The sequence below is a fragment of the Mytilus trossulus genome, chromosome 4, assembly GCF_036588685.1.
Source record: "Mytilus trossulus isolate FHL-02 chromosome 4, PNRI_Mtr1.1.1.hap1, whole genome shotgun sequence".
NCBI lineage: Eukaryota > Metazoa > Mollusca > Bivalvia > Mytilida > Mytilidae > Mytilus > Mytilus trossulus.
Window position 1 is genome coordinate 71,107,696 of NC_086376.1, and position 60,948 is coordinate 71,168,643.

General features: G+C 31.4%; 4 protein-coding genes across 7 annotated transcripts in view; 2 read left to right on the forward strand and 2 right to left on the reverse strand.

Moving 5' to 3' along the window:
- Positions 1 to 1,292, forward strand: part of LOC134715872 (uncharacterized) — a 3,941-nt gene extending 2,649 nt beyond the window's left edge. The window contains exon 2 of the mRNA XM_063578399.1: positions 1 to 1,292. This exon is cut by the window's left edge and continues 1,613 nt beyond it. Coding sequence (XP_063434469.1) covers positions 1 to 737 — 737 coding nt within the window. The 3' untranslated portion in view covers positions 738 to 1,292.
- A 3,108-nt stretch (positions 1,293 to 4,400) lies between these two features.
- LOC134716783 (uncharacterized) lies at positions 4,401 to 7,755 on the reverse strand. Its single transcript, XM_063579791.1, has 2 exons — positions 7,654 to 7,755; positions 4,401 to 6,750 (listed from the first exon to the last, which is right to left on the reverse strand). The coding sequence occupies exons 1-2, from the start codon at positions 7,659 to 7,661 to the stop codon at positions 4,401 to 4,403; spliced, it is 2,358 nt and encodes a 785-aa protein (XP_063435861.1). The 5' UTR covers positions 7,662 to 7,755.
- A 2,068-nt stretch (positions 7,756 to 9,823) lies between these two features.
- On the forward strand, positions 9,824 to 26,188 carry LOC134715873 (ciliary-associated calcium-binding coiled-coil protein 1-like). Of its 4 annotated transcripts, none has more exons than XM_063578402.1 (10): positions 9,824 to 9,874; positions 14,193 to 14,210; positions 19,448 to 19,545; positions 20,094 to 20,263; positions 20,676 to 20,823; positions 21,288 to 21,360; positions 21,939 to 22,061; positions 23,179 to 23,205; positions 25,448 to 25,567; positions 25,988 to 26,188. In XM_063578402.1, the coding sequence occupies exons 1-10, from the start codon at positions 9,851 to 9,853 to the stop codon at positions 26,066 to 26,068; spliced, it is 882 nt and encodes a 293-aa protein (XP_063434472.1). In that variant the 5' UTR covers positions 9,824 to 9,850; the 3' UTR covers positions 26,069 to 26,188. The 4 variants fall into 4 exon arrangements, with proteins under 4 accessions (XP_063434472.1, XP_063434473.1, XP_063434470.1 ...); XM_063578403.1 differs by lacking the exon at positions 9,824 to 9,874 and adding an exon at positions 10,908 to 11,134; XM_063578400.1 differs by lacking the exons at positions 9,824 to 9,874; positions 14,193 to 14,210 and adding an exon at positions 14,272 to 14,444.
- Positions 26,189 to 32,297: 6,109 nt separating this feature from the next.
- LOC134715876 (uncharacterized) lies at positions 32,298 to 60,714 on the reverse strand. The gene is made up of 11 exons (XM_063578404.1): positions 60,633 to 60,714; positions 49,308 to 49,466; positions 40,905 to 41,059; positions 40,335 to 40,438; positions 39,945 to 40,073; positions 37,926 to 38,028; positions 37,624 to 37,681; positions 36,803 to 36,935; positions 36,082 to 36,287; positions 35,462 to 35,571; positions 32,298 to 35,038 (listed from the first exon to the last, which is right to left on the reverse strand). The coding sequence occupies exons 1-11, from the start codon at positions 60,660 to 60,662 to the stop codon at positions 33,736 to 33,738; spliced, it is 2,490 nt and encodes an 829-aa protein (XP_063434474.1). The 5' UTR covers positions 60,663 to 60,714; the 3' UTR covers positions 32,298 to 33,735.
- Between the last annotated feature and the right edge of the window lie 234 nt (positions 60,715 to 60,948).

The following is a 60,948-nucleotide window of genomic DNA, read 5'->3' on the forward strand; positions in this document are numbered from 1 at the left end:
GTTGTCTTTTCTATTTCTTTATGCTTATTATCATAATTCTACAATCCTTCACTATCATTGGCTATTTTATATTTTTTCTTTATTTGTCATTGATTGTTTTCCCAAGTCGTTCTTTCGGATTTATTTATTTTGTCATAATGTTTATTTTATTTGTACATACTGTTGTGAAAGAATTTGAAAACGAGTATCAAGCATTACTAGAGTTGACAATCAAAGCTTCGGAAAAACTTGTTAAAGTTAAAATTGTTAAAGAATTACTCGACGGCAAAGCTAAAAATAACAGAGGATGCTGTGCAACTGAATGTTTGGCCTTGACAAACACAATTCCGTTAGGAATGTCTTATGAATCGTTGTCCATTCAGTATGGATTTCAAAATGGCGAGTATATGTTGTATAAAGGACAGGTGCCCGGAGTCAGAAAAGATTTGTTTGAATACGTAATTGACAAATTTCGACCCGTACATATAGCATTTTTCCATATTATAATTCAGATTCTGTGTGTGCAGGTACTTGTCTTAGTCTCAATTATCTTTATTTCAAGATACATTAAAAACTTTACATCGGACGAGTCCAATGAAGTCCTGAATGTTATGTCCGTTGTCGTCGTTACCATGTTCCCAAATCTTATTCGTCTGCTTTTCGTGCGCTTGCACAATAAAAATGTCCGAAAAAGGAAAGTCAGACAGACGGTAATGGACTTCTGGGAAAAGAAAAAGAAATTTGCAATAGAGAATTAAACATGCTTCTTACTAAGTATAATTCAAATAAATATTTCAAACTTTTCCAAATAGAAGAATCGTTCGAAAGCCGAATTTATCTTACTTTTTTAAAAGTATTTCTTACTGAGATCCCTTAGAAGATAAACTCACGATTTAGTGTGTAGACAAGAAGGTCTAGGCCGTGACTGACTAATATATAGACAAGGAAATTCACCGAATGATACGGCGAGTTAGAAAGATATGTTTATCAAAATGTCATGATACATTCGAACTTTAGTCTTTATATCTATTAAGCTGTTTTACACTCAAATTAAAAGAGGGAACTAGAAATGGAACTATAAACACGAAAAGAAAATGGTTTAAAAAAAGAGGTACAAGAATATTATAAGGTTTGTCCATATTTTGATAAAACTAAAAGTTGAAAATAGAAATGCAACTAATATCAAATATGTAGGAAGAAGAATTTTGTCTAATGAAAAAGGAGAACAGAAATTTAAGGTTTAATCATATTTCCCTTATGTGTTATTCCGTATATGCATTTCTTTACATTCCTATACCTCTATTAAAAGTAACCTCTTTCATTCCTTTTTGTTTTTTAGTACGCATATTGATTTAAAAATGGACATTTTTGTAAATGATTCTATTGTAAGATAAAGTGTCAGGTAGTATATATATACATTAAGTATTATTTCCTCCAATATAATGGATGTAAGAATTTCGTTGAATATATATGGTTAGTTTTATTTTTAACCTGCCCAAATCTTTTCGTTTATTAAAATTATTATGTCATATTCCTTTGTATTATACTATTTTCTACGATGTAAAAAAGGCGATGTCTAGACGAACAAAAGATACTTGAAATAACATTTACTTTAGATTAAAGTATGTTGTTCCTGTGTCGTTATTAGTATCATATAACGGAAATTAAAAAAAAAATGGTGCATTAGTTCTTTCACCTATAAGTTTACCCAAAGTACACAATAGAAATCGTGTTGATTTGCTGTTCTTCAACTTGAAGTCACTACATTGAACACCAGAAGCTCATACGGCATTTCCTGAAACAATTTGTCCTATCGAATCAATAATTAATATATAAAAGTCTAATTTCTTTATGCTGATCCAACAATTAGGCGAGTTATAACCGATCTGAATTTTAACCAGATTGCAAAATCAGATAGGAAAATAATTATTTAATAGTTGACAATGCTAGTTTAAATGAACAAAGCATGAAATTCAAAATTAATGATAGTACCAATGATTTGTAGATTAATATGCATATCCCTGGTGTGCTTGACCATTACAGGTTGGTTTTCATATCTAGCGATGTTCAAAAAGACTGGTTATGCACTATGTCGTGTATTTATGGTTTCAGTACCTTTGAAAAGAATAAGTTCTGTTCACAATTTTGCGTAAGTTCAGCAAAGCCGAGTTATGTATCCAAAATAGCATGGATTTACAGTAGCTATTGCACACCGTTCTGCCTTTAACAATGAGAAAAATCCATTCCTATAATTAGCTTTAAAAGCCCCCGGCATGACAAGATGGAAAAATAAAGATAAACAACGGTCTTATGTATGACAAAAAAAAAATGAACAACAAACGTGTTGGACATCAACCAACAATAACTACGGGAAAAAAGGCTATCCTTGGAAAGGAATAGAAAGAAAGTGGCAGGGTTAAACGTGTTTTTAGCACTTATCCACATATTAAGCCTAGGTGAATGGTGTCACAGCACAACATAAGAATACACTAAACATCACTTGAAACTCTTTTGAATCGTCATATCAGCATAAAGACATAAAACTACTGAATACAACTTAACAATTTTAGAGTACTCTCAATTACTGAAAGCTATTTCCAAGCCAATTACAATTGATAAATCAATCATTTTTATCTCAAACACACGTATCAATCAGAACACATCCACGGGATTCAGTGTAAATGTTATAAAAAGTCGGAGAAAAAGGTGACATTGTGCAATGCAAAAAATAACAACAGCCAAACAATGCATATTAATGGCAGAATGTATGCCCCTAATCTTTCATATCAGTATGTAACAATACATTTCTAGTTATGTTTTAATTTATCAAATACAAAATCAATGTTAATAACGATAAAACTAGTATACAAACACTATGGTGTTAAATAACATTTGCGTATGTGCATGGTGTATACTTTGTACCATAAAGCGGTATGTAGATATAAACCAGGAAGACTTTCAGTTGATATGTTCAAGACAACAAGGATATAGATGAATCAAAAATGTTTCTTAGTTAATAAGATGCCGGTTTACTCGGTATATTAATATAGTACAGGTTATGGTCCATTACGTGTAGCTTCTTGGGGATGAATATCAATTCTCTAATCTATTATCAGAAATAAGACTTTTTAAACTGCTTAATTTGCTTTTCTCCATGTTTTTGTAATGCATACAACCTATAGGAATGACTGCAATATTTTTCTGTCGATGAAAAAATAACATAAAAAAATTGGTGCACACTGAATAACGCGCGAAGCGGGTTATTTAACAGTGTGTACCACATTTTTTATGCCATTTCGAATAGACAGAAAAAATATTACAGTCATTTCTTATAATTTAATTCTAAATTCCATTTTAAACCGTAGAAAACCATGAAAAAACGTTGGTGACGTCACGGTCATGTGACTAAATTATGTCTTTGGGCTGATAACAAAATAACATCAGCCAATCAGAAAACGTGTTACATCCAAAATTAAATTATTATCTGTTAACGTAGTAAAAATACCTTTAAAACGTGGATATTAGATTTCAGATTTATGATTTATTGCACAACCCAATGACAAAAATAACAAAAATATATCTAGAGGGATATGTACAGTCAATAATTAACCGGTATCTTAACATTTTATCGGTGATACTGTTTATAACAAATATTATTGTTGATAATTACTGAGTCTGTTTGTCACCAGCCTAATTGCTCAGTTCTTTTAAGATCTGGAATCAAAATTATTCAAAATACGGACGTGACAATGTTTATATATTGCTACCGTACTGTTTTAAGAATTTGCTAAAGTTATGTCCATGAACTTATCACGAGTGCGTAATCACCTTTTAAAATCAACTGGAGATCACATCTTCGTTGGTCCAGTCCCCTTCTCTCCATCTAACTCTTTATCATTTTGACATCAGTAATGTTGGTACTTCTAAACTGGTCCGCCGTTCTATCTATAGCTTCGCACCGAGTATAGCGATAAATGAACACAACAGGAGTCCAGTTTATTGGTACTTCCAGCTGAAATGAAGTTATGTCCTTATGTGAAATTGGTGATGAATTTCATTATCTATTTAAATTTACCTTTTTTTCAAATGAAAGAAAAAGGCTTTTGCCCTGTAATGTGTATAAAAAGCCAAATGCTATAAAATATTGTGAACCTTTTTGTTCTGATGACTACAATTTAATTGTCAAACTTGCCAAATTTTGTAAAATTGTTCTGTCTGTTATAAATTAGATTTGCCTTCCACTGCAAATTCCTTAAATCATGTACTTTATGTATACCATTGAATATGTAACCATGTCATTCTATGATCTCATTATTTTGTATATATGTTATTGTTTGTTATTATTGTTTATATTCACATACCCCTGATGGGGTCTTGAGAAATAAAAAGTTTCAAAGTTTCAAAGTTTCTTGAAATTGTCCTTACTCGTTATCATTTTCGATGTTAAAATTGTTCCTTGTTCTCCAAAATTCTATAACTTTCTGTCGGATTTTCCTTTTTCTAACCTTATTGTTATGGACTTTACAGAAGAAAAGACGTACAAGATTTGGAATCATTGTTACTATTATCACACACATTACATTGAGGACATCACTAGATTCTCGTGACGATTCCCTCTTTATGTACGTGGAAATAAACAATATAGATATCAAAACAATAACTTGTAGCACTAAAATTTGCACTATGATATGGAAGAATGCGATATGCACGGGATAGGATCTATCGATAACGAATCGATACAAATCTTCCCGAACTCCCGGTATCTGTTTTCGATATCGTACATATTCGATTCGATTATCGTCCTGTATCGATGTAGTTTGATTAAATATTTCTAAGGGAATTCTGTTAGTAATTGCTATAAATTCAGACATCGCACAACACTTTTGTCTTTTATTTAGTAGTTCCTTTGCTATGGCAGCCTTTTTTACTTTAACGGAGGCTTGGATGGTATGATGCAATAAGTCTTGGTATTCCTGTTTAAAATCTTTCAATACACTATGTACATATAGAATGAACATAATCACATAGTATACAAATCCAAAAGACCATCCTGGGAAAATTATAAGGGATAGGTAGACGAAAAATATGAAATAACCCGTGATTATGAAAGTTTCCAGACTTATCATGACCAACATGAACATGAAAAACAGAAAGCAAATAGGAAAAAGTATTGACAACACAACATTAAGCATAAATGTCTGTTTTTGTTGTGCTCTTTGGAAATACTTTGCGTATCCTTTAGCAGTTGACACCACAAAATAACAAAAGGGAAAGCCGTAATAAAATATCACCAGAAACGTCTCTAAAATACAGAAACAAAAGTAAGATACAAATACGGGGATACAAATAATGGCCATACAGGTCGTACCAACACATCCTGGACATAATTTATCTATGACTTTTCTCAATCTTGTCTTTTGGAACGATAGGACAAAACACCAAAATGACGGATTAATTAACATGTATAACGATCCTCTCATTACAGAATAGAATCTCCGGTAGCCAGATACATTATGACTGCATTTCTTCTTCGAAAACTTTTCAATTGTGACCAGGTCTAAAGTTAAAAGTGTTGAATAGGTTGATTCGTCTGGAGATAACCCTAACTGAAGGATATCAGACAAACTTCGTGGAACTAACGTCAATATTAATCCTACTATAAGGTATAAAATAAGAGAAATTGCTGGACCCCCAAACATTGGTAGATACAGGTCTAGACTCTCAGTAAAACCACCGACAACAGATACAAACCCATGTGGAATTTTATGATTCACTATTTCTTTCATCAAATAACGTCCTTTCTTGTAGTAAAGGAAAATGAATATGTACACAAGAAACGGAGCCAATATTACAAATATAGCTCGCCGTACTCTCGATACAATTACCGGATGTTTTTTAGCCAATCCAAAAGCGCTGACAATCATTTTAAAGACTGATAAAGGACTTCTTGTTCTCATAAAAATATAGTCGTCATCCTGATCTGGTATAATTGAATATTCCGATTGTAACGAGAGATGTGGTATATCATTACTGGATTCTAAAACATTTTGTCCAAATTTTAGAAGAGCCAGTGGAAAATAAACTAGGAAAACAAGTCCTATGTAAAACGGTATAAGTTGATAGGAATTTTCTATGACATTTTTGTGGTCACAAATTAGCTTTTTTCCTCTGTTTTGACAGCATTTATATCCCAATAGTTGTAATGGTACGTTTAGGTATCGACTTAGGCTATAGTAAAAAGAGTTGTTAAAATAAGAACTCCTCGACAAATAACACCAGTAGCTATAGTCATACATCTCGTTGATTTTATAAAAGTGCTGATCCGTAGCCATTTTTTGCAATGCTCCACCAATTCCTTCAGTGGTTTTAGGCTCGCCAAATGTAACATTGCAGTCCGGAGGAGTAACGTTTAATAAGATTCTTGTAGGATATAAAGTATGCGTATCGAGCAGACCAAACGAATACACAAAGTAATCCACGGGCCATGAAATGTAGAATTTTCCACCAAAAGGAGGAACAAATGTCCATATCCATCTGTTCGGAAGCAAAACATCTGGTGTTGAACTATATGTATTGTTATTTGTAAACGATATGTCTAAAGGAGCAACCATTCCGTCTATGATTTTAAGCCATTTTGATAAGTAATTGCCGGATTTCTTCTCAACCTCAAAATGACACTGTTTATGCTTTTCAAGATTATTTGAAGCATTACAAGAAATAATAAAAGCAACTAGAAGTATCGTGATGGCGTAATCATTCCTACTTCCACACCTTCAATAGAAAAAAATAAGTCACATAAACATTTATAATAAGATCACTGGACAGTGCCTGGTCATATACTCACTTTTACTGTACATTTCATTTAAATTTTTACATTATATATTCATTTATGTTTCAACTTATTTGATGTGTTCCTGTTCTCATCCATATCCAAGTGTATACGTTCTATCAGAATAGAGGGATGTGCAGCATATATATTACTGGTACTGTCGTTTGATGGATAAACATTCAATAAGTTGAAATATTATTTAAATTGCCAAAAATCGTAAACGCATGTGTACAAAAGAGAAAGAAGCTCAATGCCCAAAGAGCCTGTTTGTAAAAAAAAACACCACATTTTGTCAAAAAAATTTTGCAAAGTAAACGTAGTGTAGTTGTATTGATAAGGGCGTGGTGTTTTCATAAAACTTTTCCTCACACGCAACATGGTTATATTTTAAGTACACTTGTGAAAAGTTCCCGTCATCTGAGACTCCATACATTTAAACAAGGATAATGATCATTTCCACCAAAACATCGCAAGTCGTTTATATTTCTTTTTAATTCTTAGAAGTTTTTTAGTGAGATATATCATCCAATTTGCTTTAAATTTCAATCAACAATAATTTACAAGTATTTTTATTTTAGTTTAATGAAACCTTGAATATTTGAAGAAGAAAAAGATACTGAGAAATAAAATTTTGAAAATATCTGTTGTTGAAGACAGTAAGGCAAAGTCATTTGATCTTTCAGCGTCCTTTAAAAAAAAGAAGAAGATGTGGTATGATTGCCAATGAGACAACTCTCCACAAGAGACAAAAATGATACAGAAATTAACAACTTACTATAGGTTTTATTTAGCTAGATAAAAAAAGGAAAACACAAATATATTCTATGCTATAGATATTAACTTACGCTTTCATCCTAACACAACCACGACAGGTATAAAAAGCTAGGAAGTATATGCTTCATTAAATCTTTTTGTTCTTTTTATTGCCTTTTAAAGTAGGAAGACGGAAACATTTCAATAAAAAATGAAACTACTTACGTATTTCTATTTAAAATTTCCAAAATGAAATAAATATGTTTAAAGGTTATAAGTTTATTTACATTGCCTCGATTTTTAAATGTTGATTATTGTTGATAAGATGATCATTTTAGCTAGTATTGCATCGTGGATGCAACTAACCAGATACCTTAAAACTTAGTCCAAAATCGTGAAATAAGATAAACGAAACTTTTACGGTGCTTATACTGTATCGTTTGCTTTCAAATATTCGCCACGGAGCATTCTTGGTAAAGCCAAATCCAGAAAAAAACGCCTCGGACGCAAAACAAGTATAAGGTGTAATTTACTTTTTTTAAATACTTGAACAGGAGAACATTTAATAACCAATTACCCCCTTTCCTCATTTTATATGGAAACTATTTTGACTCGTATTTTCTATTCGCTATTTCTCAGCAACCCATTATTCTCTTCATTTTTTTTTTTGTCAATTTTTTTCTGTTCTGGGTATAGCTTTCTATTCATTCTTCATCTTTTGACGGCCATAATTTTGAACCGCTTATTCAGACCCTAGTTTAATTGATGATGAGAGTTGATTCAATTGATGTTTTTTTTTTGGAATCGCCATTCGGAGTTTAAAAGTGAATTCACTGAAAATTATGCCTTCCCCTCTTAGGGGTAAGCCAAATGTCAAAATTCCGCTGGTAAGGACACAACCAAGTCATAATCTGTATGAAGAAAACACTGTAAAATATGCTACTAACGGTAACAAAAAAACACAACAGTAATGTCCATCTGGAGATCAAAGCAATACAGCCGAAAAACAAAAATCAAATTATACAATAGCAACGTAAAACCTGTTCTTTTGTATGGAAGTGAATGTTGGGGAGTTACGAAAGCAGATATGAGGACACTTTCTTCATTTCATCACAGCTTTCTCCGACAAATTTGCAGAATATCTTGGCCTAATACCATCTCGAACACCAACCTACTAAAAATGACAGAGTCGTCATGTATAATCGACGAGATAACACAGAAGCGCTTCCGGTGGCTTGGACATGTTTTAAGAAAGGAAAACTCAAGCATAACAAAAACAGCCCTTAGATGGACACCACAGGGAAAGAGACCAAGAGGACGTCCCAAAACAACATGGCGGAGGACAATAGAGAATGAATTAAAAGACCTAAAGATGACATGGGGAGAGGCAGAAAGAATGGCAAAGAACAGACCAGAGTGGCGAAGACTTGTGTTGCCTTTATGCTCAGATCGGAGCGAAGAGGATAAGTAAGTAAGTAAGTAATGTCCATACTGATCTGCGTCCACACTTGTTGAAATTGTATTTGTCCCGAGTGCATTTGTATATATGACATCTATTATATATTTGATATATTTGCTTCCCTCCAAACAAACGTCACGGAAATAAAAGATCATGAAAACAAAAGACACACATATAAACCTACTTTCGATCTCATGACAGACTATATATACGGTAGAATATTTTCAAAACAAATAAAGTGAAAGTATATGTGTAAATTTTATAAATCAATTTGCTCTTCCTTGAATTATGAAGGTATAAAAATACCGTGTTTTTGTGTTATCTATTGCAGAGACATTGTATCATATGCCTCTGTCTATTGCTATGTAAATACCCAGCTATCGCTATGTAAATACGAATTGGAGTTTTGCAAAAGTTATTACAATTGTAACGACCTCTTCTTTCTCCTTGTAATACACAGGTACTTGTCTCAGAATTATATAGGAAAAAAAACTTCTAAAACAAGTGCCTGTGGTGATGCAGTATAACAATAAACCAGTTTGGTGTCTTCAAACAAAAATATAGACATTAGACATTAGAAATAATTTTATTATACCAAGCATGGGCCCTTGTCGGGCAAGATACAAAAACATCATAATACAATGATTATATAAACATTAGTGAAATACACAACAAGTAATACACAAATAATAAATTGATAATATGAGCAATGTCGGATATAATCATGGTAAGAGGCATTAAGTGTAATGAGGCTGATTTAATATTAAAATATTTACTATATATCTATAGTTCAACCTTAAAACCTGAAACACAGTATTCCTTGACAGTAAATGAATCAGCAATCAATCATCAAGGTAAGTAGATACGAAGCAGGTGAATAAAAAAACCCAGACCGCCTTCAACCCCTCAAATATTACTACAGTATCATTTAAACTCAGTAATATATTGTTAGAGAGACGTTCTTCTAAATATGGGTGTTAAAGAATGCTTAGTCAAGAAATGAAGCAAATGCCATGCCAATAAATATGAATCTAATTAAAAAAACGTATAAAAATCTTTGATCTAGATTTTAGGGATGTTTACGCGATCTCAGTGACGGTAAATCCAATTTCAGTCATATTGAATACATGTATAGGTGTCTCAACTTCAGCCACCAACTATTAACATATTTTTTTGGTGAGTTACGACCTAGGCTATATATGTTTTTTTCTTAATTTCTAAACTGAAATATGTCAAACTTAAACGAGACATCAGTTTATTAGGCCTCTGTTTTTGTTGTATAGCAGTTATTTCACTATATAGATGGGATACTTTAATTAAATGAAGTCACGCATCCAGCCATTTTAAAAATGGGGTTCCCAACAAAGGATAAAAAGGAGGGGGGTTCCAACTATGTGTCCGCATTCAAATGCATTGATCGGCCAAAAAAAAGGGGGGGGGGGGGGGGTTCTAACCCCCGGACCTGGATCCGCCAATGCACTTAAGATTATTTCAGTCTGATACGCATTCATATTCCAATTTAATGATTCCAAGATCTTATTCTTTGAATTTGTAAACCTATAGAAACGTTTTGATGAAAGTATCCTAATAGTAACAATATATCATCATCTATAATTCAGTGATCGACGCAAACTTCGAAAGGTTTTAAAACTTAAATCCCAGTCGTTAAAGATATGATTCATCGGAGAATCGTTACTATACAACTGTATATTTCTGTTTATAGAATTCTTTAAACAAACGCATAAAACATGTAGTGGATTATTTTATAAAACACTTAGTAGATTTAAATTTGGTAAATTTACATGTCAAACCAATCTGATTTAAAATTAAATGAATAACGTACTAAACTTAAAGGGTTGTAAAACAGAAGAATAAATTTTAATCTCTGCATTTATCAAGCGATCCAGTGATAGATTAACATATAGTATTTGTCTGTTTGTGTGTATTGGAGACATCTAGTTCATTGTATTAGTGCCGGTATATTGGAGACATCTAGTTCATTTTATTTGTGCATGAATGATAATGGAATGAATTCTGTTGGATTAATTTTATTCATTTGATCCATTCATAAAAATTTAAGTCAACCAAAAAAAATGTCAAAGAAAGGTGGAAAGGTAAGCAAATTATAGTTTGTGTATTAATCAAAACCGTCGTTGTTTTAGTTTTTTTTACTATATACTTCATAATTGCAATTCAACAGTCTGCTGACTTTACCAAAAAGCCATAGTGAAAAACAAATTGATAGAGAGTATTTTCGGTAGAAACGATCCTAGGATGTCTAAAAGGGAATGTGGTACATCAAGTGAAAAAAAACATACCTGTGTATAATATAATCATTTATAACAGAATCAAAACATTCTTTATGATACTCTCCGTTGCTTTGTTCACTTGGATAGAGGACAAGTTATAGATTTGAAATATATTTTTGACACCATGTAGGTTAAACAGAAAACTTGAAGAAAATTAAATCTAATACACCAATTAACTATAGGAAATGATCGGTATACGTTTACTAAAGTAGTAAAAAATGATATAGAAATCCAATGAATACATATTATTTGCATGAAGACTCGTTGGATAATGCCTTTATATGACATCGTATTTTCTGATAATCTCTTTCAAAGAATATTGGAAAGAACCAAAAAAACACAGCAATTTTAGTATAAAGTATATCTAGTCTAAATTATTTATGACTTAAATATGCGCGTTAAAATATGACAATGACTAGTCAAAATTGATTATGTCTGGTCATCAATAATTGAGTAAAGTTTGAAACATATTATAGTCTAGTCGTTAATCTATATCGGTTTAGTCATATTCATTTAGAACTAATATAGATCCTTTAGACTAGACATAATTCATTTAGAACTAATATAGATCCTTTAGACTAGGCATAATTCATTTAGACTAGACATAATTCATTTAGACTAGATATTATTCATTTAGACTAGGCATAATTGATTTAGACTAGACATAATTCATTTAGACTAGACATAATTCATTTAGACTAGACATAATTCATTTAGACTAGGCATAATTCATTTAGACTAGACATAATTCATTTAGACTAGGCATAATTCATTTAGACTAGACATTATTCATTTAGACTAGACATAACTCATTTAGACTAGGCATAATTCATTTAGACTAGACATTATTCATTTAGACTAGGCATAATTCATTTAGACTAGACATAATTCATTTAATCTAGACATAATTCATTTAGACTAGGCATAATTCATTTAGACTAGACATAATTCATTTAGACTAGGCATAATTCATTTAGACTAGGCATAATTCATTTAGACTAGGCATAATTCATTTAGACTAGACATAATTCATTTAGACTAGGCATAATTCATTTAGACTAGACATTATTCATTTAGACTAGGCATAATTCATTAAGACTAGACATTATTCATTTAGACTAGACATAATTCTTTTTGACGAATTACTTGCAAACATCTCCTCGATGTATTTCTTAGTGTGTTATGCCTCAAATTACAAAAAAAAATGGTAAATGATAAAAACTAAGATCCTTTAGACTAGGCATAATTCATTTAGACTAGACATAATTCATTTTGACTAGGCATAATTCATTTAGACTAGACATTATTAATTTAGACTAGGCATAATTCATTTAGACTAGACATAATTCATTTAGACTAGACATAATTCATTTAGACTAGACATAATTCATTTAGACTAGGCATAATTCATTTAGACTAGACATAATTCATTTAGACTAGGCATAATTCATTTAGACTAGACATTATTCATTTAGACTAGACATAATTCATTTAGACTAGGCATAATTCATTTAGGCTAGACATTATTCATTTAGACTAGGCATAATTCATTTAGACTAGACATAATTCATTTAGACTAGGCATAATTCATTTAGACTAGGCATAATTCATTTAGACTAGACATAATTCATTTAGACTAGGCATAATTCATTTAGACTAGGCATAATTCATTTTGACTAGGCATAATTCATTTAGACTAGACATAATTCATTTAGACTAGGCATAATTCATTTAGACTAGACATAATTCATTTAGACTAGGCATAATTCATTTAGACTAGACATTATTCATTTAGACTAGGCATAATTCATTTAGACTAGGCATAATTCATTTAGACTAGGCATCATTCATTTAGACTAGACATAATTCATTTAGACTAGGCATAATTCATTTAGACTAGACATTATTCATTTAGACTAGACATTATTCATTTAGACTAGACATAATTCTTTTTGACGAATTACTTGCAAACATCTCCTCGATGTATTTCTTTGTGTGTTATGCCTCAAAATTACTAAAAAGAAATGGTAAATGATCAAAACTATTACAGTTCTGGTAATAGATCACATTTCATTTCTCTTGCAATATTTCACATTATGTTAATAAACTGTCATTCATCAAAATCATTTAACAGTTACTATTGTTCTGAGGGTTATTACTTCACAACTGGTCCTGTGGTATTTAGTCCGCTGGAAGTCCGTACTTTTGCTGCTCGAATAACTCCAACCTATCCTTTCATGACGACTTCTATTGCTTCTAATCTAAAAAAAACAAACTCACGAAAATAAGGGCCAAATGAACAATAAAACTTCGAACATTTCTACATATTTTGGTATTTTTATTTTATAAAAAGCTCTTATACGGTTACTTGGTATTATTTTTTTGAAAAAAATCCTATGAACACAGAGAAACACATTTGTGTTGATATGACATTTAATTGAGTGAGAACTCACTTTAGTCAAATGAGTGTATTTAAGTCTAGAATACATCTAACTACCGTAGGTGACATCTGAAGACAGCCGACGGTCATAAGACCCGATGAAACATAAACACAGATATAACTAGTAATATTTCGAGTGACAAGATAAAAGTTTGATTAATGTTTTTTATTAGAAAAATACTTTTTTTTTGTCAAAACTAAAATTTACGACGAAACCCTAAATTCATACAACCTATATGACATAAAAAAAAATGTTTGCGCACGTCGCCCTCAGCGCAAACCATCTCAGTGTTTTATCTGTTGCCAAACTAATGTAATGTGAAAATATAGGACTATATTCTATATTACCATTTTTTTAAATATTTAAATCTATTGTATCAAAAAAGGTATTTGTATGATTCATTTCAATATTTTTATTTGCAGAAGAAAGGAAAGAAAGGGGTAAGTTTTTAAAAGTTGGTACGTTGTTGCACACTTTTGTAGTAGATAGTAGGTAATTAGTTGTATCAACTTTCACCACTCTCCTTTGCCGGAAATAGAAATCGTCTACCAAGCATAGCAACAAACAATATGGCCGCGAAAAGTCAATCAAAATCAAGTTCTGGAAAGTCAACAAGATCTAATGCATCTACAGGAAAAGATGTGAAAGGGAAGAAGAAAGTAACAGTGGAAGAAGTGTGTATATGTTTACAGTAAACTCAGATTCACAACAAGCAATACTTAATCTTTTAATGTGATGCCATCATTTTTGATGCAGGTGCTACCTTTGTCCAAATAATTATGACGTCTTAAAAGTCTATTTTAATTTTTAGCTGTAACATATGGGTCACAGGAAACAGATAGAATAGCCTATCAAAATTTCATAATTATTTGGACTTGTGCTACCTGATCAGGGATCTCCTGTAGTTGGTGATCGCAATACTGGTATACCAGTATTGTCCACAATACTGGTATACAATTTTTGTACCAGTATTGTATTCCAGTATTGTACCAGTATTGTGCTTTTTTTTAAATAAACAGTATAGGTAATTAATCATTTATTAAAAGTGTCACATATATGCATAATGAAATTAGCATATATGACATGACAATTTTATTAGGAACAATTGTGTTTAACTGATAATGCCATTGATGGTACACTGTGATTGTCATCAAATAAAGTTTCAAATCATTCTGACTCAGCATTTTAACAAACTCTTTACTTTCTTCTATGTTTTCTTCCATTTCTCTCTTTCCAAGACTCAATATTATATTTTAGTGAATTTTATATTGACACTAATTCTGTAATAGCTTCTGTATAAAAAAAAAACTATTATCATCATTGGTATTGTCTATTTTTATACGACCGCAAATTTTGAAAAAATTTTCGTCGTATATTGCTATCACGTTGGCGTCGTCGTCGTCGTCGTCGTCGTCGTCGTCGTCGTCATCGTCGTCGTCCGAATACTTTTAGTTTTCGCACTCTAACTTTAGTAAAAGTGAATAGAAATCTATGAAATTTTAACACAAGGTTTATGACCATAAAAGGAAGGCTGGTATTGATTTTGGGAGTTTTGGTCCCAACATTTTAGGAATTAGGGGCCAAAAAGGGCCCAAATAAGCATTTTCTTGGTTTTCGCACTATAAGTTTAGTTTTAGTCAATAGAAATCTATGAAATTTTGACACAAGGTTTATGACCACAAAAGAAAGGTTGGGATTGATTTTGGGAGTTTTGGTTTCAACAGTTTAGGAATTAGGGGCCAAAAAAGGGCCCAAATAAGCATTATTCTTGGTTTTCACACAATAACTTTAGTTAAAGTAAATAGAAATCAATGAAATTTAAACACAATGTTTATGACCACAAAAGGAAGGTTGGTATTGATTTTGGGAGTTTCGGTCCCAACAGTTTAGGAATTAGGGGCCAAAAAGGGACCCAAATAAGCATTTTTCTTGGTTTTCGCACCATAGCGTTAGTATAAGTAAATAGAAATCTATGAAATTTAAACACAAGGTTTATGACTATAAAAGAAAGGTTGATATTGATTTTGGGAGTTTTGGTCCCAACAGTTAAGGAAAAAGGGGCCCAAAGGGCCCAAAATTAAACTTTGTTTGATTTCATCAAAATTGAATAATTGGGGTTCTTTAATATGCCGAATCTAACTGTGTATGTAGATTCTTAATTTTTGGTCCCGTTTTCAAATTGGTCTACATTAAGGTCCAAAGGGTCCAAAATTAAACTTAGTTTGATTTTAACAAAAATTGAAACCTTGGGGTTCTTTGATATGCTGAATCTAAAAATGTACTTAGATTTTTGATTATTGGCCCAGTTTTCAAGTTGGCCCAAATCGAGGTCCAAAATTAAACATTGTTTGATTTCATCAAAAATTGAATAATTGGGGTTCTTTGATATGCCAAATCTAACTGTGTATGTAGATTCTTAATTTTTGGTCCAGTTTTAAAATTGGTCTAAATTAAAGTGCAAAGGGTCCAAAATTAAACTAAGTTTGATTTTAACAAAAATTAAATTCTTGGGCCTCTTTGATATGCTGAATCTAAACATGTACTTAGATTTTTGATTATGGGTCCAGTTTTCAAGTTTGTCCAAATCAGGATCTAAAATTATTATATTAAGTATTGTGCAATAGCAAGTCTTTTCAATTGCACAGTATTGTGCAATGGCAAGAAATATCTAATTTCACAATATTGTGAAATAGCAATTTTTTTTTAAATTAAGAGTTATCTTTCTTTGTCCAGTATAGTAAGCAAGAAATATCTGCAAGAATTTTTTTTAATTGGAGTTATCTTTCTTTGTCCAGAATCAACTTAAATCTTTGTTATATACAATATACAATGTATATATTCACTTTTTACTACCAACTGATAAATTTAAATAATCTTTACCATTCAGTGATAACAAGCAGTTTTTTACATCTTAATATTTTATGATGTATTTAAATGAGTAGTAATTGTTGCAAACTCCATAAGAATATTTTAATTGAAATTAGTTTTGGAATAAGGGAAAGGGGGATGTGATTAAAAAATTGGGTTCAATTTTTCTCATTTGAAATTTCATAAATAAAAAGAAAATTTCTTCAAACATTTTTTTGAGAGGATTAATATTCAACAGCATAGTGAATTGCTCTAAGAGAAAACAAAAATTTTAAGTTCATTTGAATACATTCATTCTGTGTCAGAAACCTATGCTGTGTCAACTATTTAATCACAATCCAAATTTAGAGCGGAATCCAGCTTGAATGTTGTGTCCATACTTGCCCCAACCGTTCAGGGTTCAACCTCTGCGGTCGTATAAAGCTACGCCCTGCGGAGCATCTGGTTTCTTCTGATGTGATTTCTGCTATCCCTCCCCCTTCCTATATTGGCATTTAGGTATTCAGTCTCTGTGGACTTTCTCTAAAAGTATGTGACTTGACTTTAAATCAACACAGAAACATTATAAATATATGATAACGGATTTGTAATATAATTGTGTGTGGGTAGGATCTCACTGTGTAAATAGTCTCAGCACTGCAACATATTTGGTGGAGGCATCACTGTATATAAGAAAGATCACAAGTTATACATACTAGCGTATGGTTCCTCTACAAAGGGGGTTAAACATACAGAGGTAAGGTACATGTAAGGTAAGGATTATAACCAGGTTCCCCTATACAGCAACTAATTTTATAATTGATATCTTTTGTTGTGAGAGATTAATAAGAAAATAAAGACAACTGAAAGAAATGCACAATATACCCTTAGTACACAAAAAAATGTATACATGTATTAAATATCTGTCTGTAATAATTTGCTTGAATTTATTAAATATTTACTCAGATAATTAATAAGCGTTTCTCCTATTTTATCTATATCATGTATATTGAATTAAATAAAGTAAAGAAATATGATAAATTATTAGCAATTGTTTAAATAATAATGATGATATTAATTGAGTTTATTTCAATAATCCTTTGTTTATTTGTGCCAGTATATTAATGACTTTTAACAGGTTGTTAATTGATTTCACAATTATCCTCTATAATCTTTTTGAGTTCATTTAATCTCCCTTTGATCTTCAATATAGTCTAGTCAACAATACAACTACAATACTGGTATATCAGTAATGTACCAGTATTGCTGTTTTTTTAATAAAAAGTTACAATACTGGTACAAAATTTTTATACCAGTATTGTGGACAATACTGGTATACCAGTATTGCGATCACCAACTACAGGAGATCCCTGATCAGACTCAGTACCTTAAGTTAAGGTGATTATGATGTTTTTTTAAAACAAATTATTTCACATGTTCATTCATAAAATTTTAATTTCAAAATTGAAGTGGAAACCTATGAAAATAAATACAAATAATTAAAAGCAGGTGTTACCTGTGAATGGGAATGAAGATTAGAATATAAAAAAGTTGTTGTGGTACAGGCCTGTAGCCAGGAATTTCCAAGGGGGGGGGGGGGGGGGTATTTGGACTCATAAACTCGACTTTAACAGTCACAATTTGAACAGAACGTTGACTTTAACAGTGCTTTTTTGTTTTTAGCCCCTGGCTACAGGTATGTGGTACAAGTGTGAAGGAGACAACTCTTCACAACAGACCAAATGACAGAAATTAACAAATATAGGTACTAATGAACTCAAAATCGTTCAATTTTTTTTATGTCATGTTTTGAAATCCCGGACCTGTGCAGAAATCTACAATATACTTCCTTTTCCCGGTCTCGTGTTGTATGAATCTTTGAGAAAAATATATATTTACATAATGTATCGGTCTAGTATAAATAGGAAGGAATGCAATACCAATTTCATTTTTAATAATTCCTTGATATGAAAAAAGGTTACCTGATGATAGGGTTTCATTCTTTACATTGCATATGACGTCATAGTTAAAAAAAACGTCACAACTTAAATCCCTAACAACAGAACCAAAATAGGAAACGTAACAGTATTTCCGCTTCTTTGTTTTAACAAATATTTAAGTTACAAAAAAATAATTCATACAGACTTCGTCCCCATTTACAGGTAATGCCTGCCTCATATTAATTCAAACAAGAAAACTTTATAGCCTAATTTTTATACAAAATAATGAACTAAAAACAAATATGTAACACAGCAACAAACAACAGCCATTGAAATAAAGCTCCTTGTCTTAAATCATTTAAGACAGGGAGCTTTATTTCAATTCACATTCTCTGTATGTTCCTAACTAGAGAATGTGAAGGGTTAAACATTACATGTAAGTGGAATTAGTTGTATTGTTGTAATTATTTTCTTTAGTACATTGTAGATATACAAATTTGAGGTACAAGTTAAATAGGGACCTACAGAAAAAGTCAAATCGTCATATGATTAAATAGGCATCTGTGGATAGTTGTCTTATTGGCAATCATACCACATCTTCTGTTTTATATATCTGGACAAGTCTACACCTTAACACATTGATATAGTCAATTAGGCATTTGATTTTAAATATAATTTATATAATATAATGACATAATAACTCATATTTTGGTTCTTTATCTTATATCTAAACTAATTGAGACTTGATAAGTTTAGGTAATTCTAATTGTAGATAGAATTGACTTCTTGCACAATGCGTACATGCATATAACATGTATAACAAAGAGCTGGCTTTATTAGGAGAATTAATTTATGTATCCTTTTTTATAACTGATTTTTCTTTCTTTTAGGATGACCCAGATGATGAGACTGCTGTTCTGGCATTTAAAGTATTGTCTGAAGAACAGACCAAAAAATTACTCACATTAGAAGTTGAAGACATGCAAAAGTAATTTTAAAGTTTCTTTGTTCTTATAATAGAATGTAGCTTATCACAATATCTTATACATTTATTGTATAGTATTCTATCAATTGTTTTCCAATCTAAACAATATGAGCAGTTATCTTTGCACTGTTGCACCACATTTAAAATTACACTGTATATATGTCTAGTCTTACATCATACATGTCCAACACATCAAGATGTTAAATGAAATTGAAATTCTTACAGTTTATAAGTTAAGGTAATCTCAATTTTGGTAATGAAAAGTTGAAATTAAATCTTCCTTTCTTCTTTTTTTTAAATCTAATGTCATGTGAAACTATCTGAAAAACATTATTATAATTAATGTTTTCTTTTACTAAAAGAATTCAAACACATGTATACATGTGTAGCTATACATGTACTAAACTAAAACCATTAGTCTTAACCTATACCCTTGATATAAATGAACTATAAATATATTTTTTGTGTCATATTATCTCATTTTTATTTACAAGATAATAAAAATATCAAAATAACACAATTTGTAATATATGAAAAATTTTCATTTTCAGAGAATTATGTGAAATATTCAAATTAAAAAACTACAGCACAGATTTACAGGAAGCCTCTACGTTAGATTATTACACAGGAGCAGTATGGTGGGGTAAAGAACAAGGATTGAATCCACAACAATTATCTGGATTATTTACTGTAGTTTATAACCTCTTTGAAAATGTAAAAGGTAATCATACAAGACATTTATCTGAAAAAGCAATGTTTGTATAGGATTATATATTTATTTTAAAGGTATTGAGATTGATTAGGTAGTCATTTATTTAGTTATACTTTTTATTATCATTTTTGTGAATATTTTTTGTAAGTTTTCATTGAACAGATAGATTTGAAAGACTGCCTCTTAGTTTTGCTTTTACAAAACACCAGGCAATGGAACAAAGACACAATATTATAACCATAGTACTATCAACAGAAATCAGAGCATGAAAAACAATTTATGTTAATATGAGAAAGAAATTTAGTAGTACATGTAGTAGTTTTATGTAAATGATTTCAACAATGTTTGACACTCTATTATATTTACTTCTGAATTACTGAACCTTTTATATTTTAACATTATAAGCAAACTTTTTTTACAGAACAACACATGAACAAGGTAGACAATTTGAAAGAATTTAAAGCTGTGATGATGGGTATAGAACCAGAATATCCGGATGTCAAATCTGCTGGTTTAGATTTTTTCTCTGTAGCACAGGCAAAAGCCATTGCTCAGTACATAAATACTAGGTAAGCATATCACTAAAATCTGATGATTTAAATATTTGATTGCCATTCAAGAAATATGACGTTGGATAGTTTAGTGTGATATATAGAGCTGCCAAGCATATCTGCTAGGTTTGGAACATCTCAAATTAGAATTACTTAGTTATGATACAATTTTCTGCTTAAACAATTCTACAGTAAAATAAAAATAATAGTTAATTTATGTAGCATGTACATTCTCAAGAAGATGAAAAAATACAAAATTTGCAAGTTTCTGTCAATAATTTGAAATTGTAGCAAGGGAGATAATTTGTGGCAGTTAAAAAAATCCACATATCTCAGTTTGTTCAATAATTTGCAGTAATGATTCTGTTTACCTTGAACAAAATGTGTAGAGAAAGTTATTTTTTTTATTTGATTAAATTTAAAATTCTGCTATGTATGGATAATTTCTCATTGTATGTTGTCATACTGTTTCTACATTCTAGCTTATTCCAGCACTATAATTTATACCAGTTTATGTTCACACACACTCAAGCAGAAGAAATTATTGGAACAGATGTGAGTTCATATATAATATTACTTGAAAAAGGGAGAGAATCAAAATTTATACTTGTAATATTGGCCTGGAAATATTTAAATTGGGAAAAAACTCAAGTCCTGACTTAATGTGGTTTCTGGAAAAGATAATTACATTGATTTATTGGAGAAAACAATTTTGACAATATATAACTTAAAACAGATATCATTAACTGTAAACAATTTATAAAAGATAGACTATGTATTAATTTTGTCTTAAATTATATAGGAACATATCACCTTGCATTATAATTTTTTGCTATTTTTTTTGGTTATTATTGGATGAAATAAACCAGCAAAATATTGATAGTACTTTTATTATTGTTTACTTTGATAAAAAAACAAAATGTTAATCTATAATCATTTTCTTGTATAACTTCCACTGAAAAAATATTTGAGAATTTACTGGCTAGTGCAACAAATTTTCTTTTTTACTAGTAAGACCATTATTTAGGTGGAAAGCTTCATTTGAATTTGTGTCCAGATAAACAAAAGTCAACTATATATTAACATAGGGGTAGTTAATACATGAAGTAAAGTTAAGATCATAACTTTTTCAGCTTTCTATAGAAGTTGCCAAGCCTTCAACACTGCCATTCCCTCCCCCTCTACATGAAGGAGTTCAGGATGATATGTATGCCTCATTTATAGCCACACCTCCACCAACACCACCCCCTGTAGAGGTATGTATCAAAAACAAAATAATATTTTATGGTAGTAATATATTATTCAAGTTTTTAGTATGTGTTTAACATTTTAATTTCATGTTTTATGCAGACTATATAATGAGATATTATGAATGTATTTTCCCTGGATTCCAATATAATCATTGTTTAGTAATTTTATAAAATATATTCTTATATATAAACCTTAACCCTTTCAACGCTATACACGGCATATGCCGCGATGACATACGCCGTCCGCCACTGCTATTCGCGGCATATGCCGCGATGACAACGGATTTTTCATAAGGACTCTTAAACCATTCGGTTTACATTCGGGTCCTCTCTAATTTTCCCTTGTATGAATCGAGGATATGCAAGGTCTCATTTGCGCTTGAAATCACGGCAATTTTTATTGTAAAATCATGCAGTAGAAGGAAAATTGAAGGAAAATAAAAACAAATATTTTGGCAAATGCAAATGGCGGAAATCGGAAACGAAGCTGTAAATATGGAAATATTTCAGCATTTCTATGGCGAAACTGACGACGAGGATTAGTTAAAAGGTTTCTTGCTATCTCAATGTGTTTATTACATTCAAATCGTGTGGGAAATATGATTTGATCGATCATTACGAGACGTAGAAAAAGGGGGGAAAACGGAGGTTGACTGAAAATTTTGAGGACGGAGCCACTGATTTGTGCCATGATTACATAATACGTTGTGTATGGTGCAATACGCTACGGAATCGAGCAATTGGTGTCTCCTTTATTATATGGCAGATAAAAAAACAAAATAGATGAAGACTACAAGTAGTTTTTATTCAAAATTCAACACAAATGTAATAAATTACACCTTTTACCTGTTAATTACCTGAAAATGCAGGTAACCTGATAAAAATATACTAAAATAACTGCCTAACATTACAGTTCATACTCTCCTGAGCATTTTTCATGCAATAACTTTTTCTGTATCTCTTATAATAAAAAAGATACAGCAGTCTGAAAAGGAATATACTGTTCTAATGAATGAACACAAAAAAAATGCAGCAGCAGCAGCCATTTTTCTATTTTTTTGTGTAGCGTTGAAAGGGTTAATACATCGACATTTAAACAAATTGTCTCTCCTTGTCTGATTAGGGTGAGGAAGATACAAAATCAGATCAGGTAATGTGGTATAAGTATTTTAAGTTATCTCCCTTTATTTTTCACTGCTACCGCATAAGAATAAAGATCAAATAATAAGTTACAACTATTTATTCTTTGATCCATTCAGGCAAAAGAATAAGACTACCTTTTAAGCCTTTTAAAAGAGATAATTAATTATGAAGATTAAAAAACTCAGTTGCCAATATTTTCTTTTTTTCTTATTTTAATGGTATAAGCTTAATGGTATAGAAATGTTCAGTCTTTTACAAATTCACAGTAACATGTATATGAAACCTACACAAAAATGATGGCAATATTGAGAAAAGGCAACACAAAAAGTATATTTGACCCTTCTTGTTTTTGTGGAAATACACTGGAACATTGCCTTGAATTTGTGAATAAATTTTTATCACTCACTTTATTTGATCTTTATTACTTTTTTTTTTTTATCTTATCTCAGTCCAATACTTACAAATTAAAACAAATGTTAAACAGGAATCATATATTGTTCCAATCTGTTAAAATGGCAGCCATTATTACATATCTATTAACACTAATACATATTCTTTTCTTGTTAAGATAGAGCTAGTAACCTATAGGTGTTACATGGTTCTAGCAGTTTATTGTATGATGTAAAAGGAGGCTAAGATTTATATTTTAACCTGCATGAAAACACAAAGGCATTAATATACATGTGTATACATGTACATTATCCTTTTGATGTTTAGTATTATTTTTTTTCTGATGGTCACTAAACAGGCTCACACACCTGCTGACCCAATCATATTAAATTCCAGATGCATGTTGTACCAACCTCTCCCTCACACTATATATAACCAATCAACATAAAATGAAAAAAATATACATGTATTGTTATACCCCCCTCCTGGTTTTTTTAATGATATCTAACCTTGACCTCCTTTTCTTAAAGTTTTACAACCTTAATCTCTTGTTGACATATTGGTAATTTAATAAAGAAACAAACAAAAACCTGGAACTCACAACAATCAAACCTTGAACTGCACCTTTATTGAGAGAAAATGGGTTTTTTTCAAGGGTTAATAGGCTTCCACTCTCCATATATCTTAAAAGCAAAAGATAATTTGATAACCTTTTTTAAAGTGTATTTAAAGTAATAGTGACATTGACCTTTGACTTCAACCAATAGGCATTTCCCATCTGCATAAGGTTTATTTCAATCAACCAAAAGGATTTTCAAATAAATGTTTAATCATTTCAATCGAATTATACACTTGAAAAATATTTTGTATTGCTAACATGTTCTTTATAGTAGATAGTTAACTTAATCCAAATATATATAGATATTATAAATAGTCATTGCTTTAATATAAGGATGCCTTTATATTCACTACTGCTTACTTTTTTATTCAATTTCAATAAATTTGCTGGTTCCAATGTAGTTAGACAACAATGCGCTCATTAATTCATTTGAATAAAAATTAATAGCCTTTGAGGTATTTTACTGAATTTATTAATTTTAGAAATAAGATTTTAAAGGAGCCATTTAACCATATCAGTCTTAATATGAATTATCTTGGTTTCTGAAGAAAAGAAAAAGAGGCATCAAGACATGTTGTTATCATAATATTGATTGAATTGAGATGCTGTTAATTAAGTTTTGGAGTTTAAGGTGGTACCTAACACTACAGGGAGATAGCTCTGTAAGATTAGCTAAATGTTTTAATTATGTTGTGTTGTTAAGGGAACGTTAAGCTTCTCAATGATCAAAATCAGTGTTTGTCAAACTGCCATATAACCAGTGTAATTTTTCTGATAAAATGGTTGGTTCAAATTTTTTGAAATTTTGATATTTTTGCTAAAGGGTGAAAGTAAATACTTTGTAAAAAATTAAAAAAAAATGAAACGAGCCAAATTAATTTTAGTTAAAGTGTTGGGTATCACCTTGAAAACTTTTCAGTCATAGCTTAAGATGTACATGTATCATAATAATGTAACAAGAATGTTTGTAAACCACATTACTTTGTTTAAAAGAGAGAATTTTTCATTCAACGTTTGTTATAATCCTGAGGTAATTCTAAGACACCATATATATTATTTTAAATCTATTGACAATAAACCAGTTTAGCAGTTATGCTTTCATTTAAACGTGTTGTTTCATTTTAAGCATTGATTCATAAAACTCTGTTGTACTTTCCACTTAGTCCAAGTTTACTGTAAATGATATTTTCAATTCTTCATGTGTTGAATGATTGAATATAATATTGATTTATTCCTTTAGGAGACACCGAAAGAAGATGAGCCTACAGTCCCAGATATTGATGCCTTTAATGATTTAACTGTGGATGATGTCAGAGAAGTCATAGAAAGTGTGGCTAAAGAAATGTTAGGAGGATTGCAGGTAATATAGCTATGTATTATTCCTTTAAAAAATGTCAAATTCAGTGATGTCCAAAACCAAATCTTGGTTATATATCTATGTATAATTACTCAAAACAATAAAATCTCAAATTCAGTGACTTCCAGAACAGAATCAGGTAATATAGCTCTTTATAATTCCTAAAAAAAAATAAGGGCATCAAATTCAGTGATGTCCTTTATCAAATTTGGTGGACCAAGTACAGTAATAATTATAGGTGTATATATAAAGACCTACTCCAAGACTTATGAATCCATTATTGTCACAAATTAACATATCCTTAGTAGAAAATTTGACTAACCTTAGGCAAAGCATGTGATATCTAATGTATAATACTGGAATGTATAGAAGAAACATTTATTGTTTGAACATTTAATTTTGAACATTTTTCTTCTTTTTCAGAATGACCTTGCTGCAAAACTTAGGGAAAAAGAAAATAATATTATCCAGAGGATAAATAAAATTCATAAAGTGGCAGAATAAACATTGTGAACAGATTATATATATACTGTGATATACTTTTGAAGACTATTATTTTGTTACTATAATTGTATTATTTTTAATTTGTTTCGTATAAAAATTTGAACTAAACATATAAATTAGTTTTTGTTGCACTTTTTACTTACTGAAGCTGTGATAAACAGAAATGACCAGTGCACATGATACATGTATATGCATCTGTCCACTTATTCATTTTTTATCCAATGTTGATATTTCCTTATTTATCATATAATGTGACCAATGATTCTGATCAAAGTCATCACCAAAAATTAGATACTTGAATACGAAAAGAAAAATTTGGAAAATTAATTTAGTTAACAATATATTTTAATCTAAATTTACATGGCAGCAAAAATATTTAATTTACGTAAATGATTTTACACCTTTGAAAATTTTACAAGAAAATTAGGTTTGATATATCAAAAAACATGATCACAAAATGTAGTCATTGAAATGATAGGTTTACAAATGTTTTAGCCAACACTATGTGACAATTATTTGACAATATCATCTTTTTGAGTACTATTTTACAATTAATTTAAGAATTCCCCACTTTGTTGAATTTTTGAATTATCTCAAAACACTTATAAAACAGCTATGCATTATCTGCCCTGAAACTCTCTGTCTTGTCTGGTGTACTCATTATGAATTAATTTATATGGAAAGATCTTATAAAACAGATATGAATTATCTCCCCTGAAACTCTCTGTCTTGTCTGTTGTACTCATTATGAATTAATTTATATGGAAAGATCTTATAAAACAGATATGAATTATCTCCCCTGAAACTCTCTGTCTTGTCTGTTGTACTCATTATGAATTAATTTATATGGAAAGATCTTATAAAACAGATATGAATTATCTCCCCTGAAACTCTCTGTCTTGTCTGTTGTACTCATTATGAAAGATCTTATAAAACAGATATGAATTATCTCCCCTGAAAATCTGTCTTGTCTATTGTACTCATTATGAATTAATTTATATGGAAAGATCTTATAAAACAGATATGAATTATCTCCCCTGAAACTCTCTGTCTTGTCTGTTGTACTCATTATGAATTAATTTATATGGAAAGATCTTATAAAACAGATATGAATTATCTCCCCTGAAACTCTCTGTCTTGTCTGTTGTACTCATAATGAATTAATTTATATGGAAAGATCTTATAAAACTAGTGTTGTCAACGGTTAACCGGTTAACCGGTTAATCGGTCGAACGACCGAATACCGAATACCAAAAACGTTAACCGGTTAACCGGACTTTTTTCCAATTTCGATAGATTTGATAAAAATTTGTGTTGAAAATCAAAATCATTAAATAGTTATGTTTTATTTAAAAATTGTCGTCGTGGTAATTAGTTTGACAGATCAATTGTCCAGTAGATTGATTGCTATTGTTAATCCTGAAAACATAAAATTAATTAGAGTTCTGGGCAGGATCTGTAAGAAACATAATTAGTAAACATGTTTTTTTAACAGTAACTTTAAATCAGTAATAAGATTTAATTTTACTAATTACTTCATTATTTCGTTTTCGATCTAATATTGTGTAAACCTACATTTGAATGTGCAACCTCCGTAGTGCAAGGGTTAGTCTTACTTTGAATTAAAAAAAATGTGAAATGCAAACCAATGTGAATGTACTCAATGTATACGTGAAAGTACGAGTAACATGCTTAAAGAAAAAAGCAAACACAGTGAAGAAACAGGTCGTACAGCATGTACAATATGCATGCACCTATAGTTGTTAATTTCTGCGTCGTTTTTGTCTCTTGTGAAGAATTGTCTCATTGGCAATCATACCACATCTTCTTTTTTATAATTAATCATTTCAAATTGAAACACACCCCATGATTTTCGGAGACAACAAGAGAAAAGGAAAGAATAATCGGTTTCAGACATTTGACATATTCAATTCTACGAGATTAAGAATTTTTTTTGATTTTTTAATCTGCAGTTGGTACAAACGCTATAGTTGATACGGTGTATTTGATTATTAAAAGTCAAACTTCGCCAGGAATCCTCAAAGACAAGCCTTATAATGCTAAAGGAAAAACTTTAATTCTAAAAGCGTATTTATGACTTGGATGAAAGGTTGTCAAATTGACACTCATACCACATCTTATATCTATGTGTAGGGTTCTATTGAGTAGGCTTTCAAACACCAACTTAAATTACCGGTTAACCGGTTAATCGGTCGAACGATTATCCGAGTAACCGGTTAGACAAAAGTGTACGATTTGACAACACTATTTAAAACAGATATGAATTATCTACCCTGAAACTCTCTGTCTTGTCTGTTGTACTCATTAATATGAAAGATCTTATAAAACAGATATGAATTATCTCCCCTGAAAATCTGTCTTGTCTGTTGTACTCATTATGAATTAATTTATATGGAAAGATCTTATAAAACAGATATGAATTATTTCCCCTGAAACTCTCTCAGTCTTGTCTGTTGTCCTCATTATGAATTAATTTTTATGGAAAGATCGAGATCTTATAAAACAGCTTTCACAAAATTTGAATATCAATCTATGAGAAATTTAATGCAGGCAAGTTCAGGTGAATCATACTAAATATAGTTGACCTATAACAGTTAACAGTAACTTGAGAATGACATAAAAATAACAAGAGGGTGCAGGCTGATATGTTTCTCCTGTTTTATCTATGTTTGAATTCATGTAGAAAGTCTGTAATTTGGATGTCTTTCTACAAGTATAACAAAATTACATACACTGAACGCTATCATTGGTCCATGAAAATGAAGCCACTGTCAGATGAGCCATGCCAGACAGACAGGTACACCTAACAATTATTCCATACACCAAATGTAATAACCCAATCACTTGAGTGACAGATCAAACCACAAACACAATATTTGATGAATATACCATGAAAATTAGGTCATGGTCATATAAAACCTGCCAGGCAGACAAAGGACCTTACAATACAATACAGTCCACTAAATATTCACCTATTGCTAATAGTATCTGATAAAAGGACAAACAATAAAAAAATGAACAATGTCCATGAAATTTAAGCCAAGGTCTGATGTAACCTCTCAGTTGGACATGTACAATGATTCTAAACACCAAATATAGATGAACTACTGCTTATTGTATCTGAGATAAAGACTTTACCATGTCATTCTAAGCTTAATTAATTAATCACTGATCAACAGAATGAGTTCTAAGTCAAATGACAGTCATGTAGACTTTGGTGACCTTCTCTATGGGCACGTTGTTGTCTCTTTGACACATTCCCCATTTCCATTCTCAATTTTATTTGCAAGAAACCCATACACTAAATATAGTTATTCTATTATTGATAATAAGAGAGTATTTCACCTTTCAAAAAACTGAATTTTTTCCAAGCATTCACTAAACCATGAAAGTGTGGTCAAAGACAATGTAAACTTTATTTATGTTGGTCATAAGTGATACTTGTATCTAGTTTTTAGACGATAGTAAAGGGGCATTATGTTTTCTGGTCTGTATGTCTGTTCATTCCTTCATCCCACTTCAGGTTAATGTTTTTGGTTAAGGTAGTTTTTGATGAAGTTGAAGTCCAATCAACTTGAAACTTAGTACACATGTGCCCTGTGATAAGATATTTCTAATTTTAATGCCATATTAGAGTTTTTACCCCAATTTCACGGTCCATTGAACATAGAAAATGATAGTGCAAGTTTCAGGATTAAGTTTTTTGTCAAGGTATTTGTTGATGAAGTTGAAGTCCAATCAATTTGAAACTTAGTACACATGTGCCCTGTGATATGATCTTTCTAATTTTAATGCCAATTAAGAGGTTTGACCCCAATTTCATGGTCCATTAAACATAGAAAATGATAATGCAAGTTTTAGGTTAAAGTTTTTGGTCAAGGAAGTTTTTGATGAAGTTGAAGTCTAATCAACTTGAAACTTAGTACACATGTGCCCCATGATTTGATCTTTCTAATTTTAAGGCCAAATTAGAGTTTTGACCCAATTTCATTATCCACTAAACATAATTAATGATAGTGTGAGTGGGGCATCCATGTACTATGGACACATTCTTGTTTTTATATAGTTTTCCCATTTGTATGGTTTTACAATAGTAATTTTTTTTTGGCCCTCGTAGCTTGCTGTTCAGTGTGATCTAAGGCTTCGTGTTGAAGACCATATAATGACCATTAATGGTTTACTTTTATAAATTGTGACTTGGATGGAGAGTGGTCAGATTGGCATGCAAACCACATTTTCCTATATCTATTTAACTGAGATTTTAAGATATTCATGAATGAGGTCAAGGTCAAGTAAAACTTGTTATACTGACATGTATATTAATCTATAGATGAAATGAGAAGTCTTTTTACTACAGATATCACATAAACTAAACATTGCAAATGATTCCATACACCAAACATAAGTTTACCTTTTGCTTACAATATTTGAATAAATAAACCTCATTTTGAACCTTAAATGGCAAAATCCTCATTTAAGAGCAAAAACTTGAGGGGCCAACTGGTGATTTTGGCTACATGTGGTTATTTGTATTTTAAAAAGTGTCTTTCTATCTATTATAGTTTTCAAGATAATAAGTAAAATCACAAAAAATGGTAAAAATTGTCATTAAAAGGCAATAACTTCAATATGGGCTCTTCTAATCATGTGTATAGTCGCCATCACATAAAATTGGCACAATGTTTTTGGTTGATTTTTTTTTAACTAACAGCCGCATTCATTCAAGATTACTTTTTCATTTAGCGGAATCAAATATCATTCTAAAAATCATCACTGTCCTACCTTTATTGTGCTTGCACTGTATAATCCTGACTTTCACATAATCCAAGATTATTTTGTATGGTAGAATCTGACATTGTTATTACCGGAAGTGTTGCTGTGGGGTTCGAAGTGCTGTCTATTTACTCTTGTCTCTCAGAGCTTTTCAACATCTCTATGCAAAAAACACGGGAAATTGTATCATCAATGAAAATATATGATATTACCGGAGAGTAACGAATGTAATGTAAATCGGGGATCCTCATAGAAACCAAGATGGCGGTTTTACAATGTAAAAAATTAAAAATGTGAAGGTCAGGATAATAGTGCAAACACCACAAAAGGTAGGACAGTAGTGGATATTTGGACTGGATTTTCTCCCGCTAATTGAAAAACATCATCTCAAGTGAATACGGCTGATATTTAATAAAATTTTGACAAAAATCATTGTGCCAATTTTACGTGACGTCGACTATAGATCTTATCTTTCTGATGATTTTTGCTGTTCAAAGTTCCCTCCATCCATTATATTTTCCAATCATTTTTACAGGTCAACATACAACCAAATAAAACACCATTACATAGGGTGATATACTTTTAATTTTTTCTTTTTCAAAAATAATTGACTAGAATATAATACTGTTTAGATTTCAGACAAACAAATGAAAACAAAAACAAAATTTCTTTACAATGAAAAAAATAAAATATATCCAGCTGTCATTAAATGGAGGCATGGTAAATCATATTCTTTCTCTTAAAAATAATAATAATACCAATACATGCATATGAACATAAGAAAATATTGATTAAAAAAATTGGATGACATTCTTTATAAGTTTGACATTCTTAAAAATATTTGTTTTACAAGTTGTTTTCAAGATGGTGTGCAATAGAACACTAGAATGGGAGACAAATACTCCAAAGCATAAAACAAATAATAGATTTTTAACTGCAGTATTAATACCCAACCCCATTGGCAGTATTCTACATGCACACTAGTGACAGATAGTTAGAAATTAGGTTCTTAAAAAATAATACATACATCTTATATTGGCATCCTGCAATGGCTTAAAGCCACATCTTTTTTTCATTTCATGCCTTTGAATTTTGTCCATACTTTTATCATATAATTACAACATCAGGAAATAAAATTTTCCATTTTCAATACATTTAAAGTCAATCATTGATGCAGGCTATTATTAATTAAGTGATAACATATGAGATATTCATCTAAATTCTATAGAAGAAACTTGCACCATTTTTATTTAAATTTGTAATTTTTAAGGGTCTTAAATTGATAAGTATACTACAAACACTGTCAGTGCAATCTGTTAATTCTGCAACCTACTATTCTAGATACAACATCTTATCAAATAGTTTTCACGATAATCCAGTTAAAAAAACCACTTCAGAATTTGTTGTTGTAAGCTTAAGCTTTGTACGGGAAAAAAAACTAGAGGCTCTCAAGAGCCTGTGTCGCTCACCTGTTACTGTATTTACTGATGTCGGTCATCTTGGTTGGTAGGTTGGCTCATTAGACACTTTTTTTTAATAGATACCCTAGTTATGATTTTGGCCAAGTTTGGTTATAATGGCCCATAGTTTTAGAAAAGAAATTTTTGTACAAGTTACAAAAATGACGAAAAGTTGTTCAATATTGATTTAAAAGGGAAATAACTCCTTAATGGGTCCTCTAACAATTTTGATCATGTTGACTTATTTGTAAATCTTATTTTGCTGAACATTATTGCTGTTTACAGTTTATCTCTATCTATAATAGTATTCAAGATAATAACCAAAAACTGCAAAATTTCCTTAAAATTACCAATTTTAGGGCAGCAACCCAACAACAAGTTGTCAGATCCATCTGAAAATTTGTGAGGGAATAGATCTTATTCTGATGGACATTTACATCTTGAAAGATTTACCCTAAATGTCTTAGTTTCAAAGATATAAATCAAAAACTGCATTTTATCACTATGTTCTAATTTTAGCCATGTCGGCCATTTTGTTTGGGAGGCGGGGTCATCGGACACATTTTTAAAACTATATACTACAATGATAATTGTGGCCAAGTTTGTTTAAATTTGGTCATGTAGTTTCAGAGAAGAAGATTTTTGTACAAGTTACAAAAATTGACAAAAAGTGGTTAAAAATTGACTATAAAGGGCAATAACTCCTTAAGGGGTCAACTGACAATTTTGGTCATGTTGACTTATTTGTAGGTCTTTCTTTGCTGAACATTATTGCTTTTACAGTTTATCTCTATCTATAATAGTATTCAAGATAATAACCAAAAACTGCAAAATTTCCTTAAAATAACCAATTCAGGGGCAGCAACCCAACAAGGAGTCGACAGATTCATCTGAAAATTTCAGGGCAGATAGATTTTGACCTGAACAACAGTTTTACCCTTCGTCAAATTTGCTCTAAATGCTTTGGTTTTTGAGTTATAAGCCAAAAAACTGTATTTTACCCCTATGTTCTATTTTTAGCCATGGCGGCCATCTTGGTTGGATGATCAGTTCACCAGACACATTTTTAAACTAGATACCCCAAGGATGATTATGACCAAGTATGGTTAAATTTGGCCCTGTAGTTTCAGAGAAGATTTTTGTAAAAGTTTACAGACGACGGACGCCAAGTGATGAGAAAAGCTCACTTGACCTTTCAGGTCAGGTGAGCTAATAATTCAAAGATGAGCTTTCTAAAATTATAATCATTTAGCAACTACATATATTTCAAAAAGTCAAAGATCATGGGTTTGAATTGCACATGATGGCTTAAAAAATACAACCATTTAAAATTTCCATAAAGATATGTGGGTACACATCCAAAATTTACTTTTGGCCATGGATCATACTGTAATTTTTATTTCTCAGGTACTTCTATAAAACAATGACTGTATCTAACAGTTCTGCTACAGTAAGATCTACATTCCATGAATGTCTCTCTAAGGCTACTTTAACCTCATCCTCTGATAGCTGTGGTAAAATACATTTCACTGTCTGTACACTTTGTTTTTGTTCTGTTGTCAAGGAAACATATTTGTGTTTTGTCCCAGTAACTTTTATCCTTGGCCCTTTTGAATATGTCTCTGATAAATGGGATTGTTGATATGCAGAATGCACAGGAGACGTGCTATTGAAATTAAGATCAGGTAAATCATCACTGTCGGAGTCTGACAAAGCACTGTCAAATTTTCTTCTGTTTTTTGTTTTAACAGTTTTAATAAAGTTGTCTATTTGTTTACTAGTAGCAGCCTTCTCTTCACTAGATATTGCACTGTCTATGCTTGTTTTTCTGACTGTTCTTCTGTAAGGGTTGGATTTGGGTGTGAAAGCTGATGTTGATGGCTGTTCCTCATCTGACCAACTAATTGGATTTTCTATTGACTCGCTTTCACTGGCAGTTGAAACTGACTTCAATTTAAATACCTTGGTACGTGGACAGTATTTCTTACCAACACTTTCAGTTTTTGTATCAGTGTTATCCAGTTTGTGTTTTAAAGTCTTGTTTTTCACATCCAACCAACTGTCTGTTGTTTTATTGTCCTCAGTTTTTCTCTGATATTTAGTATTATTCACAGTTGCATTATTTAACCCTGAATTGTTATTATCAAATACACTGTCATCAATGTAGTTCATCTTTGGCTTATAAGCCCCAGGTACATGATATTTTGATGGTGTATTTCTCCGTTTTGGAGGTGTGGCCTGTATTCCTTTAGAACAGTGATACTGCACAAAAGGCTCAAGTGGAAACTCTTCAAAAGGCACAGCTGACCTTTCCCTTTCTTTCTGAGGTATATCTGATTTTGAATAAGTGTTTGTTTCACCAGAAAATCCTGTTGATTTTTTGGCATCTGGAGACAGCTGAATTTGTGTCAAGTTTTCCATACATAATGAATCTTTTGGGAGATTGGTTTCCCGAGCAGCACCAGTATTTGATTGTTTGTCCCTATTCTTTTCAAAATTTGACCTCTTATATGACAGGGAAGTTTCTACAGTTTCTTCTATGAAAACATCCTGAGAATCAAACCTCCCAGGATGATTACTATCATGCTTGTCATCAATAATAGCAACATCATCTTCATTATCACTGTCAATAATATAAAATTCTTCTTTCTTCTTCCCTCCTTCTTTACTGTTTAATTCTTTTACAACCATTTCATCAAAATCACCCTTTTTCACTCTGTTAATGACAATATTTTAAAATATAACTGTATATAAAAAAGAAGATGTGGTATGATTGCCAATGAGACAACTACTCCACAAGAAACCAAAATGACATACATTAACAACTATAGGTCACCGTATATTTGCAATCATAGTTGCTAACTATGAATTATAAAACCACAACTGAGTGTGCATCACTCATCTTGCATGCACATATCTAGCTTCTCTATTAATTGTAAAACGTTTCTGTTTATTGTTCATCCTTTTTTGATAATTTCTGATTTCAAGTTCCACAGTCTAGAATAATGGTTGTTTTAATCAAATTTGGTACCTTGTCCTACTCTTCTATGTATACCCAAAAGATATCCTTTCTGTAATCTTATCACCTAGTGAATAAATTTTATAACAGGAAAATCTAGCGGAGGAAATAGATAAATACCTCTGTTGAAGTTCTATTGTAATTGATGCCAACATGATGACAGTATCTTGTAAATTCTCTGTTTGTTGTACATTCAAATCTGGATGGGACCTCAAATCTTTCAGTGCATTCTACAATATAAAATATATCTTAGATTCTCTCAATTAATAACTCCATCATTGATATAAAAAATTTGCATAATTTGCATAAATGTAAAATTATCATATAACCCTGGATCTATAATAGTACAAACATTTTAAAAGTACTCCGATGACATGTGTTATTGTATGAGACCATAAATCACTACACTGTGACAACCGGTCATAAATTTGACTCCCAACAATATGCTTAAAATCTAAAGGAATACATTCTGAAACAGGACAACAATTCATTCATTTGACCTTTGTCTCATTACGATCTATAATTCTGATAGGCAGTTTATGAATCTTCATGTGTTTCCTGAAAGCAATCTGTATTTTTAACCTTTTGTTACATGACCTGTAAAGCTGTAAACTTATCATACACATACCAGACAGCAATCCATTCATTTTACCTTAAGCTCATCATGACCTGAATAACTGTAGAACTACCACATATCCCAACACCTAGATAATCACCCAAGTGTTTGACCTTTGACTCACCTTGACCTGAATAACTGTAGGGTTACCACACATCCCAACACCTTGACAACCATCCATACATTTGACCATATACTGTTCTGGTTCCCCTTCCACAATATACTGTAACTGACATTGTAGTCCTTGTGCTGTGAACTGCTGTTTCCACGCCACCATTTTAGTTACCTGTGTCCAAAATCTCCCTTCCTTCAAAGTCCTGGCAACATCATCTATAAATATCAGGAAATCAATAATGTTATATCCTTGATAAATTCCATAGTGTGTTTGTACAGTGATACAATAAACAAGACATTGCAAAACTATTTTCATTAAGCATGGACCAAATATTTAAAATTATCAGGACCATTCTAAACAAGTTGAACTGTGTAACTATTCCCCTGTTAGAAGTATTTGGTAAACAAGAAGTTAATGGAAGAAGATATAAGAATTTTTTTTATACCAATTTAGTTATTTCAATTGAAATACCCGACTAGAATATTAAGTTTGTCCAACCATGTGCTCCAAGTTTCCTCAACTTAATTGCGGTTGATATTATCCTCTACATGCATTGTTATACACATTATTATATAAAAAAAAGTCGCATCTGAGATATTTAAAACAAGGAGTTGACACACAAATTTGCATGTTGACAGCATGCTTTTTTCTTATTTTTTTTGCTTTTCATAATTTTAATTTTGTTGCTTAAGTCAAGTAAGTCTGTCTGAAAAATATGTTTAAAGATCACCTGCTCTTTTCCTTTCAACAAGAAATGGTAGAATTCTTTCTGTTCCATCACAGTTCCAGACCCAACTGTAGTCTCCAACAAGAAGTTTTCTCGTCTTGTACTTAATGTTAACACCTTCTATCATTCTACAAAGCTAAAATTGCAACACATACTTTAAGCTATGTAAGAATTATCAGATCTATATAGTACTGTTTATTTTTCCACAATGTTTTCAGCATGAATCTCAAACCATTCAGGTATCAATGATTTCAAAGTTTGGAATTTTTAAACATAAATAATATAAATTAAAAGTTAGCAAAGATATATTCAAGGAGTAAATTAAAATTTGATGAATGCCATACTGTAACCTTGATATGTAACCCAGTAAACTGTTATCAATTTCTTTTTTAAACATGCATCGGGGCCTTTTATAGCTGACTATGCGGTATGGGCTTTGCTCATTCTTGAAGGCCGTACAGTGACCTTTAGTTGTTAATGTCTGTGTCATTTTGGTCTTTTGTGGATAGTTGTCTCATTTGCAATCATACAACATCTTCATTTTTATATTGACCATTCTTATTGGATTATATTGGATGAATAAAAGAAAAGATTTTACTAAGAGACAACTTTTTTCTTAAAGCTTAGTTTTTAATAGCTGCTGTAAGCTTAAATTTAGACCTTGAGATATTAAAATCAAAAGTGTTTTTCTAGCAAAAAGATTTTCAGTAAAAATTAATTTATTGATAAAAGCTATCACAAGGAAATTGACTGAGCAACTTTAAATCATACTATAAGTGGAACTTAACATGTTAGAACTTACAATACCAGTTATATATACTTACATCTCCTAGACCAACTCTGTCTCCTCCCATCTCAGATATATCAACCAATAGAACTACACTGAAATATAAAGTTTGCTGACACTAGTATCATAATGTTTTTTCCTCTCCTCTGCCAAAAATACCTTTTTTTCGGATAATTTTCTTGGAATATTTTGTAATTTCAATTTTATTTTTTACATCATATTCTCTGTGTTTCAATGTGAAATAATACTGTAAAATATAATGCTAAAAAGTACATTTTTAAATTAACATTCATTAAAAAAGAGAGAAAATGGCTTCTTTACTTTTGATGTTATACTTACCCATCTGATCCATCGTAGTTAGTATAGAGGACATCATTGTTATCAGGAATAGTGGACCAGGGTATCACATGACTACCACTAACTGGTAACCTTCCACTTCTTTCTGGAATAAAGGTCACAAGTGAAGAGTAATAGAAAAATTGAACCAAGGATGTAATATTAGTGGGCACATAACCACAATGTATATTAAGGGAGTAAGGGAGACAATCTTTATCATCAATTCAAAGTCATTGTTTCTCATGATCACAATAATAAGCCAATCTAATTGTTGTTTCTTTGGTTATTGAGCATTGCAATCATGCACATTTTTTAACTGGTTTTGAACTTCTGAGTTGTAATCCTCTGTCTGCATGTCAGAATTGTAACAATTGGGATCATGGCAGATGAATTTTCACCTACAAAGAGGTTCTTACAAAGCTATGAAACAAAAGCATGGCTAATTGACAAAATTAAAAGATGCAGTATTATCATAAGCATAATAAATAGTAGCTCGTGGACTTAACACTTAGTGTAAAAGATCATACAGTGCTGTCATTCTTGTTATTAAATTATTCAAATAATTTGAAGCACAATTAACTGTCTTTTATTTTTCACATGGAATCAGTTATATGTCCTTCTTTGTCCATATTTTTTTATTTTGAAAGTCATCATGATCTTTATTATTCCTACACTAAAAAAGATTTCCTGATATTCTAGCTACATGATAATTCTTTACTGCTTAACACAACTTATAAATTTACATTGAAACATTGAAACAATTTATTTCACTAAAGGCCTTACAAGAGGCATGATAGTACAACAATATAACAAACATATTTACAAATGCATGAATAAATGGGAAGGTAAATATCATTTGTAAAGTGATATTACAATTTTACAGAACTTGGCTAAGCCAACAAGAACAAATTTATCTTGGCTGTTCATTAAATTAGAGAAACTCATAGTATTTTTAACTTTACAAATATCTGCAGGCAAAAATTTCAGCCTTTCAGCATTAAAGAAAGTACAATCATATATTAAAATCACATTTTGTACAATCAAATTACTGTGAAAGTACTTTAATTCGTGGGTATCAATTTTCGTGGTTTGAGGAAAGTTTACATGTTCGTGGGTTTTTAAATTCGTGGATTTTAGTTTTCTAAAAATTAAAAAAATTAAAATTAAAGACAGGTTACAAATAGTCTGGATTGAGGAAATTGCAAAGTAAACATTGATCGTGTAAATCGTAGTGATAACACTAATAACTCATGATAAAGTGATCAACGGATTAAAGACCATTGAAGGTTTTAATTAGGCCATAAACATGTCACCTAAAGAAAACAGTAACATAAACAAATACTATTAACGTATCTTGAATTGTCAAATAATTCTGATCAAAATCAAACCCAGCATGAAATTATAATTTCCCATATGTACGAAAACTACGAGGATATAAAATGAACACTTTATCATACTAGCATATCAATACTGGAAATCTGACTTTCATCGATCAAAAATATTTGTGAGATAATTAAAAGATCAAAAGTTGTACAGTTTAGGTATTAAAGATTAAATGGGTATAATCATGCATGCGGTTGTAGTTCTATGACTGCTATTAAAGAATTCTTAGATTTGACGTTATTCAATATATTCTCTAGATCATATCAGTATTCAACCCTATCGATGGGGATCTCCCCATGTCTTGATTTGCTCATTGGTTGTTTTATTTCGTTGGACACTTAAATTCGTGGATAAAGTCATCCACGAAAACCACGAAAATTGGTACCCCACGAATAAAAGTACTTTCACAGTATCTGAGTTATCTCCCATTATAAATAAAATTTCTTAAAAATTTACCAAAAAAAAACCTGAAAAGAAATGCTTATTTTTTAAATAGTTATTCATTACAGAGGAATTATTTTTAGGCGTCTAATTTTGTTGTTCACAAAATATGAGGGAGTATTTTGATCTAAAACTGTTTCTCTCTGAAACATGTCAGTGACTATCAGACAAAAGGCAAAATGTAAAAAGATATTGTACCTCTTAATTTTAAAGCCTCTTCAGTTCCTGATGGCAACAAAACATAGACTGGCACTTTGTTAAAAATTCTCCTCTTGACCAAATCTCTTTTGATGAGTATTTCAACACGCCACCATGCTGGACATATACCTATAACGATATATTTAAACTTTGAACTCTTTATGCACAATAATCACTTTATCTTTTCAACCTAGGATATAAGAAAATCTAAATCCTGTTCCTTTAAAAAGTGAAAAAGTACATAAATTTCATAAGCTTTGCTATAAGTTAATTTCTTATTCTAAAATTTCTTTACCCTTAATTTTGTTTTGTAAACATCTTTCCTTTGCAAATGTACATATTTGTACATTTTGTAAGGAAACTTTACATTAATATTTGTTTATGACATACATAAAGTTGTGTCTTCATCCTCCAGATCTAATAACTGTTCATCACACATTTCTTTAGCTTTAGTCTTAACTACATCTTCAGGGACTAGAACTGAGCTATCCTTACTGAAATTAAAACTTACAGTGCAGATAATAAGATATTTTCTGCATAGCTCTACCAGCATGCCATATATATTTAACAGTTTATGTATGTGTGTGCAATTGCACTGAACATATGCAAGAGTTGAACAAATGCAAAGTTGATCTAAATTATCTCTTAGTGCTACCTTAGAGAACACTCCAGTACTATTTTGGGCTCTTGGAAAACATGTTCTTGTAGATCTATAAATGTAGAAAAATAGCACATCTATACCAGAACATCTTTACAATTATATTTTTTTTTGTGAGGGCCTCATAAATATCTAAAAGACAATACATGTACTTTTATAAAATATTCATATATCTATATGCAGCTCTTATCAGTATTTTTTTTTTTATCATAATGGTACTGAATTATTCATGACTAATGTTTAAAACAAATATCATCTTTAATTTAGAAGAGATCTGTTTACAAAATTAAAAATAACCAAACCTGTGTCCTTCAGCATAGGCTAGTTCTGTAGCTTCTAACAAAGCCATTATAATAGCCCCAGCTGATGATACAAATCTCCCTCTAACTGGGGGGTCCTCACTCACAAAATCATCGTCTTTTATTTTCTCTAGTTTCTTCTTTATTTCAGCTCCAATCTAAAATTTTAAGTCAAAATAATCTAATGTTCATAATACCATAAAAAACATATTCACCAAGTTTTATTTTGATATGAAATCTAATAAAGGAGAAAATTAAGAATTATTAATTTTATTTCTTCAAACTTCCTGACTTATGTGACGTAGTTTAAGTCTTTAAGCATGACGGGAGTGAAAATAATCTCATTTTAAATCTTAATCGTTAATCATCTTATAACTCTATTTAAAGCGCATCGACGACGTTTGGTGTAGCCATTAACCAACTAATAATAAAGATGGAACAGCGCTCATCTTGAAATCAGAATGTCAAATTTATATTTTAATATTTTCTGTAATGATTATAGTGATATCGTAAAATCGTATAAAATATTTTTTTATGAATTTTTTTCCGACGAATATTTTGAACAAACATATATAACTGAAAGTGTTTTAAAAACGCATGTTTGTACTTTTTACCTTTTACGTCAGTCTAGTAAATATGTGTTGCTAGTACATTTACATAGTGTGCAAATACGGCCCGCAAATACAATGTGTATTGTACTTTGACACATACATAAAGTTACTACCTGTTGAATGCGTGGTTAAATTCAAGTAAATTAAAAGATTGACATTTTGTATCTTTTGATCTTTACTTGGTGAATTTAAGCCGTCACGGTTCACTTTTCTAGGTGTGAACAACATTTCGTATGAATGATAAACGGGGGAATCTGAATATTTTTCATGAGCTCAGTTTAATTAAATATATTATTAACGCTGAATATTTCTGGTTAAAAAATAAGAAATACTTAATTAATTTAATTGAATAAAGTTATAAATAATGATGTCCTTATAAACACGAGTAAATGAATTAAAAAAAAAAAATAAGAATCGGTGACCTTGAATTTTTGAAAAAGATAGTATTTACCAACTGCAGTTATATAATTGGGTCGTTCAAAGCGAAATATTCAGGAAGAAACATCCTTATCAAAATAATTTAATTCTCACCGCGTACTAATTCTTCAGCTATTTGAACGAGAATATCAAAAATGTTGACAGAAAATTGAAAGGTCAACTTTGTCTTATTGGAACGGAATTGAATAAGAACGATTTTTTTTTAATTCTTTGTGATTAAATTTTGCAATGAGCTTTCTATTTTATTTCAATCAGTGTATGGTTTAAACCCCGAGGCCTTCAAAATCTAACATGAATACCCAGAGATTTGTTTGGATAACCTGGAATTCAATTAATGAATGAATGAATATTTTTATTTTTTTTATTTGCGAAAGCATAAATAATATGCTATGGCAATACATAAACAAGTATATGCAATTCCAATAATGGAATCACCATTGTTATAAATACACAAGCTAATCTAACTTTTAACTTCTACCTAATATTTAGCCAAGATCAAAAGACGTCGAATTAACTTAATCAATTAACTTTTTCTCAATTCCTTGTTTTCTAATGATTGGAGCGTGGTTGTTTTTGTAAAAAGAAAAAGTTTGATATATAAGCCTTTTTAATAAATCTATACTATAAGCTAAAATGTCTAGTTCAGAGAGTGAAAGTTCTGATGTATCCAGCTCCCAAAGTGAGACAAATTTTGACAAGTGTGGTCAATTTGGGTACATATTAGAACCAGAGTACACTGCAGAAGAACTCCAACAAATTGAAGCTGAAGAAACTTCTAGACAACAGGATATTATAAATAATCCTCGCAAGTTTGACACCAATTGGTGTTCATGTAAAAACTGTATAGTCATGCCATTGCCGGCGGAGTGTTTCTGCTGCCACAAATTTAGGCTATTAGAAGAAAAATGAATTTGGGTGAATGTGCCACTGACAATACAGATTTTAGAATAGTTTGTCTAAACCCCGTTGTTCTTGAAACAAGCTACATAAGTTTCCTGAAATACAAGCCCCATAGAGGGAGAGCTCCAGACGTATTTACTAACAGACAAAGCAGGCTTATGGCTTATCGTCAGTTTGTGTGTTGGGTCAGGAAAGGTCAACCACTTGGCAAGAAACACAGAATAACCCTACCGGCTTGTGTAGTTAATGTCATTAGAAAAGAGTTTCTATCGTTGGATGGGGTATACGAAGGATTCAAAGAATGTGAAAGTGACACTTCAGACTCTGAATAGTTCTAAAATCATTTTCACGATTAACCAATACAATTTTTCACAGAATGTTTCAGATTCATTTCATTATTTGTGTATTAATAAACCTATTTATGAACTATTTAATTTTGAGGTCTAATTTTATAGAGTTGCTTGTTGTATATATTAACATGAAGGTTTGGTATACCACAGTACCACGGAGTGTTGATATCATTTGACACGAGATCCTCCCGAGATGTTGGTGGGGTTCTTGTTGGGCAACCTAAACCAGTTTCCGATGATCTGTTTGTTATCTGTTTTTTTTTTATCTTTTGATCGTTTATTGGTTATATTTTATTATGACGTTGTCAGTGTGTTTTTTAATACTAAATATGACTTCCCGTTTTGGTACCTTCTGCCTTTTTACAAACAAGACCTTGAAACTGAACATTGGAAATGTATCATGCTACTACACATTGCAACAAGTTTGTTAGAGAACATGCCACTCGGTCTTTTTTTTGTTCATTGGTTAGGCCGTTATTTTTCGTTGAATTTTTTAATTCTTCATATTTGTGATTTCTTGGTCTTTTTCAGCTGACTAGGCATCTCATTGTTGAAGGCCGTACGGTGACCTGTAGCTCCTAATTTTTGTGTTATTTGGTCTCTTGTGGAGAGTTATCTCTTTGGCAATCATACCACATATTCTTTTTTTTATATCTAAATGTTTGTAATTATATTGTTTATGGTTGCTATACTGCTTACACGTTTTGGATAGACAACAGAGTTTGAAGTACTTCATACAGGTTTTTTTTTTTTTTTACCCAATCAGTAACAAAATAACTAAATTTAACAAATATACACAATAATATTCATTCATGTTACATTATGATTTTTATTAAGCCTTGGTTGTATGCGAACAGTGTTGGTACTGCATCTGACTTCAGTTTTCGATGTCTAGGTGTGAAGCCTATTAACCTGCCCTGAAATATGAAAAGGTCATTCATTAGTTACTCTGTCTCAATATTTTCACTTCTGCCACATGATTATGTCGCTGTTATCAGTCTAAGCACTCGAAACAATTACGTAAACCAGATGCTCCGCAGACGTAGCTTTATACGACCGCAGAGGTTGAACCCTGAACGGTTGGGGCAAGTATGGACACAACATTCAAGCTGGATTCCGCTCTAAATTTGGATTGTGATTAAATAGTTGACACAGCATAGGTTTCTGACACAGAATGAATGTATTCAAATGAATTTAAAATTTTTGTTTTCTCTTAGAGCAATTCACTATGCTGTTGAATATTAATCCTCTCCAGGGGCGGATGCAGGAATTTTCCAAAGGGGGGGTGCTATCCCAGGGCAAAGGGGGGGTGCAAAACATATGTCCCGATACAAATGCATTGATCGACCAAAATAAAGGGGGGGTGCGAACCCCCGGAACCCCCCCTCTGGATCCGCCACTGCTCTCAAAAAAATGTTTGAAGAAATTTTCTTTTTATTTATGAAATTTCAAATGAGAAAAATTGAACCCAATTTTTTAATCACATCCCCCTTTCCCTTATTCCAAAACTAATTTCAATTAAAATATTCTAGTGGAGTTTGCAACAATTACTACTCATTTAAATACATCATAAAATATTAAGATGTAAAAAAAAACTGCTTGTTATCACTGAATGGTAAAGATTATTTAAATTTATCAGTTGGTAGTAAAAAGTGAATATACATTGTATATTGTATATAACAAAGATTTAAGTTGATTCTGGACAAAGAAAGATAACTCCAATTAAAAAAAATTCTTGCAGATATTTCTTGCTTACTATACTGGACAAAGAAAGATAACTCTTAATTAAAAAAAAATTTGCTATTTCACAATATTGTGAAATTAGATATTTCTTGCCATTGCACAATACTGTGCAATTGAAAAGACTTGCTATTGCACAATACTAATATAATAATTTTAGATCCTGATTTGGACCAACTTGAAAACTGGGCCCATAATAAAAAATCTAAGTACATGTTTAGATTCAGCATATCAAAGAGGCCCAAGAATTTAATTTTTGTTAAAATCAAACTTAGTTAAATTTTGGACCCTTTGCACTTTAATTTAGACCAATTTTAAAACTGGACCAAAAATTAAGAATTTACATACACAGTTAGATTTGGCATATCAAAGAACCCCAATTATTCAATTTTTGATGAAATCAAACAATGTTTAATTTTGGACCTCGATTTGGGCCAACTTGAAAACTGGGCCAATAATCAAAAATCTAAGTACATTTTTAGATTCAGCATATCAAAGAACCCCAAGGTTTTAATTTTTGTTAAAATCAAACTAAGTTTAATTTTGGACCCTTTGGACCTTAATGTAGACCAATTTGAAAACGGGACCAAAAATTAAGAATCTACATTCACAGTTAGATTCGGCATATTAAAGAACCCCAATTATTCAATTTTGATGAAATCAAACAAAGTTTAATTTTGGACCCTTTGGGCCCCTTTTTCCTTAACTGTTGGGACCAAAACTCCCAAAATCAATACCAACCTTCCTTTTATAGTCATAAACCTTGTGTTTAAATTTCATAGATTTCTATTTACTTATACTAACGCTATGGTGCGAAAACCAAGAAAAATGCTTATTTGGGTCCCTTTTTGGCCCCTAATTCCTAAACTGTTGGGACCGAAACTCCCAAAATCAATTTAACCTTCCTTTTGTGGTCATAAACATTGTGTCAAAATTTCATAGATTTCTATTAACTTAAACTAAAGTTATAGTGCGAAAACCAAGAAAATGCTTATTTGGGCCCTTTTTGGCCCCTAATTCCTAAAATGTTGGGACCAAAACTCCCAAAATCAATACCAGCCTTCCTTTTATGGTCATAAACCTTGTGTTAAAATTTCATAGATTTCTATTCACTTTTACTAAAGTTAGAGTGCGAAAACTAAAAGTATTCGGACGACGACGACGACGCCAACGTGATAGCAATATACGACGAAAATTTTGAAAAATTTTGAAAAAATTTGCGGTCGTATAAAAAATTTATAAAAAATTTTGAAATTTTTTTTCAAAATTTGCGGTCGTATAAAAATGGTATGGAAAGTCATAGTATACTGCATGATGGGATGAAAACGGGTTTGCACAAATGGGAATAGGCACAATGTAGGTATCCCTTTGTAATGACTGTATCACAGAAACAAGATCGGAGGACAAAAAGTCACATACGAAATATAATAATAGCAGTGATATTATTTATAACATATATGTATGTTCATAGAACAACGGGGCGAAGGCTTCAGACCACAATTAATTCACTCTGATTGTGGTCTATAAGCAGTTACATTTATTTCATGTTTGAAGCGGTGCAAATTTTTTAATATAATTTGACTTTTACCAAGAAATGCATTGTAGCAAAGGGGAAGAGTAAGTCTCATGTCAGAAACTCGAAAATAATGTAATTTAACAGAAAAGGAAACAAATAACAGACTTTGGCAAAAAGGAAGAAAGCTTTTGATATATCCTTTTCTCCTGACATAAAATCTTTTTTCAATAAATCATCTTAAAAGCTGGAAATGCCCACCGATTTCGCGGGTGTGTTTTAGTGTTGTGAAAATCTTATATTGAAAAAATGACAACTCATTTGAATTATTGAATGTACATGTACAGAAAGACAAACGAATATTGTATCCAGAGACAACCACCAACTAAGTATCATCTTCGTTTCATAATTGCGCATGCTCGTCTCTTCACATACAAGTAAACGCAAATTTCCTAAGTGCAAAATATTTCGTAAATGCGCCCGCTTATATCGGTAATAGGACAAGAAAGTATAAGATAGTCATCCATAATTTTCGGTTAAATTCTCTAGGATTTTAGGATTTACCCCAAACCATGTTGTAAAATGATGAAGTTTTCTTTTTCTTAAATTATTCATTACAACTCAAGACCATAACTTAAATTAAACATTTGATCAGCAAATATAACAATCTGACAAAACATAATGAAAGTTATTGTGTACAAAAGCATTGGCGGATCCAGATGGAGTGGTTTCGGGGTTTTAACTCTTAATTTCATATTTGGACGGATTTGTGTATTTCAATCATATTAGGGGCATACATTGTTAACAGGATGTATAATACACCTGACTATATTTTTGATGGCACTTTTACCTGTGCACACCTGGGTAAAACAGCTGGGTCAGGAATTGTGTAATGTCACCAGTTTATTAGCCTGCAGGAAGTATCTAGAATACCTGAATGTGACACTATTACACGACCTCTGGCAATAATTCAAAAGATCGTCGGTTTTCATATTAGAGTAAAGTACCCGAAATGAATAAAATCTATTACAGATAAAAGACTTTCTTTGCATAGTATTTTCGAAAAAATCATTAGAATAATTATATGCTTTAACAACTTCCAAATTAGTGTCCACCCACTAGATGAATTCCTATCATAAATATAGTAAGAAAAATTACTCCTGCAATTGACAATAAATCATTACAAATTACGTTAGCCTAGCTGTCAACATTTTATATCCCGAAACTGCTTAGCCTTACTTGTAGGACCACGCAACTGGGTTGACCTAGTAGACAAATAAAAAGGCATAACAAGGGGGTGTTAAGATCTATTAAGTTTCCGTTTCCACACGAATCGGGGAAGACATACGCTCCCATATACCCATAACCCTTTCAACCTTTTCTATGGGGCAATATGGAAAAGACGGGAAAGGGGGGGGGGGGATCAGGGGTTAAACAGCATCTGTAATTATACTACATGTAAATAAAGTCTTATTATTATTTTAAGCAAATGAACCTTTAAATGTTTTACGTATTTTTTATTTTTTTATGTACACATACGTTTTTTTTGCACCTAATAAAAAATTATACTTCATTGAACTTGTGAATTTTCGACAGAAAGCCATAAAACAAAACATAATATATAATTCAGTTTAGAGTTTATTTTTCTTTAAACGAGTAAACGTATAAATTAATTAATTCTTTTTTGGTTTGTTCTGAAATATTATTTTTAAAGCAAGTTTTAAACAGAATTTATTAAATTGATATAAATGACATCGCATGATTGTTATAAAATCAAAATGCCGAAGTGGCTAGGTACCCTTAATGGCTTCATTGTGCCAAGAAATATATACCCCCTTGCATGATTGAAATCAAATATCTATTATTTTAAGGCTTATAAACAAGTTCATAGACTTAAATTGAATAAATATAATAAATAATATAATATTTGAAGATTTTTTTCTTGTATATATTCAAAAATTATCAACAAATTTGTTGTGACTTTTTGTCTGTGACCTTTTTAACCGTTTACTAAAATACTACTTGTAAACAACAAAATCTGTTACTAATGCATAAATGTCAAAACAATGAACTACATTTATCTGAAAAATATCTTTCAACCAGGCTGGGAAAGAAATAGCAATAAAAACATTCATGAGAAAAATCATAATTACCATCAAATTTCCATCGAAACAAGATGCTTCAAAATGGTCTGCACACACTTTCTTGAACTTGTTGTGAGTGAAGGTGGTTGGTGTTAGGTTTAGGTTAATCATCCACGTCTGGTACAACTCTTTCTTTTTTGCAGGATCTGGGAAAGTGTGTAAGCTAATGCCATGGGAACTCCGAGTTGAACATCCGTACGCTTGACAAGTCATTTTGATACTGAATATACGATATGCCATGCTTGTTTTTTCGCTTTGTGGTATTCAGATATTTTATTCAAATATACTCACCACGTGACAATTTGTATCGGAGATGCCGTCAAGATGGCGATAAGTCGAGAAGTGATAGTGGGATTTTGATTTTGATTTTAATCACTCATCTAGAAGAATTGAACAATAATTTTAACAAATCTATGATTATTTATATCAAATAAACATAATATAAAATTTTCATTTTTTTGCGAAGTTTCCCTTTAATATAAATGTTAACTACATGTATTAAAGCAATTACATATAAATATGCAATTAGTCTTAACTTCTTTAAGAAAACACCCAATGAAATTAACATGTTTTATAGATTTCATTTACAGGAAAAATAGCAATTCAAAATTATCTCCATTTATATCCAAAGATTCATGTTTTCCATTCTCTACTCTATAATCATGTCTATCAAACACATAGAAGCTATAAAGTGTATTGAACATACAAACCCCTTCAAGTTTTTCTGCCTGTTTTGTAGATTTGACAGGTCTGTCACACAATTCTAATGATACAATGGCACGTGATGTACATTCTGCCGAAGACTTTAACCAATGCTTAGTCCTTTGGTATACCTCTTGGCGCTGAAGTCCTCGAATAAATTTGTACTTCTGAAAATATAAAAATTTTCACAAAGTGAGAAAGAGTGGTGATATTTGGACTTTCGGAGTACTTTTAATTTAAACAAGTGATCTTTGATGAATCATTAATCAATAAACCTTTGTGAGTACACTCGCATAACATAAACCTTTGTGAGTACACTCCCATAAAAAAGGAAGTAAATGAGCTCTACACCCAGTAAGAAATGTCGAATTTCCAAAATACATTGACATTTGTGCCCAATTCTCCTGCTTGGGACTAAGACCAGGGATAATTTTTTATCTACATTCATATCTGTAGAAATTGGTATACCAACATGGACAGTATTTCATGATGAAATAGTGTCGGCAGAATGATAACAATAATTTGACAGTGTTCTCCCCAGGATTTTTTTAAGGCGCAAAATTCAAGGGCGCGTAACTCTTTTTATAGTGAGCTTTTGTGATCTGAATCAATCAATCATAAATCATGACATGGAATATGAATTATAATGCTTTTTGTTGAATGTTTAATAAATTGAATGCAGAGTATTAATGATTTACAAGAATATAGTTATATGAAATAAATTGAAGAAGTCAAAATATAAATAATCATCTCTGTACTCTTTGCTCCTTCTAAGGATATTGTTTAAAGATAGTGTTATTTTGTTGGACAGACTGTTCCTCAATTTTGTCTTTATACCCTTCAGTGTTGAAAACCCCCTCTCACAATAACTTTTGCTTATACTCCCTTTATATTTCTATGCCATGAAAACTCAGTCAGCCACTTGTCACTGAAACCAGAAAAATGATGCTGTTATTACTTGCCAAAACTTTAGCTCAGTTGGGATTAGGAGAAGCATTAACATCTGATTATACTGACAGCTGAGTGTAGAGGGAGGTGTATTCCCCTTTTCATTAGAAGTCATTGGTATGAAAAAAAACCTTCTACTTCCATCATCTGACTTTAGCTAGCTAGGAATTCACCCCTTTGTTATTTGCAGAGAATTAATAAAATCATATATGGTTAAGTTATTTGGTATACAACTTTTTAAAACAAAAATATTTAAATGAACAGCTGACCAGTTTCCGTAGTTTGACATTTTAATATTTACGCTTCCGTCATGTCTGTGTACATTATTGTTAAAACCTATCTTTGGCAGGAAGATATCAACAAAACTCCGTTAAATTTAAGATCACTGAAATTATTTACTAATGACATTGATTGTCACATATTTCCCGACGAACGGACTCACGATCGATGTTCAATGATCATTTTATCTCTAAAAATATGACAGTTTAAAATGAATTTACCTTGCAAGCAGCATTTTTCACTTTCAAATAAAATAAATCTTTAATCAAATTTTTTTTTTTCAACTACAAACACTCTCATTCATAATTTTCATCGTAAATATCTTAAGCAATGTGTATTCACATTTATCAAGTAAATTGCACACGTTCATTGGTCGTGTTTAAATAGATTCTTCTCCAGACCAATGAAAAAAATCATTATATAAATGGTCAAGTAATCACACACACGATGGATAATACAATGTATTTGAGATCTATTTCTTCAATTTCTGCATTGAAGTTTTTAATTTTTTTTAATTTTTTTTCTAAAAATATCTATCTTCTTGATGATCATTTACGCTATTACATAATAACATAGTCCGATAAGGCTGAGATAAGCATGGCTCAGGTAAAACTAATTATCAGTTAATGCGTAACTCTGACCAACCTCTCAGCGGTGATCAGGCCACAATTAAAAGAATGTATGTTTCCCCAAACCCCTACCCACATTTTTGTAGGTGGGTAGGTAGGTAGGGTTTTTTTTTTTTTTATATCTTGATATTTTTTTTTAATATCTAACAGAGCAAAACAATTCGATTATGTGTATGTCTGGCATATATAGCCATCTGTAGCAACTTAAATGTACGTGTTAAATTGTCTAAATGTTTGTAGCTCTCTGTGTCAGGTGTCAACTTGACATTAATTCTATTTGATTTTATTTGGATTCGTATCTCAGAATTGTTCATGACTGTGATTTTTTCCCTCTTTGACAGTGACTACTAAGTAGCAAACTGTTTTAAATATATATATATGCATGTACTGTAGTTGTTCAACCTGGAGAATGTTCCATCAAACAATTTACCCTCTGACAGCTCAGGACTCAGATTTTGCTTCTGACATTGAGGAAATCACCAATATTAATAAAATTATTAGAATGAACTTTATTTGAGCTAAAAGATAACAAACTAAACTAATATGCATATAGTCTCAATAGATACAAAGTGATTTTTAAGTCCTGAGTAATGAGGGGGGAGATTCTTTGCTGGAATAGCCTTGACACTTATTTATCAATACATCAGACAGATTTTAATGCTTTCATGAATTTTGAATTAAACAAATGACTAGATTGAAAACAAATTAATAGAAATAAAACAAATGTCGGACAGAACTTCAAACAATGAATCAATAAAACAGCAGAAAAACTGTTGCGGTTCTGGGTGTCAGAGTCTCTTCATTAAGTACTTTTGAAAATATAAATATGAATGTCAACATTTCACTTTTTGGGATTTCTTTTGGGGATATCTTTCTTTCTTTGGATACACTCTCCACAAACAGGTAATACGACTTTAATTTTTTTTAGCAGTTCTTGATCCTTGTTCGTTTAAGGTGAAGCACAATGAGCACATAGATCCACCCTACCAATATTGGAGGCATAAAAGGCAAATTCAATGTGGCTAGAGCATGACAATTGAAGTCTTACAAATACTTTCCCATGTAGAACATCACCTGCAAAAAATCAAATTTCAAAATTTAAAATAATCCTAGCTATATACCATTAAAGTGTTCATTTGAATGATTTGAAATCTTTATCATATATGACATACGTATTCTGTTTTCAAATTAAAATTTCTTTGAAAAATATATTAACAACTGTAGTACCACTCAGTAACCAGTATTGAACCAATGCTTAAATGTCAGATGCAAATCTTTGACTTGAATAACTGAAATGTCTAAAGTCGAATTATTTCCTTTCAATGATATCACTGTGCTTAAACAGCCGTGGGTAACTTAAGTTACCCACAGCCCAAGATGGCGGACTCTAAACTCATTGAGATGATAGTTGATACGAAATCTACTTTTTGCAACGTTTTTCATGGTCTATGTAAACATTGATAGGATTTTTGAATAAAGAAATCACTTACCATCACTACTAATTTGTTAATTTTGACTTCACTTTAGCGCAAGGCCAATTTTTAAGAAATGCATAAGATGTCCGTAACTTATAAGTCAAAAATAACCAGACTGTCCGTAACTTTATTTTCGGATGTGGGTAACTTTTTTTTTTAAATTGTAAGATTAACAATTTCAACACTTAAAGGACAATAAACACTATCAAACCCCTTAATCATTACATAGATTTATACAATAACGATATGCTTCAAACTAAACAAGAGAAAAAAGCAAACCAGAGTGTCACAGAATATCCGTCATTTTTTTAAAAAATAATTCCCGGGATAAAACGGGATCTGACGGTACGGCGAAATTTATCTAACATTCTTCTAGCTTTAAAGATTGTTCACCGATGAGTCCTTGCACTGTGTAGCCGCGGAAAAAAATGATATTCTTTCTTTTAAATAACTTCTGAATTGTAAGCCAAAAAAGGAATTGTCTCTTCACTATATCTAATGTGATGTGTTGTTGATCGTGAGAAAAAAATGCCAATATCTAGAAGTAGATGAAAGGAAAAACAGGTGTCAGTTTATTATAGCAATAAAGGTAGATTTAAAATCTTCTAAAAGTTTCATTGACCTCAGACATTCAATAAGATCGGGTATCAAATCATACATATCTTCTTTAGAGGTTTGGACTGATTTATCTATGTATTTCTGCTAAGGATTGACCTCCGAACTTGTTCTTCTATAAAACATGTAAGATACATTAATTTTGCCGTACAGTTTTCAACATAAGAAAATACCTGTTCCAAGTCAGGAAAATCGCAGTTGTTGTCCATTCGGTTGAGTTTTGGATTTTTTCCATTTGATAAGGGATTTTCTTTTTTGAATTTTTCTTCAGAGCTCAGTATTTTTGTAATTTTACTTTTTTATGCCTGTATCAATGCAGAAATATGACCGTTATTGTTCATACGTTTGGTGTGTTAAATTGAGCTTATGGGTTTGCCATTCCATAAAGGACTTCCCGTTTGAATATTCCTAGGAGTTCGGTATTTTTGTTATTTATTATTTCTTTTTTTAAATAATTACACCCACGAATAAAGATTCTTTGAAAGTTACTGACATCATGCTAAAGTTACGGACATCCCTATTTGTATAAGAAAAAAAGTTACGGACAAGTTGTTTTGAAGTTACGGACATCATAAGTATTTTGGCAAATTGTGCTGTACTCGTTTATTTTGTAGTATTAAACCACGTTTCACATTGCAGAGTTTTCCTAAAAGATTTATGTAGCTTTTTAATTACTGAACATTTCTTTTGCATTCATGGTATTGTAATTATATAGAAGCAAACTTCCTAACCGAAGCCAGGCGTCTCCATCTTGGGCCGTGGGTAACTTAAGTTACCCACGGCCGTTTAAGCACAGTGGATATGAGAGCAATTATTTTCCTACATGAACAACTCCATATTATTAAGGTGTCATTCCTTTAGGCAAAGTTTCATCATAATTTAATGTCAAACAAGGTCGTCTCAAGGCAATTCACAAATTATTATCCGTAGTCATTGGACCTTAAAATCAAACCATAATCATTCTCAACTCCTTTATCAGAAGCATACAGGATTCAACATCATGTTCATCACTACCATGAACCACATACTCATTTTATACAGCCAAGTAGACTGGAACAAGCAAAGTAAAATATCTTGCTCAAGGTAACAACACAATATTGACGGTGACCAGAGTCGAACCCATAACCCTTCAGTAACTAGCTGCGGAACCGTAGCTCTTTAGGTCCTTATGTTATTTTTTTATTTTTAGCGGAGTCTGCAAAAAATTTAAAAAATACCACAAGGATCTCAAGAGCTACGGTTCCGCAGCTATTCAGTAACAAGCCCTTCCTCTTACCACTGCCAGGTTATCATTCATGTGTCAAGATGCAAAAAAAAAAAAATAATTGGATATATGGTTTTATCTGTATGGTATATTAGTTTTTTTTAACAAATTTGCTGTAACCAAAAGAATCAAAGAGCAGAATGCTCTGAGGGATACGATTGCCATAGTTTTCATTGACACATGTATAGCAGTTCTGCCAAATTTTCATTAAACAAATGCATGAGATTTGGCCAAAATTCAAAAGATCAAAGAGTAAAGAAATAGATCCAAGAATACTGTTGCAAAAAAAGCATGAACATGCGCGAGTCTCAAACATTTTTGGCCGGTAACCCTGGTACAGCTGGATAGTATTATTCTCTAAACTAATTCAACTGCACATGCAAAATGTAACAATCTGAATAGTCACTCAACTTAAAGAATAGCCAATCCCCGTTACAAGTGTATGAGCCATGTACTTATTGTGTTTTATCGAATTATAGTTATCCTGTACCATTGTAAACTCGTACCATTAAAAAAAAAAAAAAAAATCGAACCATTGCTAACTTGTACCAACTTATTTAAATGCATTCAAATGGTGTTAAATGATGAATATACATGATATACGTTACTTTCACCCAATACCTCTTAAGTCTGTAAAATGTATATAATTTGAAAGTACAATGACCAATTTGTAGCTTATGTTCCTTGTATATTGGATAGAAAATACTGTGGCAGATGTAGATAATTAAGGTATATACAGTTTCACCTGAAGAAAATTTTTCATGAATAATAAAATCTTAGCAGTTAGTCAAAATGATTGCCAAAATTATTTTTACTGTCTATAAATAAATGTAACAATGAAATTTAACTGATTCCTGTTAAGGGGGTCCGCATTTTCCCCGCAAAAAAAAGCACATGGCTTTCAACAATTGTAAACATAGCATTCAATTTGTGATCATGGATTACAGCTTTAATTAACTTAAATTGGATATATACATATTCAACATGTTCAATTTTAATAAGGTACAGTTAAAGCAATGTTTTAACTTTCCTCTGGATTAAGTTCTACAGTGGCGGATCCAGAACTTTTCCTAAGGGGGAGCCCGCTGACTGACCTAAGAGGGGGCCCGCTCCAGTCATGCTTCAATGATTCCCTTTATTATCAACCAAATTTTTTCCACAAAATAAGGGGGGGCTGGATCCGCCTATGTTCTAGTTTGAAAGATGAGTTAAAACATTAATGCTTTAAAACATTCTTTATTTTTGTCTAAGTTTTCATTTAACTCCTGTGTAAAATTCAAGTAATTCAACTTTATTCTATTAAGTTTACAAACAGAAACCCATAAAACATCATATTTTTTATATATTTTTCTGAATGTAACGACTTCCCAGTAGTACAAGTTAACTTTTTTGGTTCCAATGCCGTGGTACGAGTTAACTTGCTTCGGTATCTTATCACCGTAATTCTAGGAGGAACCCTAAACTGGACCCCTATCATATTGTGTTCACTTATCGCTACACTGACCTTCAGTGCGAAGCTATATATAGAACGGCGGACCAGTTTAGAAGGAACCCCATTTCTTACTCTTTTTAAAATTATTGAAGTTCCTTTGGGTCAGAGGGCATGACTCCTTTCCGTACACACTCCTCTGTTTACATTGAGATCGTTCTTAATATAATACGACGTTTACCGGCATTAACGAGTTAATTCTTCTTGACGAATACTTCGAAAAGGGAGACAACTCGAAACGATAACATGGAAGATTCCATTTCTGCTGAAGGGGTGTTATAGGTAATTTTTACGATGAAACATTTATTTTAATTTAAATTATGCATGTGATTTAAAATTATGCAACAACAATAGCCCTCCATATGCAGACAGACATAGAAAGAATCCCATGAGTTTCAAATTAATCAATGAAGCGGGGAATCACTCAATCTGATACCCCTTGAAATCAGGAAAACTACACGCATGTGGGGTCTCACTAATTAGCGACAAAAAGCGTCAAGAAGCGACAAGAAGAAAAATAATAAGTGACAAAAAGCAACAAGAAGCTATTTAGCGACAAGAATACATTTTATTATCACATACATTAAAATATTTTTTAGGATTATATTGAAAGATGAAGAAATAAAAAAAAATTCGATGAAGAGATTTTGTACTTTTTATTATCATATTGATAGATGTAGAAATTAAACATGTGTAAGAGCAAAGGAAATGTAAACGCTATTAAATGAAAATAAAAACAAAGATTTGTCACCTTCCTTTTGAAGGATTTAATAAAACATGAAATATTATTTCCTTCCTAACTGTATAATTCATTTTTCCTGATAGGACCAACATTAGCTGTGGCTTCACTCTAAGGTAATACACAATTAAGAGCAACAAATGAGATTAACTAGGTGCATGTCCTTTTTTTATTGCAACAATAACATCAATTAACACCTTCATCAATTACACGCACCAGAATATAAAATTATTGTACCGAATAGTGAACACCTGTTGAAAACTCAAGATTGTCATCAGTTTCCTTTAATCTTCAATCTATATGCATAAACATGATAAATATTGTTAAATGAGACAATACACTAAATAAAATGATGAAGAATATTCACATTTTAATTATGTTTTCCTCTTGTTTGATTTCAGTTCTTAATTTGTATTTCACAATTTGTGTATGAATTTTCTGAACAATTATGCACAAATACAATCTAATTGAAATTAAATCGCAGCGACCAAGAATAAAAAAAATAGCGAGTGAGAGATTTAATTTCAATTAGATTGTGATTTTAGGAGTTTTGGAAAAAGGGGCCCAAAGGGTCCAAAATTAAACTTTGTTTGATTTCATCAAAATTGAATAATTGGGGTTCTTTGATATGCCGAATCTAACTGTGTATGTAGATTCTTAACTTTTGGTCCCGTTTTCAAATTGGTCTACATTAAGGTCCAAAGGGTCCAAAATTAAACTTAGTTTGATTTTAACAAAAATTGAATTCTTGGGCCTCTTTGATATGCTAAATCTAAACATGTACTTAGATTTTTGATTATTGGCCTAGTTTTCAAGTTGGTCCAAATCAGGATCTAAAATTATTATATTAAGTATTGTGCAATAACAAGTCTTTTCAATTGCACAGTATTGCACAATGGCAAGAAATATCTAATTGCACAATGTTGTGAAATAGCAAAAAAAAAATTAATTAGAGTTATCTTTCTTTGTCCAGAATAGTAAGCAAGAAATATCTTATTCCACAATGCAATAGCAAGAATTTTTTTTAATTGGAGTTATCTGTCTTTGTCCAGAATCAACTTAAATCTTTGTTATATACAATATACAATGTATATTCACTTTTTACTACCAACTGATAAAGGAGTAGGTCCGGTAAGGACCGATTTTGGCCTCAAATTTAAGTTTCATCTGACGAAAGATTTTGACCACTTTTTAAACACTTAAGTGTCTATTTCATATGAATCAATTAATGTATGTGCAAGATTTTAACTTATTTAGTCTTTAAAAACGATCCGATTCAAGCTCAAAGCTCAAGTTTACTGTGTCACTAGCCTGCGACAACTTGAGGTTGTGAGATCAAACCTTTGACTTGTCAGATGCCTTCGACTCCTATCTTTTTTCTGGTCTATTGTTGGTGGTTTTCTCCTGGCACTTCTTTCTCAGCCAAGAAACGTGGCGACCAAGAATAAAAAAAATAGCGAGTGAGAGATTTAATTTCAATTAGGTTGGCACAAATAATGCATTTTGCAAGTTAATTATATATTGTACAAAAATGGTTTTAAAAACAAATAAAATGACAAAATATACTTCCTGTGATACCTTATAAAATATCATGTAAATAAATGTAGCAACTGAATTAGATTTACAAGTTTCATTTTTCCCCCTATCAAAACTAACTTTCCTGTCGTTGAAATTGTTTTCTTTTGCATATTTTTTTAATATTTATTTCGAATAAGTAATATGAATAAAAAAATGTTTTCTTGTCGCTAAATAGTTTCTTGTCGCTAATATTATTCTTCTTGTCGCTTCTCAACGCTTTTTGTCTCTACAATTCTTTTTGTCTCTAATTAGTGAGACCACGCATGGACATTAATACATAAACAAACCGCGACTTGCGATTTGGAACAAGAACGTTTATTAAATGATATGATGAATGGTTCTCCATTTCTTTATGAGAGTACAGTATCAAATATCAGTTTCATAACGGTAAAATATAGAAATACTCCACTTCAGTTCTTGTGACAGAAATAGAATTATCGATCGGCTTTCAGAGAACTCTCGCAAGTTATCAAAATTTGGGAATTCCCTCTGACGTGTTTCTAAATTTATAAAAACACTAAATATAAATACTGTTTAATTCTGATTTTCCGTATTGTTAAAAACACGCATATAAGTCAAGGAAAATATCATACATGAAGATTATGAATAAAACATTACAGGAAAGTTGTTTATGTTCAATTGTTTTGCTTGTTTTGACCTTTTAAAGCACGACAATCATGACAATCATAAGAATCTGAGATGTTGCCGAATGTTTAGAATAAAACGAATGACGTGAGGGAGTGTGTCGTAGGGTCAATGGTAAGTCTACAGATTGCTTGACAGCAATCGTATCCCAAAAATTGAGCAGGGGTTCCCCCCATTTTAAAGCTTTTTACCCCCAACCCTTAACCCAGGACTGTCAGATGCAACAAAAAAGAGGAGATGGGAGAAGGTTTCACCTATCCTAAAGAAACCAATCCCCTCTTTGAGAAATGATTATGTTTCAATTTACCTACCTGTGAAATTTGCTGCTTTTATATCCTTATGTTTGGGATCCTTTTTAGAATTACAGGAATTCATCATGACAGTGAAGGCCGACTGTGTTGTAGAAGTGGTTTTCCTACTGTCTGGGTTGGTCAAATCAACATCTTTGTCTCTGTTTATAGTAAAGGTTAGTGCGGGTTACATATTTCAATGTTCTGTCAAATTCCTTTACGATTCTGATGGGTTCTTCCATATCTGGCTTAAAAGTTGCCGTTCCCTTTAATTTATCGGAAACACATGTAGTAATAGTGTCAGTTTTGTGGAACGGGAAGTTTTCTCCTTCCAAAACGTCATGCAGCACGTCCTTCCATGTTTCTCGATCCTCATACTCGTACAGGTGATTTTTGCACAAGTTTTTTATTTCATTACCACATTTTGCAATTACTGAAGAACACAAGGTAAACGTTCCGCCACCCTTACTCTTCTGTCTCCTCGTATAGACGACATTTCAAAGCAGACCACCTAAAAATTTGTATCGTTTCTTGACTTTTAATAGAATCCGATGAAAAATTAGAAACTTCCGGTCACCATAAAATGATCATCGGCACCGGAAACAACCCCGAAAAATTTCCGGAAATGGAAAAAAAATATTGCAAAAAAACGAAATAAAAACTTTTGAGTCGGCCGGATTTCTCTGAGTCGGTCGGGCGAGGGGAAACAAACCATATTTTTATTTTGGCCTCAGCAACTTGACAATTTTAACCAACATTTATAATCTGATTTATAATGACAATGTGAAAATTAACACGCTGCACTATCAAGTATGAAGACGCTGCGGGAATTACGAAAATATTATGAAGGCGCTGCGGTGCTGCAGCTTCATCTGCCTGGGGAGAACAATGGTCCGAGACAAATCGTGTTTGACAAAAGATCAGTATCATCTGCTCAATAATTGATGATACTGATCTTTTGCATGATTTTGACAGATTTAAAATGTTCCATGGAGTGAAAAATGGACTGTGCATACTTTTGACAGGATAAAAAGCCACTATCACTATCAGTCTTAGTCCAAATAATTATGACGTCTTGGACGGCTATTTTATTTTTTTTCTGGGACGCCTTCCTACGAAGCGTCCCAAAAAAAATTAAAATAGCCTTGCCAGACGTCATAATTATTTGGACTATATCAGTCTATGTGTGCCAGCAAGGATTTGTATAGTAAGAACTATACAAATCCTTGGTGCCAGCCTGTCAAAATTGCATTTAATCGAGATTTTTGGTAAAAAATATGCTGATTTAATAGGAATAACATATTTTCATAAAAAAAGTTAACAATGCTTCTTTGAAGTATGATATAAACTTGACATAAAGAGCAATTTTGTCGTTTGTTTACCAAATCTGTGTATTTTCTTTTGCCCGCCATTTTTCAAATAACTTTTTAATCTCCAACTTGAAGACTCCTAATATAAATCAAAGCACTTAGCAGTACTCGAGGTCGACAAAAAAAAGCATACACTCCAAGAGATTTGAAATTCCATTTAATGACTGTATAATCCACAAAAATAGTATACGGATCTTTAAAATATTTTTTCATCTGCTTTTTCACATACTCATTGGTAAATGGACAGAAAGTCACAGGACAAAAACTCACAGGACATAAAGTCAGAAATTTGGTAGGACAAAGTCACAAATATTTTTTTGACAATTGT

Bases quoted from the DNA above. Each gene is read 5' to 3' on its own strand.
- LOC134715876 (XM_063578404.1), bottom strand. From the start codon at position 60,662: ATGGCGGGCAAAAGAAAATACACAGATTTG. The intron at 40,074-40,334 runs GTATGTCATAAA...ATATCGTTATAG, and splicing joins GGATGAAGACACAACTTTAT to GTATATGTCCAGCATGGTGG. The intron at 35,039-35,461 runs GTATTTATCTAT...TGTCATTAACAG, and splicing joins ACAATAGAACTTCAACAGAG to AGTGAAAAAGGGTGATTTTG.
- LOC134715873 (XM_063578400.1), top strand. From the start codon at position 14,340: ATGGCCGCGAAAAGTCAATCAAAATCAAGTTCTGGAAAGTCAACAAGA. The intron at 19,546-20,093 runs GTAATTTTAAAG...TTTCATTTTCAG, and splicing joins GAAGTTGAAGACATGCAAAA to AGAATTATGTGAAATATTCA. The intron at 22,062-23,178 runs GTATGTATCAAA...TTGTCTGATTAG, and splicing joins CAACACCACCCCCTGTAGAG to GGTGAGGAAGATACAAAATC.